This window comes from Mus musculus, chromosome 1, assembly GCF_000001635.26.
Source record: "Mus musculus strain C57BL/6J chromosome 1, GRCm38.p6 C57BL/6J".
Classification (NCBI taxonomy): Eukaryota; Metazoa; Chordata; class Mammalia; order Rodentia; family Muridae; genus Mus; species Mus musculus.
The window spans coordinates 169490512-169562600 of record NC_000067.6 but is presented as its reverse complement, the minus strand read 5'-3'; the positions used below and the strand labels follow the sequence as shown (position 1 = coordinate 169562600).

At 42.2% G+C, this 72089-nt stretch overlaps 1 protein-coding gene and 1 long non-coding RNA gene across 3 annotated transcripts; one reads left to right on the top strand and one right to left on the bottom strand.

Annotated features, from left to right (window-relative positions):
* Positions 1-20133: 20133 nt before the first annotated feature.
* Positions 20134-31024, bottom strand: Gm34624. The gene is made up of 3 exons (XR_373698.2): positions 30504-31024; positions 21226-21314; positions 20134-20254 (listed from the first exon to the last, which is right to left on the bottom strand). It is a non-coding gene; the product is annotated as a predicted gene, 34624 (long non-coding RNA).
* A 112-nt stretch (positions 31025-31136) lies between these two features.
* On the top strand, positions 31137-64667 carry Nuf2 (NUF2, NDC80 kinetochore complex component). 2 transcript variants are annotated; one of them, NM_001355159.1, is made up of 15 exons: positions 31137-31279; positions 33790-33865; positions 37152-37289; positions 38623-38697; positions 39670-39746; positions 40169-40230; positions 45943-46040; positions 47616-47689; positions 49060-49156; positions 50372-50434; positions 52064-52201; positions 55217-55357; positions 56444-56619; positions 58001-58136; positions 63681-64667. In NM_001355159.1, the coding sequence occupies exons 3-15, from the start codon at positions 37167-37169 to the stop codon at positions 63810-63812; spliced, it is 1392 nt and encodes a 463-aa protein (NP_001342088.1). In that variant the 5' UTR covers positions 31137-31279; positions 33790-33865; positions 37152-37166; the 3' UTR covers positions 63813-64667. The 2 variants fall into 2 exon arrangements, with proteins under 2 accessions (NP_001342088.1, NP_075773.2); NM_023284.3 differs by lacking the exon at positions 33790-33865.
* The last annotated feature ends 7422 nt before the right edge of the window (positions 64668-72089 follow it).

Sequence of the window (72089 nt, the reverse complement as noted above, 5' to 3'; positions counted from 1 at the left end):
TAGAGAGGCATGATAGCCTTTGAAACCATGTCAGTGGTGTGTGGACAGCCCTTTGGCCAAGGACAAGAAAATGGTCTTTGGGCAGGAATCGACATTGGCCATGACAAGGAAGTAAGCTCAGGCAGGATTCTGACATTAGGGCATGATAAGGAAGTAAGTTTCCGCAAGAATCTAACTTTAGTCTATAGTAGGGAAGTAGGTTAGGGCAGGAATTTTAATTTTAGGGAGAAACAAAAGATATAGGTTTTTTAGGCAAGACTTTGGGCTTGGACAAGGAAGTGGGCTCAAGTATTTTGGTCATTATGACAAGCCCCTTTTAAACAACTGTCCCAGGAATAACTATGGGACTTTGCTTACTGCCTTGTTATTTCCTTATTGTACTGCTTGCCCTTAATACTTGCATGTAATTAAAATTGTATAAAAAGCTGATTGGGAAAATTAAATTTGCCTTCAGTGTCAGAATGGACTGAGGTCACGCTACAGTGTTGTCTAACTGTCTTTTTTTCTTTTTAACCCTCACTTCTGTGATGGAGAACCTGTTAAGTGGCTGAACAGGCTTGGTCAATGGTGGGAATGAAATCCAAGTCCTCCAGAAATGCAGAAAGTGCTCTTTAACTCTGAGCCATCTCTTCAGCCCCATCCATTACTTTAAAAAAAGTACTAAGTTCCCCTTTCACAGAAGTAAGGTAGACATAAAGTAATGTAAAAAGAAGCCATCACCCTGCCATAATGACTGATATCGAGTACTTGGCTTTCTAGCCTTGAGAGGATTTAATTCCAGATTGTCAAAGATATTATATTTTATTATTGATTATTGATGTTGATCTCTTATTGTCCCAAATTTTTAAATTGCATTTAGACATGGATTATAAAGGGTTTGGGACTATTTGCCAATTCAGTCATTCACCAGAAGCTCTTGAAACAGGAGTGTTTGTTTCAAGATACAAGAAAAGTACTGGAAATTCATCCTGCAAACGAATGGTCTGGTAGCAATGGAGGTGACTATAGAGAGAAAAGTAGTGTTTCAGTTGAAAACTACAATGAACTTTTAATTTTTTTCATTGTTTCTTTGACTCTGAGTTTTTGTCATCTATCTGTAAACTGGACTAGCTGCTCCATTTTTCTAATATCTAAGTATCTTCAAACTTTTTACCTGTCTTCCTACTTCCAGTCACTGGGAATAAACAGTGTATCTTTTGGAAATCCCTGTAATCAAAATCTGGACTAATTGATAAATCTGCAGAGAAGCCACAGTGTCTCAGCTATGAACATGCTATAGACATCGAGAGCAATGCTCAACCTGCAATGTTGCTTAGAACCCAGTTTCTAGAAATTTCCACTGGATTTCCTTGACTTGGTTTATATGTTGGTCTAGTCAGAAGAATGTAATAATCTAATTTCGGAGCTCTTGGGATTTTAGCCAAGTTTCAGACAAGGGAATGAAGGTGTCTTAGAACATATCACCAAAATATTTACAACAGGAAGCTATGTGTCTATTTGATGTAGTCATAATATTTTGGATAGATTTTTAGAATATTTGTTTGTATGTATGTATGAGTGTGTGTGTGTGAGTGTGTATGTCTGTATGTCTGTGTATGTGCATGTGTTTGTGAGGATGTGTGTGTGTATGTATGCATGTTTGTTTGAGTTCTTATGTGAGATTGTGTTTATGTGTGTGAGTATATATATATATATATATATATATATATTGTGTGTCATTGTGTATGTGCGCATATGTACATGTACGTGTATATTTGTGTGCATATGTGTGTGTTTGAGTGTGTGTATGTGAGTGTGTATATTGTGTGCTTTGAGTGTGTGTGTTTGTGTATGTTTAGTACATGCTTTTGAGTGTGTATGTGTATATGAGTGTCTGTGTATGTATGTATATGTGTGTGAGTTTTCTGTGTATGTGAATGTGTGTGTATGTTCATTATGTGTGCTTGTGTGTATGTGACTGTGTTTGTGTATGTGGGTGAATATGCATATGTGTGCATGTGACTGTGTCCGTATGTGTGCAACTGTATGTATATATATGTATATGTGTGAGTTGTTTATATATGTGTTGTGTGATTTTGTGTGTGTGTGCCACAGTGCTTTTTGGGGAGTCAGTTCTCTCTTCCACCCTTGTTTTTTTTTCTTTTTGTAGCTACCTGCTTACCTTTGGGGTAGGTATGCTAGTCACTGAACTCTTTTTACCTACTATTTTGTCTTAAAACTAAAACAGAGAGAGAAATAATTGTCCCCCTAATAGGACAGCCCCCAGGATTGAACGTGGATCACAGCTTTGCCCAGCCAGCATTTCTGATGAGCAATCTTGCTGGTCCTTTTAGGGTACAACTATTTAGATCTGTGTTTTTAGTTTTAAAGAAAGATAAAACTGTTCAGGTAAAATACCCAAGTGATTACCAACCTTCTACACAGGTAAACAAGTGTCTCAATACAAAAGCCACAGTGACAAGATGTATACTGCTTTGGACGGGTCATAAACCCTGATGAAAAATGAGTTGTTTTGAGAAGTTTTAGACAGGTAGGAATATCTCTGAGATGTGGCTCATTGTTGAAGTGTGTATGTGTTCACTAGCCTGCTTTGGCCTCTGATGTGTCCTCATTCCAAAAATTTCCCTTGCACAGGTTTTGTGTTCCTGTGTTGCTCTGTGGGACCCTAAGATGCTCCTTTTCCAACAGTCACCCATACTGGCTTGGCTTGGAGACTTGATTTGTTTGTCTGTAAGAGAAATATATCCATACGTCGGTCCACTACTGCTAACTATGACAGGTGTGTAGTTTTAATTCCTTTAGTAATTGGTTTGACTTTTTTTTAAATGTCTTCCACAGAGTATAAGGAATGGAAAGAGCATGGAATAAAGTAGGAAATGTGTTGTTTATCTGGAAACAGACACCTAGAAGCTATTTTGATTGGGGAAAACATTTATAAAGCATCGATGAAGGGATAGAAATATTATTGAGAGCCAGAGGTTGTAAATGACTACAAGGAAACAGTGTTTTCCAGACACAACAGGGGACCAAGTTCCATACAAGAGAATCGTTTTTTTTTTGTTTGTTTGTTTTGTTTTTTTTTGGTTTGGTTTTTTTTTTTTTGTTTGTTTGTTTTTTTAAGAAATTGGCCCCTGGTAAATCAATAACATTCCACTGGAAGACCACCCATTCAAAAGTATATGGACAGCACAAATTGTACTTGATAGGGGAAAAAGAGTGGACACAGCATTGGGTGGGTTATACAAGTAGGGGTGGATCTGGAGGGGAGCAAACATGATCAAACACATTGAACGAAGAACTAATAAGAAAAATGGAATGGGGGGAGGGGACACTGATTCCTCACCTGGACCCACCCACAAGGTAACTGAAAGCAGTGTTAAAAGCTGGCCGTCTCCGCCTCTATTTGGTGTCTTTGCTTTATTTCCTCTGAAGGTACAGTGATTAAACCTTTGTTCTTAATCTTTCCTCTTGACTCATCTTGGATTTCCAGAGAAAGAGTGAAGGGTCATTACTTAGGGAGGCAAGTCTGCATGGTGGGACAGAATTGCTCTTGTGGGACCCAGTGTAGAAGGACTTCCGCAGACCACTCTGCAGAAACAGAGCTTAGACAGTGATCAAGCTGCCCATACCTTGGCCATTATGCAAACGTGTTGACCTCTGCCCCAAGTTCTTCCTGTGCTTAAAGCCAACCCATCATGTGTTCTTTCCAATACTGACCATATTGAGTCTCCTTTTTCTGCTTTTCATAATTAGTCGATGAATTTGGTACTAGTGACCAAGCCATGCTTACTAGGATTGCTTTTACCATAAAGTTCTAGTGTCTATCACTTTGTTTGGAGGGGCAGAGTGATATGATGTGCTTAAACATAGCCACAAAGACACTTAGTCATACCAAACAATGATTAAATTCCAAGCAGCTATTATGCCTGGTTAGGCTGTTAATCACTCACCTGGATGCTTGCAGGGGGAAAAAGATCTATGATAGAGACACACAGTTGAGAGGATGGCACATTATTTCCCTTAATCATGCCTCTGAAACTCCAGAATTAGTAAGCCAATAAGTAGTGTTTTCTCTTTTGTTTCTTGTGCTAAGGAACAGAAGACTGCAAAAGTAAACTATATGGGATGAACCTTTGAACTAAACATCTCAGTAGGAAGTTCAGTTGTACAACCTCAGAACCATCAGTTAGACCTGACAAGGGAAGGCTGAACTGTACTGAGTGTTAATCTAGTTTCTAAAATGCCAGCCTTCTTGCCTTCATTGCTAAGACTATTGAGAAGCCAGCTGAGAAAGCGCAACCTAAGTGTTCTGCATATTTGCATCTTCTGTAATCCCAGAGGGCTCAGGTAAGACCACAAAGGAGGCTAATGAGCCCATAGAGGCCTTTGTCAGTGAATGGGTGACTTCACTCATGACTCCTCTTCAGTGGGACTTACTGGTCTTACCTTACTACTTCACTTTCAAGTTAAGTGTTTTACTATCAAGGTTCCTTTGTTTGTTTGGTTTTTGTTGAGACAGGGTTTCTCTGTATAGCCCTGGCTGTCCTGCAACTCACTGTGTAGAGCAGGCTAGCCTTGAACTCAGAAATCCGCCTGCCTCTTGCCTCCCAAGTGCTGGGATTAAAGGCGTGCACCACCACTGCCCAGCGTCAAGGGTCCTTAATTTCTGTGTATCCCAGTTACTTCTTTGGCAAAATAGGGCAACATCAAAGCAGGATTATTACCACTATAAAGAAAAGAAGAGTGTGTGTGTCCGTGCATTATGAATCTTGAAACACATCACCGAATGTGAGGTGTCCCCCTCTGTTCACAGGGGCCTGAAAACAAACACTGGGCAGTTTCTCCAAGGAAAGCTACAGAAGGAATGAAATGTTCTGGGAACCAAAAACTGCTGTTTTTTGTTTTCTAACATCCAGTACCATGGATAGTTAGTAGAAATCGCCATGCTATCATTTTGACCAAGTTGAAGTAACTCTTTCTTACATGAAAGATGGGAAAACACATTTCCTTCCCATCAAAGTTATCCTTAGTGTTTTAAGGGGAAAAAATTACTATTACTATTTTCAGAAACGGTAGAAATTGACCTTTCAAAAAATGACTCCTGATTTTAAAAAAAGAAAAAATCACACATTACTTTAGAATATCCCTTCCTGGTTCTACTTCCTGGTTTATAGCTCTTAATGCTAACTCCATCTTCTAAAGCTTCCATTACCTTGTTTTATAAGGAAGCCAGTGAAATTCTCCATTTTCTATAAAGGACAGAAAGGAACACTGGAGGGAGACAGTGACTGACTGACCGCTCCCTCCCACGGTGTGACTCGGGTTTTCTGTTCCATGCTGGTCTAAGGCATGGAGACACACTGGAGGGCACGGCCTTGTTATTCTCATCTACATAAGAGAGAGAATCCTCCTGTTCTAGAGACCACTCACCAATCAGGGCCAAGGTCTGAAAGCCATCTTCTCATGGATTCCAGGTATGGAGCCAGAGAGGTTTCTGTCTTGAACATAACTGGTCAGAACTCCAGGCTCTGAGACTTTACATCTTTCAGATGTTCCATCGTACTTAACATTCGACATGTCTCTAGGCGCTTGAGCCCCGGCTGGGTTGCATAGCCTTAAAGCCCTAAAGCAAATCACTGGATTAAAAAATGGTGAGTGGTGTGCGTGAGCAGTCCATTCCTTCTCCAAGTTACAGTCTTACTCTTCAGCATCTATTTGAAGGCTGAAGATGCTCTACCTGTTATCAAGGGGCAGCTGTGATAGACATCAACAGGATTCATGAGTCTCAAGGAAGTTCATACAGGCAGAGGGAAACAGCTTTATCTCACTGCTAGTCTATGTAGGAGCCCTACAGACACAAATCCAGAATTAATAAAACAAAGAAAAGCAGTGCAAAAAACAATGATACCCAAGCGAACACCTGAAGATTCAGTCTTCTGGGACAGCTAGAATCATACACCTACCCTATAGCAGTAACTGAGAACTCTACTGTGTCACATCTTTGCTCTACCCACGTCTACTGACCTTAGGCCCAAAGTGTGAGGACAAGCGAGGACACAGCTCAAGCTGCTTGCACTGGGATAACCAAACTGCAAGCCTATGGGAAGGGCAAGGCAAGGGGCACTTCCTCTTCAGCTGCCAACCTGTTCTATGCATTCAGCAAGGCACACTGAGGAGAAGAGATGAATAAAGGCAGGTACTGGCAACTTAGTTTTGGGTGAAAAATGCCAAAGTAGGGAGACATACTCTCTATAAACACAATTTGAGCCCTGGTGATTTCAGACTTTGGCTTGGCACAGAACATTCTGGCTAACTGGACAACATTTCTGTTGTTGTAGCCTATTTTATACAAAAAAATGGAGGTGACTGAGGTGGAGTTTGGGGCAGGAGTAAAACCAGGAACAATTTCAGTTATCCAGAATATTGTGTGTGTGTGTGTGTGTGTGTGTGTGTGTGTGTGTTTTGTATGCATGTATGAAGTGTGTGCCACATGTGTGTGGTGTGTGGTGTCTGGTGCCTGCAGAGACCAGAAGAGAGCATCAAATCCTCTAGAACTTGAGTTATAGATGACTGAATCACCATAGGGGAACCAAACTTGGCTACTTTGGAAAACAACAAGTCCTCTTAATCATTGAGCTATCCCTCCAGACCCCAGGATGAGTGTTTACAAAGAATAGTCTATGCGGTGACTATCTGCTTATCATTTTGGCTTTCCCAGGTCCTGAGGCCAAGTGTTCAGCTAAACTCATCAAGTGTTCAGCATGTGTTGAACTCTGAGTCACCAGTTGGCTGCAGCTTTTAGAGGGTTTAGTCAGACCATGATAATCACGTTCTGAGTTTCCCTTCAGAATGAAGCAAAGGCACAAGGTCCTCTTGGGTCCTCTAGTCTGACTGTGAGGGTTTCCAGTTAGGAAGGAAATCCAGTTGTCTTTAGTGTTGAGCAAATCTATGTAAGGAAATTATCTGGATCAAATATTCCAAATATTTACTTCTAATTTGCTGGTTTTGTTTTTGTTTTTAGTTCAAAAAGATATGGGGTTCTTCATTCAAAAGCTCTCCTCTCCTCCTCTCTGTGCCCAGCCCCCTTGCCCCTTCTTTCCATTTATTTTTGTCATTATGGTGCTGGGATGTAACCCAGGCCCGAGGCATGCTGAACACATATCTACCACTGAGCTACATTCCCCTCCTAAACATCGCTTCCTTATAAAGACTAATGTGAGTATTTGGAAACAAAGTTTTTTACCTATTAAGAATACACTCATTACATAAAGTAAGAATCTCTAGTGGCTTAAAGGGACTGAGTAATTATTAAAATGGTAACTGACCTGGTTTCGTAGTGAGTCTCCCCTGTGTGCCAAAAGTTACTCATACTCTCCAGCATTGCTAGTCTCTTTTACGTATGAGGTTAATTGCAGTTCAGAGACAGGAAATGACATCATGGGGGTGTGGCATGTGATTTGAACTCAGGCTCTTTTTACACCTAAAAGATGATTTTCTTTATCATATTTCTTGAGATGTATGTTAAAGACAGCACGAATGGCCTGAAGTTTCCTTAGAGGTTGGTAGGTAGGGGAGATCTTGATCCTCTCCTTGTTATAGCAGGGTGCAATTTCATCAAGGATCAAAAAAACCACCAAGTCAAACTCCTTGTCCCATCAAAGCTTCCATTTCCAGTCCTTGTAGCTCTGACCTGGCTCTCTTGGTTAGAGCCTCACTTACCTTTCCAATTTCTTGGTTGCCTTAGCTTTCCAGTCTTTTCTCTGCTGTTCCTCACCCACATAGGTCAGAGTCAAACTGAATAGCAGCTGTCTTCTGCCTTTGCTTTTCCCACCACCTCTCTTCAGCCATGCGCTCTCTGGAGTAACATCAACCCCTCCACACACACTCTCTTCCACACACTGTCTCAACCTCCCCATCTTTCTCAGCCCAGTGGAGATTCCTCTTGCTTTTGTAGCTCTTAATAGCTTCCTGTGAAGTTTCACAGCAGTCTCTCCGTATAGTTCTTACAAAGGCTTCCCTTTCACCCTGTAAAGTCCTTATTCGTGTGTGAGTTTCATTTGGCTCTGGAGATCTTTGGGTGACTCAGAGTTTCATTTTCCGGTACCTACCTTCCAAAGGAAAGCGGATACAGAAGTGAGGATACCAGACTTACAAAGTTTTAGGAATGCATAGTCAACTTTTAATTTTGGATACAGAACACACAAGGATAATATTTTGAGATTTTACAATTCAAATACCACTTGGAATGGAACATTATTATATTGAAAATCTTCATGCTTTACCTGCAATTGAAATCTCACCAGTCCTGTCTTTTATCTGGCAACCCCCTTATCATATTTTGAAGAAAGCCTTTCAAATGTGTACTTCTGATCTGGGATGGTGGCATCATACGAATGACCCAAGTGATCTGAGATCACTGTTAATTAGAGATAGTCTGATGAGAGCAGTCATTCGCCCCAAATTCTAGTTCTAAGATTGATTTTTTTTTTTAATTTTAAGATTTCCAAAGACTTTCTTCCAGTCTCAGGACTAGCTGATATTCAATTACAGACCTCATCACCACTAGACCTTTTGAAAACCAGAAGCCTGCCAGGAGAGCTCTAGAAGCAGAAGGAGAGAGGGTGTACATGTTGTACCTGTGTGGTTATGTGCTCATCTTGAGGCTAGCACCGCCAGCTCTGTGAAACCTTAGCCTACTGACGCTCTAAGCATTTGTATATGTTGTTTTGTAACTAACGTCTTAAGAGTCGGGTCACTGCGAAATTTTGCTTACTATGTGTGACATGAATATTTAAAAGCCCTGGGGTGTGCTGATGAGCAGGGAGGGCAGACTAGGCAAAAGAACTTTGGTCACTATCTCGATTTTCCACTTCCGGCAGTGCTTCTCTCCCATGACCCCTGCTACTTTCCCTGGATGATCAGCGAGGGTCTTTTTTCCAGCCTCTCCCTTGCCTCATCTTCTCGTTATGTGCTGGGAGCCTGCCAGGCCTGGAATGGGCTTGAAGTGGGACACAGGGTCAGACTTTGCTTTCAAGTCGGTCAGTCTCTAGCCATCTAGCTCTCTAACTCCGCTGAATGCCTGCTGATGACTTCTAAAAGATTCTCAAAACTTCCTTTCTAATTCTATGGCTAAAGACACTGGCTTCTTCTCTCTTTAAGTATCTGCTTTATTAAATATTAATTATAACGGTCTGTTCTTTATTTAACTCTTTATGCTTAAATAAGAGCTAGGGAAACTTAATTCTTTCTTACTGTTCTATGCTTTGTTAAGCACTAAAAACAACTTTTTTTTTTTTTTTTTTTTTTTGGAGATAGGGTTTCTCTGTGTAGCTCTGGCTGTCCTGGAACTCACTCTGTAGACCAGGCTGGCTTTGAACTCAGAAATCCACCTGCCTCAGCCTCCCAAGTGCTGGGATTAAGGGCGTGTGCCACCACTGCCAGGCTAAACTAACTCTTTTTTGTGCCGTGTTTCATGAAGCTCTAAAAACTTAACTCTTTATTAGTTGTGCTTTGACAAGCATTAATATCTGGCAATTAAAACATACTGTTTAGCAGCAGGGAATTAACTGAAAGGATTTATTGCTAGTGCTCCTTTTCTGTCCAGGCAGCCAGAAGCCCTTCGCTGGCCTGCCTGGTTAACTCTGTGAATCAGAGAGGAAGGAAAGGAAAACAATTAAGATGCTGTATACAACAGGCAAGTAGGCCCAGATGCATATACAGTCAATCTTCATACACTCACACACCGGCTGGGCCCAATCCCCCGACTGACCGTCTGTCCCAATCAACTCCACAAATATTCATGCATGCTTACACATATACACATATACTGTACACACAAACATATAGACAAACAGACATACACATTTGGATGGATGGATGGATGGATGGATGGATGGATGGATGGATGGATGGATGGAAGGAAGGATAGATGGATGGGCAGACGAATGGATGGGGAAAAGCTCTTCAAGCCAAATCATTCAACCAACAACCAACAACTTTATTTCTTTCCTCTGATCTTTTTATACCTTCTTAGACAGAAAGTTCTTTAGAAAATTACCTCAGGGATAAAATGTTACATAAAATGGAAGTTACAGAAGGATGTGAATATTAGGTTCAAAGCAGTGTTTCATCATAACTTATTAAAAGTTCAGAGCAACAGATTTTATATACCCTTGCCTTATCATAGTGCACACCCGTGACTTTATCCTTGGACCTAAACATTTTCTCTTGAACACAGAATTGCAAGTCTATCTCTCTTATCAGTGTGATTATGAAACATCATTGCATTTCTTATGCAGGGTTTACTTACTATTCTGAGGAGTGGGCACATTCTATTCTTGATTCTAACTTTATTACATCTTCCTAGCAACTAAGACCATCTCTAAAAACTTTCCTCCTAAAAGCATTTGAATCAAATCAGGAATTCTATAGAATTATTATCTATTTGTCTAGATAGCATTACCACAAGATAGTACCTCTTCATAGGTCTGCAGAAATCTGCTCAAAAGGGTGGGCTAATACCTAGTGAGAGTTATATATTTAATAATAACAACAGGAATAGCATATTAATAGCAGGAAGCTTTCCTAAAATGGATTTTTTTTTCCTGTGCTTTAACTACCTGAGCTGTTGTAGATTTTAACCCATCTCGGAAAGATCACCCATTAGTTTTAAACTTCTCCTGTGATGGCTCCTGACAACTATGTGGACCAGCAATGCCATGAACCAGTCTGAACAAACGATTAAAGGCTGACACAGCTTCAATAGTCCTCCTGGAAAGACTAGCTCAACTGTCATTCATGTCTTCGGTAAAGATTCTCCTGACTTCTTGAGGTTAGTCACTTCCTCCTGGGAGCCAGCACACTTCCCTGGCCCCAGGACAGTACAGTTGTTCAGCTGTTTACAATTGCACATGTACACAAAATGCCTATTTTTGTATTTCTACTGTCTATGCCATTATAATGTCTAAGAGGCAATAAGCATACATTTGTAAAATGAATGTTTCTGTTAGTTTCATTTAACCAGGAGGATTCCCGGATATTTACTAGCTAGTGCCACAAGGATTTAAGGATTAGAGAGTAAAACACTAGGAGTAGCCAAGAGGAATATTTAGAATAAAAAGTAGCTTTGACTCTTATAACACTTTGTGTGATGAATCCCGAGTCACTCATCCCCAGCAGGATGCTGAAGCAGGAGGGAGGCTAGAGTGGACCAGCTTGGGCCACAGAGTAAGTTCCAGGCCTGCAGGAGACACACAGGCAGACCCTGCTCCCGATTCTAACAACACTATGTCTGGCATTTAACTCTGCTATCTCTTCTGAGAAGAGGATGATCAGTTTTCAGGAATGTGGACAACACACTATGTTACCAACCTTGAGTTGTTGTTTCTTCTAATTACAGCCCCTGACTGTGCTACCTTAAGATGCTAACTCTTGTTTCTATCATGACATCTTAGATAGCGTGGCATTCTGGTCACTTTTAATTGTGAAACACAACTGATAGAGATGGGTGGGGGCGTGTAGCACAGTACCCATTGCTCTTGCTCTTTCAGTCTTTTTTTTCTTCTGTAAAATTGGCGGCAGGAAGGAGAGGCATTTAAGGTGGAGCCCATTGTATGTAAACATCCACACACTGGTTTGAAGTGTTAATATTATGAGATTTTAGCTTTCAGTGGCTCTCTCTACTTTGGATGGCTCTGTTGTTATTAGTCTCTGTAAGAACAGACTGCTCAGTTTCTTGGAGAGGCGTTTACTTTTCAAAGGAATCTCACTCCAGCCCTGCCTTCTCCCAGAGTCCTGTTGTAGTGCTTTTCTGGAGGGAGGGTCTCTCTCTCTCTGTCTCTCTCTGTCTCTCTCTGTCTCTCTCTGTCTCTCTCTGTCTCTCTCTCTGTCTCTGTCTCTCTCTCTCTGTCTCTCTCTCTCTCTGTCTCTCTCTCTCTCTCTCTCTGGCTTCATGCACTGCACTAGGGACTTTGCATCCTACCCTAAACACTGCAAGCATTCACAGGGAACCTTAGGAATGATTTGTTCTCTTCAAAGTACTCTATCTTTTCTAATAAACCTCATCACATATTTTAAAGGTAGACAACACAAAGTCCAACTATTCTTTATTTTGATGATGATTTGAGCCCCTAAGAGTAAGTCATATTGGCTGGTAAGTCCCTGACTTCAGAATATCTAAACCAGAGTGATGCACTCTTCCATGTTTACAAACTTGCTCTTGTCCCAGATTCTTTGGGAAGCCCACCTCAGCATCTCCTACCATGCTCCAGCAGGAGCTCTGTAGTGAGCCTGAGACCTGGAAGATGAACAAGGAGTAAGATGACAGGGACATCTTTTGTTGGCATCTCTACCTATTAAGATTCTCTTGAGTATACACCCCTTGACTTTGTTTTCAACCATCTGTTCATAACTGTGTATACTGGTCTTCCACCAACCACTGCATGGTGCTACAAAACTGAATCATATGGGTCCCTCCCAATGCTGGCATGTAAGCAACTCTGTAACCAATGTTATTAATAGCTGGTTATACATCTTAAATATTGGTATCAATAAGGTAACCTGTTGTCATCATTTTGAGACTTGAGCACATATTTTTAACGGTTTCTAAACTGTTATTCTGATTCGATTTGTATATTTGTATGTTCTGTGTACAGCTTACAGCTTTAGAATTCACAGGCACTGATGGTTAAGTAAATTAGGAAGGGCCTCCATTTCTGTTGGAACCTTTTACGTGCAAGGGCTCAAGTGCCACTAATGCAATTAATTTCTGTTTGTTCTCTTTGAACATATCCAGACAGTGTTTTTAAAGAGCTATTTCTAAGAAACAGAAAATGAATCACATGTACTCAGCATGTCAATAAGTAATTAGTACCCAATTAAAGAGGGAGAGATAAATCCACTGCTTTTTCTGAGGGAGACTGGTACATTTGTCCTGCCTTGAACCACCAGGCAATCGATTCAACCCAAGAAGACTTTTGGCTTATGATGCTGCAAATTGTGTTTATGGGTTGAACTGGGTCCTCCTCCAAGAGACATGTTGGAGATTGGAGTCCTAACCTTTAAACTTCAATGTGTGATAATACTTGACATTAGGGTCTGTCTTAGTCGGGGTTTCTATTCCTGCACAAACATCATGACCAAGAAACAAGTTGGGGAGGAAAGGGTTTATTCGGCTTACACTTCCATGCTGCTGTTCATCACCAAAGGAAGTCAGGACTGGAACTCAAACAGGTCAGGGAGCAGGAGCTGATGCAGAGGCCATGGAGGGATGTTCTTTACTGGCTTGCCTCACCTGGCTTGCTCAGCCTGCTTTCTTATAGAACCCAAGACTACCAGCCCAGAGATGGTCCCACCCACAAGGGGCCTTTCCCCCTTGATCACTAATTGAGAAAATGCCTTAGAGTTGTATCTCATGGAGGCATTTCCTCAACTGAAGCTCCTTTCTCTGTGATAACCCCAGCTGTGTCAAGTTGACACAAAACTAGCCAGTACAGGGTCTTTCTGCATAAAGTAAAATGAGGTCATTAGTAAAAGGTGGTCCATGTCTAACATGATTGATGCCTTTATAAAAGGGGAGATTTAGACACAGACATACAAAATGAGAGAATACCATAAGAAGATGGGGGCAGAAATTGAGGTGGCTGATCTATTAACAAAAGGGATGTTGAAGACCGCCAGAAACTCACAAGAAGATGACAGACATGGAAGAAGTGTTATTAGACGCGTTCTCACGACCGGCCAGGAAAGACGCAACAAACCAGAATCTTCTGCGGCAAAGCTTTATTGCTTACATCTTCAGGAGCCAGAGTGCAAGAAGCAAGAGAGCGAGAAAACGAAACCCCGTCCCTATTAAGGAGAATTATCCTTCGCCTAGGACGTGTCACTCCCTGATTGGCTGCAGCCCATCGGCCGAGTTGACGTCACGGGGAAGGCAGAGCACATGGAGTGGAGAACCACCCTCGGCACATGCGCAGATTATTTGTTTACCACTTAGAACACAGCTGTCAGCGCCATCTTGTAACGGCGAATGTGGGCGCGGCTCCCAACATCTCCCCCTTTCCTTTTAATAAGAGCAAATAGGCCACCCATATTAATGAGAGTGGAGATAGAGGTCAAATCCCCAGTGTGTAGGTAAAGGAGCCATGTACAGGATTAGCTCTTAGGCTCACAGGCTTTTACCCAGAGCGACCCTGACCTGCTCCCGTGTCGTTTTGCCTGGAGAGAAGGACACTTGGACACTCAACCTTCTTGAAAGATGACATGTCTCCCTAGAATAGGCTCATATATGCCGCAGAGCCTTTCTACTGCAGTGCTTAGCCGTGCAACTCTCTCGGGCTGCTGAAGCACACTCACTCTATCCCGTGCAATGAGACTAGCCTCGTGAGATATAAGAGCTGAGTGGCCAGCGACCTATTGCCTAAGCATAGATAACCATATATCAGGGGGAGCTCCATGTTCTAGTCCTGCAAGCGCCTGGGCAATAACCACCTTGTCTCTCCTAGTTTAGGCCTTAAGCTTACAGACCAATCAAAGAAGCAACACTAATCCACAGCAAAGTGTATCTCCAAATAATATTAATCCCACCCATTTTTTAAAGAAGGAAAATGCTGAGGAGATCCAATTGGGTAATCCTTTGGTCAGGGACAGGTCCAAGCGCGTGGAGTTGACCTGAAGTCTCAATTCCCGAAGGATCTGTTCAAATTCAGCCGTCCAATTCTGTAACATATACTGAAAAAGACTTTTTGACAAATTAGCTGCCCTAGTAAATTTAACATACTGAATGGAAATAACACACAATCCCGGAAACTTTTGTTCACATCCCTGCTGAGTTATTTGTCATAATACATCTAGTTGTATCTGGACAAGATCTATGAGTTGATTAACCAGCATGAGACCTCTCTGTATCTTGACATTAGCTGAGGCCTGTTTATCTATGACTGTAGTCACTGAGGCTGACAAAGTGTTAATGGTGTCAGTTGTCTGGACCTGTCCAGACAGAGCCAAGGCTGTCTGAATTAAGGCCAAACCCAGTTCCTAGTTAGTGTAAAAAGGCAGGAGAATACTTGAGCCTTATACATCACCGTCATTGGGAGTGGAAATGTCGACATTATCCCCCAACGCTGCTCTCTTTTTATTATTGACGCCCTGGACATCACCAAGACGAGGGACATTAGTATTCCCTTGGTCAGTCTGGATTTTTCGGGTGAGTCTTTCTGGTATCCAAAATGGGTTGTCTTCATTCTGTGGGAAAACACAGATAGCTCCCCTGGATCTTATCAAAATAGGATCCGGGCCATACCATTTATTATCAAGGACATTTTTCCATTTAACCATCTCATTGGGCCTATCTGGCTCTGTACAATGACGTTCAGCCGCAGTATGGCCATGAGCATCAATATTTAAAAAATTGAGTGTAAAGAGTGCCAAAGACACAGACACTCTTGGCACTGTGGGTAGAACTTCCTGGATTCCCCCCTTTTGTTTAATAAGGTAGGCTTTGAGGGTGCGATGCGCATGCTCAACAATACCCTGTCCTTGAGGGTTGTATGGAAGTCCAGTCAGGTGGGTCACGTCCATCTGACGGCAGAACTGCTGAAATATTTGAGACGTATAAGCTGGTCCATTATCAGTCTTAAGGAGTCTGGGTTTCCCCCAAGCACTCCATGCCTCAAGACAATGTTGAATCACATGTGAGGCTTTTTCTCCGGTTAACGGAGAAGCAAACATGATGCCAGAACATGTGTCAATGGACACATGGAGATATTGAAGTTTTCCAAAGGAAGAAACATGTGTAACATCCATTTGCCAGACCTGTAGAGGTCGAATACCGCGTGGGTTAATTCCCACATGAGGAACTGGCAAGAACTCACAGCAGCTTTGACATTGAGTAACAATGTCACGGGCTTCTTTTCTTGTCAAGGAGAAACGACTGCGTAATGTTTCAGCCGTCACATGAAAATTGTTATGAAAATTTCTTGCAGCCTCTACCGGGGATGATAGGGCAGCAGCCACCACTTTAGTGGCCTTATCTGCCAAATCATTTCCCAGAGCCATGGGGCCAGGTAGGCCTGAATGGGCTCTAACATGAGTAATATAAACAGGAGATCTTCTAGATAACAAAACTAATTGTATCTGCTGAAAAATATTGGCAACTCTACTGGAAGGCTTAATCACTCCAGCCACTTCTAAAAGATTTACTGCATTAACCACATAACAGGAATCTGACACAATATTAAGGGGTTCTAAAAAGGTTTTTAAAACTTCTAAGACCACTAAACATTCTACCACTTGAGGTGAATTTTCATTATATTGTTTGGATACCACTTTACCATTAGCCACATAGGCACCTATGCCAGTTTTTGATCCATCAGTATATACCACAATCCCATTTTTAAGTGGGTTTCTTACTGTTATTTGTGGAAACACAACAGATTGATTTTGGGCAAACTGTAAGATTGGATGTTTTGGATAATGGTTATCTATTTTTCCTGAAAAGGAGGTAACTAAAACTGCCCAATCATTAGATGTGGCTGCCAAGGTTTGAACCTGTGCAGCGGTATAAGGTACAATTAAAAGATATGGACTTCGCCCAAAGTGGGTGATTGCTGCTTTTAGGCCTTTAAGGGCAAGCTGTGCAATTGCATCAGGATACCAATCTATTATTTTAGCTGGGGATACGTTTGGATGGATCCACAACAATGGCCCATTCTGCCACAAAACTGCGGTTGGCAATTGTGCTGTCTTAAAGACACACAAACTGAAAGGCTGCGAATCCTCAATACGTTGTAATTGTGCATTCTGTAAGGCCTTTTCCACCTTTTGTAAGGCCTGGTTAGCAGCTAGAGTAAGAGTCCTAGGGGAGGAGATATGAGGATCTCCTTCTAAAATACTAAACAAAGGCCTTAACTCAGCGGAAGGAATCTTTAAAAAAGGTCTGAGCCAATTAATATCTCCCAACAGCTTTTGAAAATCATTTAAGGTATGGAGGTGATCTCTTCTTATCTCTACCTTTTGGGGCACAATCTTATCTGGGGACACCACAGAGCCCAAGAATTGTCCTGTATCAGAAATTTGGACTTTTTCTGTGGCTATCTGTAAACCCCACTGACTTAAAGTTTTAAGTAGAAAAGGATATGCCTTTTGTAGCATGGTAAGGTCTTTATGGCACAGGAGGATGTCATCCATGTAAAGGAGCAAAATTAAAGAGGGGAATTGTTCCCTCACTGGCAAAAGAGCTTCTTGTACATAAAGTTGACACATAGTAGGACTATTGGACATTCCCTGTGGTAAGACCTTCCATTGATACCTCTTATCAGGTTCCATGTGATTAATAGAGGGGATGGTAAAGGCAAATCTGGGCCTATCCCTTGGACACAAAGGTATAGAAAAGAAACAATCTTTAATATCTATAATAATTAAATTCCAGCCACGTGGTAAGGCGGAAAGTACAGGGAGACCCCTCTGTACTGGGCCAAATAAGTTCATTTGCTCATTAATGGCTCTGAGGTCATGGAGCAGTCTCCACTTTCCTGACTTTTTCTTAATTACAAAAATTGGAGTATTCCAAGGTGAGGTAGAGGGTTCAATATGGCCTAGTTTTAATTGTTCCTCTACCAGTTGAATCACAGCTTCTAGTTTTTCAGAGGATAGGTGCCATTGAGGAACCCACACTGGGTCCCCTGTTTTCCATGGTATGGGTCGTGCTGCCCCAATGGCCACTAAGGAAAAACCCAGACCCTGTCTGTCTTGGTTTCCATTAGGTGAGATGGGCTCTATCCTTCCCTGTTCTTGATGTCCTAACCCTTTTCCTTCTTTATAACCCATCTTTGCCATGATATTTTTTGCTTTAGTTGAATACCCTCCCGATGGGGCGTTTTCATTGGACAAAATAAGGCCCAAATGCTGCATAATATCCCTTCCCCAGAGGTTAACCGGGAGTGGGAGCACATAAGGTATGAATTTCCCTTGCTGCCCTTCAGAGGATTCCCACGTCAAGGCAATGGAGCTTATAGTGGGACATGATTGATAACCTAGGCCCTGTAATGAATGAGATGACTCTGTGGTGGGCCATGCTTTGGGCCACCAATGTGTAGAAATTATACTTTTATCTGCTCCGGTATCAAGGATGCCTTCAAACTCTTTTCCGTTGATCTTAAGGCGGAGCTTAGGTCTATCATTTAAAGATACAACCAAATAGGCAGAATCATTTCCTGAGGAGCCCATTTTCTTTATCTCAGGTCCTGCAAATTTCTCCCTGGTATTATCAGGGAGGAGCAGCAGCTGAGCTATCCTATCTCCTTTACTAATAGAAAAAACGCCTTTAGGGCTTGAGCACAGGACCTGTATTTCAGGGGAATGTTGACAATCCATAACTCCAGGGTGGACTACTAAGCCCTGCAAGGTGAGTGAACCCCGGCCGAGAATAAGGCCCATGGTTCCCGGGGGCAAGGATGGTATAGGCTCCACCGGCACCGGCTGAATACTCATTTGAGGCATTAATAGGAAGTCGGAGGCGGCACGCAGGTCCACCCTTGTGGGTCTTCCTGGGTCGCCTCTCTGACTGCTTCCTGGGTCCTGACAAACCGGTTCCCATATCTTTGAGGGCCCTGGGACCGAGGGCCCGATGACCCGTTTTTTGGCACATCAGTTGATTGACTATCAGGTGGGGGAAGGACTCTGCCCTTTATATCCCTCACAGAGCGACACTGGTCAGCTCTATGATAACCCTTGCCACACTTAGAGCAAAGAGTGAGAGTCCCTCCCTGTTTATCTGGAGCTCTGCAATCTTTCTTAAAATGCCCAGGCTTTCCGCAGTTAAAACATGTCCTCTGATCATTTCTGCTCATGGAGCGGTTCTGAGATTGGAGGATGGCGGCCGCTAAGCCTGCATTGGTGAGAGGTCCCCCAAGCTCTCGACAGACCCTGAGCCAGTCTTGTAAGCCTTTGTTCTTTCTTGGGGCTATGAATGAGTCTGCGCATTGCCTCTCTGCGCATTGTCTCTCTGCGCATTGTCTCTCTGCGCAGGGCTGACGCACTACGCAGGGCGGGGACTCCGCATAGGGCGGACCTTGAAGCCGACTGCCCTGAGGCCAATCAGCAAACTGGCCTTCGCCAGCCGCTTTTGGCTTCCTTAACTGATTAGCTAGCACTTTACCTGGCTGGTACCCTTTTTTCTCATAATGAGCTGCTTCTTCCTCCCAGTCTGTTTCTTCAGAGGAGAATTCATCATCTGATTCAGAGCTACCAAGAGCTGGCTCCCCGAGCCCATCCAGCGATGAGCACAGGCTCCTTTTCCTAGAGACCTCTGCTAATTGATCTTTCTTCTTTTCCCTTTTTCCTCTTTTTCTTCTAATCTCTCTCCAGGTATTCCTACCTAACCTTAACTTTTCCTCGGGTTCAAGACCCTTGGAAAGGCCTGTATACTTATTTTGTGTACCATATTTCCTCTTTGTTCCTACTCTCTCTCCCCACTTTACTTCTGATAGCTTGTCCTGAATTTCCTCTAGAATTTTCAGCCCTATCTTAATCACTTGATAACATGTGAAAAGGAACAAAAGGGCTTCTAACACTAGAAAAAATTCAAGGCCAAACATATTCCACTTTACTTCTGATAGACTGTCTTGAATTTCCTTAGAAAGTTCAAGACCAGACTTACCTCGTAAAGCTGTACTTACTGGTACTCTCGTTCCCCAGCTGAAAAGTTCTGAATTCATACAGTTGAATCCTTCTTAACAGTCTGCTTTACGGGAACCTTTATTACCGCGACCCGCAGTTCTGGTTCTGGAATGAGGGATCTTCCTTGCGCCAGTCCCGAGTTTTTTCTCGTCCCGGAATTCGGCACCAATTGTTATTAGACGCGTTCTCACGACCGGCCAGGAAAGACGCAACAAACCAGAATCTTCTGCGGCAAAACTTTATTGCTTACATCTTCAGGAGCCAGAGTGCAAGAAGCAAGAGAGCGAGAAAACGAAACCCCGTCCCTATTAAGGAGAATTATCCTTCGCCTAGGACGTGTCACTCCCTGATTGGCTGCAGCCCATCGGCCGAGTTGACGTCACGGGGAAGGCAGAGCACATGGAGTGGAGAACCACCCTCGGCACATGCGCAGATTATTTGTTTACCACTTAGAACACAGCTGTCAGCGCCATCTTGTAACGGCGAATGTGGGCGCGGCTCCCAACAAAGAAGAGTCATCCAGATGGTTCTCAGGAATCAGTACATATCTGCTGATGCTGCGGGCTGGGACGGCTTAGCTCTGGGACAATAGATAAATATTATTAGCTGCTTAGATTGTCATAGACGTGATGTCAGGCCTAGAAAGCTGGTGCAGCATGGCCAGCTGTGAACTTCCCACATCCCTCCCTCTGTTTCTCAGCTGCTGAGATTGCAGGTATGCATCAACCACGGATTGGTCCTCCATGTTAACAGTTCAATGATGGTTCCCCCCCACCCCATGGGTCCTTTGCAGAGAATTAGAGAGGCAAAGACCTTAAGAAATTGCTAGAACAAAATGGAAATTGAGATGACCTTGGCTTCTAAAGTAGGTGGAGATTATATCCTAGGATTGGGCACTGAGACCAGGCCAAGAGCTGTGTTTAGCACAGCTATGGGGCTATGGAAACATCTCAGTTGGTAAAATGCTCACCACATAAGCATAAGGATTCAAGTTCTACCCACAGTGCACACATAAAAGCCAGATGGGATGGCACATGCTTGTACTTCCAGTGCAAGAGAGGTGAAGACACTGATCTCTGATGCTTGCCAGCTGGCCAGCCTAACCTAAACCACCTCTATATTTACAGTGCAAACTTGTTACGGAAATCTCCAACCCAAATATGCCCCGGCAATGAAAACACAACTCAATTAATATGATTATATGCTGTGCACTTAGAATGGGCAGATCTACCGCTACACTACCATCTTCAACATCTATGAGACCCCTTAGAACTTGCGGTTTCTCCAGGCCATGTGCTTCAGCTCTGCTTTTCTTCCTCTTCCATTTTCTCCTTCTTCTCTCTCCCAACTTTAAGCTCCACCTTCCCTTTATCTGCCCAATCATCAGCTCTCCTTTATTTTACAAATTAAGGTGGGAAGCAGGTTTACAGGAAATCACCTGAGTGCTGACTCATTCCTTGTTCACAACCAATCACAGGAGAATGGAAGAATGGAATTAACATCAAGTATGATTAGCCCCAGGGCTATCCGAAACACAAACTCTTGTGATACCTGCCATTTCTGACTAGTTAGAGGGTTAGTTTGAAGATCTCAGCTCAGCCTTCCATCTGTGCTCTTTTCTACAACGGTTTCTGCCAAACCTAAAATGACAACATAAGAAGGGTGACTCTACTCATGTCTCACATGACTGTATATGCCTGCTGAGACTAGGTTGGAAAAGAAATAAATACTCATTGTCAGGGTAGGGGCATTTGTAGCATGACAGGCTTATTCCTGTGAAGTTATATTGACTAAGATCCCCCAAACAGGAATTGGAGAGATGTTTGGCAGTCAAGAGGATGTGTGCTGCTCTTGAAGGTAATCACAGCTCAGCTCTCACCACAGTCAGGCAGCTCAAAACTGCCTTTAACTACATCCCCAGAGGAGATGCCATATTCTTCTGGTTTCTGTGGACACTCATACACACAGAGAAAGAGACAGACCCATAAATAAAAATGACATGAAACAAATATAAAGACAATCTCTTAAAGCAAAACAAACAAACAAAAAGCCCAAAATTCCTCAGCCAAAGAAAACATGGTTTCATATGGAAACTCACTCACAAGGTGGAATAAACGCATTGTATGTCATTGTTTCACATAATTTCAAAGAAAATCTTTAGAGGGAGTCTTGCTAATGAGTAGAGTCAGAAGTAAATAAAATCTACAAATGGCCAAAGCTGTTATGTGTTTAACACAAAAGGAGGAAGTGAGAGAGCCACAGCTTTATTCTTTCTCTTTAGAATGTCGGTATGTCTTGGAACAGAGGACGCTTTATCTGACAGTCACAGGGATGTTATGTCATGAACTGAGGTAAACAATGAGTGTCTATTAATGGTATTTAAGATAAACCAAAAAAGATCTGGATCCGAATATAAAATATTCCAGCCCCGCACATCCAAAAAGTTCTGAGCTGTGCGGAGGTCATGACCTCCAGCAGCCAAAGGTCACCCTCTGCTCATAACAAGTTTGAGGCAGACGTGGAGAACACAGAAAAGGAGAGTTAATAATAACAAATATGAAAAGTTATACAGAAAACACTTCAGAAAGCACAAAATGTCCTTGTGAGATATGGCAGTCCAACCAAGAAGGGAAGAAATCGGCTCCCTGAACAACACAGTAAGCAGATAGGATCAAGGTGTCAGTCAGCCACCTCCCCAAGCCTGTCACATTCCCAGAATAGAGCACACCTAAATTAAAGACTCTACAAGGATAACCACTTGTTTGGAAACCTCTCATGCAGCTTAGAATGGCCTCAGACTTGTTGGGTACCAGAGGCACCATAAACTACCCATCCTCCTGCCTTCACTTCCCGAGGGCTGCAGGGACAGAACTCATGGTGAATTTCTGAGCTCCACATCCAGATTAGAAATTTTTGATTATGCAGAGTGGGACTATTTTAGATTCAGAGCCAAATTACCCTGGTTTATCTTAAATACCTTAATCTCCATTCATTTTCTACCTCAGTCCATGACCTAAAATCTTCATATCAGATAAAACCTTTTAGAATACATTAACTTAGCATACAACCCCAAAGCTAAGAATGCCATACTATGGAAACCATAGCAGACTTTCCCGGCTTTGCTGTAACTTGCCCATCTGATGCTATCACCTTTAACTCTGTGGGTGTAAAACTGTCATGAAACTGCCGCTTCTATGTTGGAATGTGTTATGTGGATCTAAGCTGGATCCAGGTCCTTGGACTATTACTCACTCATATCTGACTAAAGAATAAACTCTTTTTTATTCCTATGAGGTGAGAGACATGATTTGCATCAGCACCCTTGATAGGTCTGGGTATTTTGTGTGTATACCCTTATAAGTAAGCAATTGAGAGAAGGTTTCTTTTCCTTTCTTTCTTTTATTTTTATTTACTTATTTATTTATTTTTCGAGACAGGGTTTCTCTGTGTAGCCCTGGCTGTCCTGGAACTCACTCTGTAGACCAGGCTGGACTCGAACTCAGAAATCTGCCTGCCTCTGTCTCCCAAGTGCTGGGATTAAAGGCCTGTGCCACCACGCCTGACAAGAAGAAGGTTTCTGTTATGAAGATGTACAGATACCATCTGTGAAGTATAAAAAGGGAGGGAAAGTAGGAGGAATACTGTCCTAGTTTGCTTTCAATGGTTAGGAAAATACACCATTACCAAAAGTGACTTGGGGAGTAAAGGGTTTGTTTGGCTTCCATGTCTAGATCACAATCTACCATGAAGAGAAGTCTGAGTTTAAGCTGAAGGCAGGAAGCTGATTTAGAGGTCACGGGAAAATCTGTAAAGTGGCTTGCTCTTCACAGTTTGCTCTGCTTGCTTTCTTATACAACTCAGAGCCACCTGCCCAGGGGTGGCACCATCCACACTGGGCTAAGCCCTCCCGCATCAATCATTAAGCAAGAAAGTGCCCCCACAGGTTTGCTGACAGGTCAGTCTGATGGGGCATTTTCTCAATTGAGGTTCTCTCTTGCCAGACAACCTTAGCATCTGTCAAGTTGACAGACAACCTCACTAGCACAACTATTAAAGTTGTCAAAATCAAAATGCAGTTGCTTGTATCAACTCTAACAAGGTAAAGCTAGGGTGCAGGGTTTTTTTTTTTTTTAATGCATTAAAAAGTCACACAAAACTAGAAACACAACTTTCCTAGAGGCCAACAAAGCCTTATAAAAAAACAAGTACCTCTAAAAAGCCATTTCCCTAGCAACTGTCTGTTCAATCCTGGAATGATGCCAGTCAGATGAATTATCCAGGCCAAAGTTTATTTCTTCAAATGTCTGATGGAATCATCTCCATTTTATCTTTAAAGACACCGCCCCATCTTGGCCTCTTTGAAGCTACCCATGGCCTGCAGAGGCCAGAAGCATCAACTCCTCTGGAGCTGGAGTTACAGATGTTGTGAGCCACCTAACGTGAACGTGGGAACCAAACTGAGGTCCTCTAGAAGGGCAGCAGCCAGCGTTCTTAGCCACCGAGCCACCCTTCCAACCCCCATAAATGGAAATGTTGTAACAATATTCAGATATTAATTTTGAATTTACATATATTTAATATTACCATCAATCATATGATATTTTTCGAGCAAAACCTTTGATTTATAAAATAATAAAATCACATTTCTACTTAGTATTAAGATAGAAATGCATGTATTCAGTCTTGTTTTTGAGTTATGAAAAAAATGCTGAGAACTTAGAAATTATTTTCTTCTAGGGTATATTTATGCTAGAAGATTGGGTCTTGATAAGAGTAATCATTATCATAAAATAATCCGCATGAGTGGTGACAGCAGTATGACAAAAAAGCTCACTGTCCCTTGAGCCAAGTCTGATTTCTGCTATTATTACTGATTCATTTTATAACGTTTTCTATGATGTAAGTGTCTTCCCCAAATTTATGTTTGAATTACAATTCCCAAGGTGATCATACAAGGAGATGGGTTCTTTGAAAAATAATTACCTCCTGAGGGTAAAGTCTTCCTTACTGAGGCGAGCGGGGAAAATCATTCACCTTTCCACCACATGAGCACACCCTGCAAAGGCCAACCATGGACCAGGGAGCAGCCCACACCACACACTACATTTCCTGGCATTTTAACCTTAGACTATCGAGCCTCAAGGACCAAGAGGCTTGCCTATACGTAAAGAAATGTATTACTCTCACTTACAATACACATGTACCTTTTCTATAAGACCCCAGATAAGGCACACTCCTAAAAGTTATGTTATACTTGATTCCTTTATTGTTGTTACCTTGAGACAGGGTTTCCTAGCACTTGCTGTTGAGCATGCTGACCTTAACCTTCTAGTGACCCTGGCCTCTACCTTCAGGATGCTAGGATTATGGGCATGTACAACTACTTCTGACATAAAGAGTTCACTTTAAAATTAGAATATGGAGCAGACCTTAGGTGCAAACTCTGCAACCAGCCCCACAACACCCAGAGGCAGCTACACTCCCAGGTGCTCTAACACGCCCAGAATCAGAGGATCCCAGGATCCCAGGTGCTTGGTCACACCAGGATCTCAAGGTACCAAAGGCAGCTTGACTCCCAGGAGCTCAGACACACCCAGGATCTCAGGATCCTAGAATACCAGAATCACAGAGACAGCTTGACTCAGAGGAGTTCTGACACAACCAGGATCACAGGAAGAACAGGCTCCAGTCAGAAATAGCCAGGGCAGGTTGCACTAGAGATAACCAGATGGCAGGAGGAAAGTGTAAGAACGTAAGCAACAGAATCCAAGGTTACTTGCCATCATCAGAACCCAATTCTCCCACCATAGCAAGTCCTGGATACCTCAACACAGCAGAAAAGCAAGATTCAAAACTAAAATCACTTCTCATGATGATGATAGAGGACATTAAGAAGGACATAAATAACTCCCTTAAAGAAATTCAGGAGAACACAGCTAGAAGCCCTTTAAAGAGGAAACACAAAATTCCCTTAATGAGTTACAAGAAAACACAATCAAACAGGCAAAGGAATTGAACAAAACCATCCAGGATCTAAAAATGGAAATAGAAACAATAAAGGGAGACAATCCTGGAGTTAGAAAACCTAGGAAAGAGATCAGGAGCCATAGATACAAGCATCACCAACAGAATACAAGAGATAGAAGAGAGAATCTCAGGTGCAGAAGATACCATAGAAAACATTGACACAACAGTGAAAGAAAACACAAAAAGCAAAAAGCTCCTAATCCAAAACATCCAGAAAATCCAGGACACAATTAGAAGACCAAACCTAAGGATAATAGGTATAAAGGGGAATGAAGATTCCCAACTTAAAGGACAAATAAATATCTTCAACAAAATTATAGAAGAAAACTTCCCTAATCTAAAGAAAGAGATGCCCATGAACATACAAGAAGACTATAGAACTCTAAATAGACTGGACCAGTAAAGAAATTCCTCCCGTCATATAATAATCAAAACACCAAATGCACTAAACCAATAAAGAATTTTAAAAGTAGCAAGGGAGGACTGGAGAGATGGCTCAGTGGTTAAGAGCACTGATTGCATATATAAAGAACTCAAGAAGGTGGACTTCAGAAAATCAAATAACCCCATTAAAAAATGGGGCTCAGAACTGAACAAAGAATTCTCACCTGAGTATTACCGAATGGCAGAGAAGCACCTGAAAAAATGTTCAACATCCTTAATCATCAGGGAAATGCAAATCAAAACAACCCTGAGATTCCACCTCACACCAGTCAGAATGGCTAAGATCAAAAATTCAGGTGACAGCAAATGCTGGCGTGGATGTGGAGAAAGAGGAACACTCCTCCATTGTTGGTGGGATTGCAGGCTTGTACAACCACTCTGGAAATCAGTCTGGCAGTTCCTCAGAAAATTGGACATAGTACTACCGGAGGATCCAGCAATACCTCTCCTGGGCATATATCCAGAAGATGCACCAACTGGTAAGAAGGACACATGCTCCACTATGTTCATAGCAGCCTTATTTATAATAGCCAGAAGCTGGAAAGAACCCAGATGCCCCTCAACAGAGGAATGGATACAGAAAATGTGGTACATCTACACAATGGAGTACTACTCAGCTATTAAAAAGAACGAATTTATGAAATTCCTAGCCAAATGGATGGACCTGGAGGGCATCATCCTGAGTGAGGTAACACATTCACAAAGGAACTCACACAATATGTACTCACTGATAAGTGGATATTAGCCCCAAACCTAGGATACCCAAGATATAAGATACAATTTGCTAAACACATGAAACTCAAGAAGAATGAAGACTGAAGTGTGGACACTATGCCCCTCCTTAGAATTGGGAACAAAACACCCATGGAAGGAGTTACAGGGACAAAGTTTGGAGCTGAGATGAAAGGATGGACCATGTAGAGACTGCCATATCCAGGGATCCACCCCATAATCAGCATCCAAACGCTGACACCATTGCATACACTAGCAAGATTTTATTGAAAGGACCCAGATGTAGCTGTCTCTTGTGAGACTATGCCGGGGCCTAGCAAACACAGAAGTGGATGCTCACAGTCAGCTAATGGATGGATCACAGGGCTCCCAATGGAGGAGCTAGAGAAAGTAGCCAAGGAGCTAAAGGGATCTGCAACCCTATAGGTGGAACAACATTATGAACTAACCAGTACCCGTGACCTCTTGTCTTTAGCTGCATATGTATCAAAAGATGGCCTAGTCGGCCATCACTGGAAAGAGAGGCCCATTGGACTTGCAAATTTTATATGCCCCAGTACAGGGGAACGCCAGGGCCAAAAAGAGGGAGTGGGTGGGTAGGGGAGTGGGGGTGGGTGGTTATGGGGGACTTTTGGTATAGCATTGGAAATGTAAATGAGCTAAATACCTAATAAAAAATGGAAAAAAAAAGCACTGATTGCTTTTCCGAAGGTCCTGAGTTCAAATCCCAGCAACCACATGGTGGCTCACAACCATCCGCAATGAGATCTGATGCCCTCTTCTGGGGTATCTGAAGACAGCTACAGTGTACTTAGATATAATAAATAAATAGATAAATAGGTAAATAAATACATCTTTTAAAAAGCAGCAAGGGGGAAAAGGTCAAGTAACATATAAAGGTAAACCTATCAGAATTACACAAGACTTCTCACGAGAGACTATGAAAGCTAGAAGATCCTGGGCAGATGTCATACAGACCCTAAGAGAACAGCCAAGCTACTATATTCAGCAACACTCTCAGATATTCCATGAAAAAACCAAATTTACACAATATCTTTCCACAAATCCAGCCCTACAAAGGATAATAAATGGAAACCAACAACACAAGGAGTGAAACTACACCCTAGAAGAAGCAAGAAATAGTCTTTCAACAAGCCTACACAAAAATAATTCCACCTCTAACAAGAAAATTAACAGGAAGTAACATTCACTTTTCCTTACTATCTCTCAGTATGAAAATTAATGTTGCCAACATATCATAATCAATTGAAATTCAAAAGTATGGGAATTAGAAATTTGTCAGCTGTCAACCTGTTGTTTCTCTAATTTTGTAATGGGAGAAAGACGTCCAATATTGTACAATCCATATACACTTTCTGCTTATTTGTACATGACAGGGTCTTTCTGTGTGCCACATAATGGTCTTGAAATCATGCTTCTCCTATCTCAGCCTCTCTATTAGTAGGATTGTTTATGTGATGTTTTTACACTATACTATGGTTTTTAGAACAGCTTACATATTCCAAAATGATTTATACAGCCAAAAGAAATGTAGACAATTAACTTGGGAGGTGGCTTGTAAGAGAATAGCAAAGAGTGAGAATGAAGGCATTGCTTGGTATTTATAATTATTGTATCAATTTTGAAGAAGAGGACTTTATAAGTTACTCTTATTCTGAGATGAATGTTTTTCAAAATCATCACAGCCAATGAACCAGAATCTTACCCTCACCTAACGTCTGTGCCACCCTCCAATCAGACCCATTGTTCATTGAAACAGTTGATGAATGACTTCATGGATAGACCATCTTAATACACACACCATTTCTTAAATGAATGTAACTTGTTCCCTGTGGGCTGAGAATGATGATAATCACTCAAGTCAAATAGCTTTGACCATAGCAGGATACCTGTATCCAAAAATCGTGTCTACAATTCATTCCTTGGAGCAGCAGAACTGTCAACTCTTGGCTTAGCTACTATGGAGGTAAAATTCTTTGGTGATGTGAGGGTCATTCAAGTACAACCTTATTACAATGAACTTCGATGTCCAAAAACTGTTCTTATTTTGTGTGTGTACCCCAGTAAGAGTCAAGATTTTCAGCTGTACTAAATAAAAACAAAGACTTCATCTATTTATGATCATTTAAAAAACTAAAAGTGATATATTATTTAAAATATTATTTTAAATATCATACAGTTAATATATTTGGAGTTACTTAAAATTTATATTGAGAAAAACACGTGTATTTTCAGTATTGCTGTAGACAAACATCTACATAAGACTGTTCAATTGATTGTTGTTTTATATCAGACAACTTTGATAATGCTCATTATTTTGTTAAAATTTAAAACATTTTTAAATTTTATAAATTTTAAAGAATATGATAACAAATGAAAGGTATTGAAGGTTTTGAATGGGGGGAGGCTCTCCTGGAGGAGTTGGGGAACAAAAGGGAAAGAAGAATGTGATGTAAGTCTATTTACTCAAAATATGTTTTTAGATGGTAACAAATTCAAATAAATTGAAGTTATATATCTTTTCTATCAAAAAATAGAATATATTAAGTTTTATTCTTTTTTTGTTTCCAGAGTCTCCTTATATATAACTCTGGCTGGTTTGGAACTCACCATGAAGATCAGGCTAATACTATCTAGACCAGGCTTGGCCTCAAACTCGTAGAGATCTGCCTGCCTCTCCCTGTGGAGTACTGACATTAGAGGCAAGCACAACCATGGTTTGAAGAGTACATTACTTTTAAAATTTTTCTGAGAAATCCTTGTCAGCTCCCTTGAAATACTGTTAACACCACGGGCTCTCATAAAGTCAACACTGGAAATTTACTAGAACATAAAATTTGAATTAATAAAAACACTGAGCAAGTATTTTCATGATATTAAATATGTTTGACTGATGATTCAGAATGGTGTTTATATAAACTACATTAAAATAATATAACTTCATGTACACGTTGAGGAAAGTATTTTAAGGGGTTAAAGCACAATGCCAGGTCTGTGGTTCCTTGTATTTATTTAGAGTTCACCACAAACAGCGAATGTTAGGTATTTTACAGTTTCAGACTAGTACTGCATAAAGTATTTCAAATGTATAGCTCAATTTCCAAAATCTTTCCTAAAGATGAACGTGACTGAAGAGGCAAACAGATTAACAAGAATGATTAGAGAGAAATAAAATGCAGACAACTACTTGAATTCAATGCTATTTTTCTTCTTAAGCCAGGACTGTAAACATGTACTTTAAAGCCCATAAATTTAGAAAAAAAAAATTTTTAATCCAGAACATTGTGTCCGATGTTTATCTCTGTAGTTTTGATTACTGGAAAGAAATGGAATGAAATTCTCAGTAATGTTAAAATCAATGCAGCAGCGCCGCCCAGTGAATAAACCGGATATAAAGCTACGTTGCCAGAATTCTCCATGTTAAATTGTACTGTATTTTCAGTGTAGCCATGTTCCATCTACTTATATGAAACTATGTTCTATAATATTGGCTCAAGAATATAACAATTAAAATCTTACCTATTTATTAAAAAAATCAAGTAGTAAAGGTACTCAAAGGATATTAAAACACCCGTGAATAGAGAGTTCTGTATATTCTTTGTTACCTGTAATGTCAGTAAGCCACAGAAATGGCTCACCGATGAGATGAACTAGTGGTTTTGCTCATGTTTGGCAAGTGTAGAATCATATTCCAGTACGTTTATGCTTCTAGATTTATTATCCTATATTGAGTCCTCAAAGTGAGTAAATTAAAGATTTAAATTGGACGTCCTTAACAATGTCTATCCATCCATTCGCTGCCCCGCCCTCAAGCTTTCATGGACCTAAGGAGAAATGATGTGTACAAATATCCAGTGAGGTCAAAATTTGACCCCATCAATGCTTATCAAACAGTAAGACTGTTACTACTACTCCTGGATTCTCTATAATGCCTTTGATTAATTTGGGAACAACACATCCTCTATTGCCTGTTACTCTCTGAGCCTAAGAGAAGGGGCTAGAAACCGTCTGTCTGCCTGCTCGCTATCAGGTACGCTGAAGGCAAAGTTCCAGTCTGGGACAACCCGGTAAACACATCCCGGAACTCCTCCCCCTAACTGCTGCGCTTCCTGGTCTGGCGGAATCGCGGTTCCGGCTAGAAACTATAACCCTGAAGAATGATTCCGCTGATCTGGAGCCTGGCTCGCTGCGCAACTCGTCAAGTCCCACCCACCGTGGGTCTTCTGAGCCTTCTCGGCATCCGTCGCGAAGGAAGCGCGCTGTGCGGAAAGGGGCCGGCCTCACAAAAAAAGGCGGCCGGTTTGAAAAATGACAACGGTCAGCGGCTTTCGGTTGGACGCTCGGTTTTTAACTGTTTTTCCGTGAGCTGCTAGGCCTCCAGGTGAGTTTGAGCGGGTGAGCGTTGGAGGGCCGGGTGCAAGGCCAAGGATCGGGGCATCTGGGTTTACTAACTTGTGTGTTGATTTGACAGGCTCATCTATCCCAGGTTGGTCTCGAACCCCTATATTCCTGAGACTAGCCTTTTTTTATTTATTTATTTAACTTTATTTGTAATTCAATTTTTTTACACTTCATATTCCATTCCCCGCCCCTCCCCATCCACCCTCCGACTGATCCACATCCCAAACTCCTCCCCTCCCCACCCTGTCTCCACATGGATGCCCCCACCCCACCTGATCTCTAAACTCCCTGGGGCCTCCACTCTCTTGAGGGTTAGGTGTATCATCTCTGAATGAACACAGACCCGGCAGTCCTCTATGTGTGTTGGGGGCCTCATATCTGCTGGTGTATGCTGTCTGTTTGGTGGTCCAGTGTTTGAGAGATCTCAGGGATCCAGATTAATTGAGATTGCTAGTCCCCTTACAGGATCGTCCTCCTCAGCTTCTTTCAGCCATCCCTAATTCAACAACAGGGATCAGCTGCTTCTGTCCATTGGTTGGGTGCAAATATCTGCATCTGACTCTTTCAGCTGCTTGTTGGGTCTTTCGGAGGGCAGTCATGTTAGATCCCTTTTTGTGAGCGCTTCATAGCCTCAGTAGTAGTGTCAGGCCTTGGGACTGCCCCTTGAGCTGGATCCCACTTTGGGCCTGTCACTGGACCTTCTTTTTCACAGGCTCCTCTCCATTTCCATCCCTGGAATTCTTTCAGAGAGAAACAATTATGGGTCAGAGGTGTGACAGTGGGATGGCAACCCCATCCCTCACTTGATGTCCTGTCTTTCTGCTGGAGGTGGGCTCTATAAGTTCCCTCTCCCTACTGCCGGGCATTTCATCAAAGGTCCCTTCCTATGAGTCCTGGGAGTCTCTCACCTCCCATCTCTCAAGTGCTGACTTTACGGGCATGAGCCACAAGAATGGCGTCAGTGTGACTTGTTTGAATGCTTGCCAATTTTTTATGTATCTCCATTGCGCCACCATCTCTGGATTAAACCAAGAACCATTTATCAAAAGGCGAAAATATCATAATCCAAAAGTCAGGGAGCTGAATGTACCTGGATCTACGTGGGTGTAACACAAAGCCTTCCCCGTATTTTCCAGGAATGCTTTATCTAGTTCCTCAGAATTGGGAGTTGCTTGCTTAAGTTTGCATTGCAAAGCCAGTTGTATATAATGTAAGTTATGTTGTGCTTAGCACTGAAGTGTTACATATAACGGAGAAATGGGAGCTCCTAGAGGTAATTGTCCTATTTGAACTAAAATGTCAGAGAGCTGTTTTACTGTATATAAAGTATATAGTATCTTTATAGTTAGATGGCCTCTTTCTCTGTATACGCAACACACACACACACACACACACACACAGGAGTTGGAACTGAAATTGCACTATTAAAATGAACACAATTTGCTTCTGAGAAGAGAGCATTATTACTTCTAAGTGCAGTTGTGAGCCTCTGGGTAGCTTTACGTTGGGAAATTGATCCTCAGAAATTCTCAGGCAGGTGTAACACAACATTGGACACTTAGGAGAAGACTTGGAAGGCATTAACTTGGACCAGAAAGAGCATGAGATTATTAAAGGCTTTGGCAACTTCAGTGGGAAAGGCTGGGATTTGTGTGGTAGGTAAGCCCTTTGTACGTTTGTAAGGGTTTGATGGTTTATAAGAATTACCCTGACAGTAGTGTATATCACATCAGCAGAGAGGGGTGTGTGATTATGATTTTATACCCACGTTTTCTGTTATTAATCTATCTCTAATCTAGGTGTGGCTTGTTTTTTTTCTCAAGTAACCCCTTATGTTCTTATAAACAATTTCAAAAACTGAGATGCAGATGAAAAATATTGAATGCTTAATTCAATTTTTTTGCCTCTGAAAGCTTGATGGTTTCAATTGAAGAAATAAACTGACCTCAGGATACGGAACAGAAAAGCCCAGAATCTGATATGTGCCTGAACCCAAAGGAGGACTTGCTACTCGAGCGCAGAAAGAGATTAGTGAGGGGCATGAACTTCTGTAGGGAAAGAGGGTGACTGGAGAGTTACAGCTGTGGCTAGAGGGGATACACAGTAAACGGAGGCTGCCTTGCCATACTGATGGAGTCTCTCATGTCATTGTCCTGATTGTCCTGTAGTGACCTGTACCTGGGCAGGGATCAGAAATGGCTTTTTTTTTTTTTTTTTTTTTTTTTGGTTTTTCCAGACAGGGTTTCTCTCTGTGTAGCCCTGGCTGTCCTGGAACTCACTCTGTAGACCAGGCTGGCCTCGAACTCAGAAATCCGCCTGCCTCTGCCTCCCGAGTGCTGGGATTAAAGGCGTGTGCCACCACGCCCGGCTGTAAATTGTCTTGTTTTCAGGCTGAGATCTCTCTATGCAGAGAGGAAACTTTCCCATAGAGAAACCTCTGACTGCTTTTTCTCTTTTCTAATGTAAATATCTATACATGTCTTTTGACAGGAGGACCTTGTTGAGCCTTTCCTGCGTCTACAGAGGTCTGTGGTTTCTTGAAACACAGGAAGCAACAATACTCAGGGTAGGATATTTTGCTTTCCCCAACATTTACACTGAAATAGATGGCTAATGTATGAAGCATCTTAACTAAATTTGAGTGATCCTAGTTCTTAAATAAAAGTTTACAGTTATGAAATTCAGTAGTAGAAAGTAAAAATCATAGTTTAAAGTTCAAATTCTGTAAGAAGCGTGTGGGGAAAATCCAGGATCACAGGCCATGTTGAAGCTCTTGGAGTTTCTTTCACTGGATCATAACTCTATTTCTATATGAGTGCTACAATTGCCCGCAGTCACTAGAAGCAGTTCCTTCCTGTATTAACACTCTGCCCTAGACCAAGATTGACTGGCTGGGGAAATAGCTCGGTGTGGAAAGGCAGACCTGAGTCAACCCCTAGAACCCACTGTTTTTATTTTTTATTTTTTTAGTTCTAGGCATGATAGTATTTACTTATAGTCTCAGCATTGTAGAGATGGAGACAGGCAGGCCCCTGGTGGTCAGTCAGCCTAGCGAACTTGATGACCTCTAAGTGATTATGATTAAATAAATGAGCTCCTTCCTTTCTTCCTTTCTTTCCTTCTTTCCTTGTTTTTTGTATTGTTTTGTTTTCGAGACAGGGTCTTTCTGTGTTGCCCTGGCTGTCCTGGAACTCACTCTGTAGACCAGGCTGGCCTTGAACTCAGAAATCCACCTGCCTCTGCCTCTCAAGTGCTGGGATTAAAGGCATGCACCACCACTACCTGGCATAGATGCCATTTCTGAGTAAATAAATCTAGGCTCATGAGACCATATCTTTAAATAAGTAAGTAAACAAACAAGTAAATGGATGATTAATAGATGCCAGAAAGAAAGAAGGAAAGAAAGAAAGAAAGAAAGAGAAAGAAAAAAAGAAAGGCAGACAGAAAGATGAATGGTTGGCACCTGAGAAACAATTGGAGGCTGCCTTTGGTCTCCACATGTACCTGCATACACACAGACATAGACTAATACAAAGGAAGATGTTGACAAAATAATATTTCAGGAGTAATAACGTAAGTAGGACAGTTTCAGGTTGTGAAATATACATTTTGTCATTGTCCAGTTCTTGGCATATACATCCAGGAATCCTTGGACTCCTCACAGTGATAAATGAACTTTTGTGTGTTGATGGTTAGCTGTTGCTTGGTGTGTTAGGGGAGGAAGTGCTTACTAGAGGACTAAGACAGTCCTATGGGCTTGGTCCCTGATCTCTGATCCTGGAAGCTGTTGGCATTGATTAAATCAGTCATACCTACATGATAAAACTTGTTTTTAAGAAAACCCCTAAAGGGCTGATTGAGAACTCTGGACTAGCTAGACACCTTGTGGTCCTACAGGCTGCAAGTCCCTCCTTCATACTTGGCCCTCGTCTCTTCATCTGGTGTTCATCCCTCCTAGTACCTTCTGTAGTAAACGAGTAGATATTTCCTTATGGCCGAGCTGCTCTAGCAGATGAATCAAATCTAAGGAGGGCATGGTAGGAACTGTAGAGTGTAGTAGTCAGGCTGTCAGAAGGATAAGTAAAGCAACCTGTAAGCATCCTGTCAGGCGAGCAGGATGAGGGGAAAGCCTCAGCCTGTGGGTGCTGAAAGAATTGGCCTAGAGGTAGTGTTAGACCAGGTGGTGACTACATAACTATTGCCTCCTTGATGCATCCCAGAAACCACTCTCACTTTAGGTACAAACAATACTGATTTTAGTTGGCATGAATATGAAAAGGTACAGTCATCTGTCTCATAAATGGCAAGGTCTCCAAAAATAGTGTCATAAAGGAATGGTCACTTGTATGGAAGCATTTATCTTGGGGAAGCTTAGAAGGGACGTCACTGCTTTCTTCACATTGCTTTTGAAAGCAGTGCCCTGTAAGCAGGGATCTGATGCCTTCTGTGCAGTTGCTGGGATGAGAAATAGCATCAGCAGTGCGGGTGCAGCAGCATTTCTCAGTGGTGTAGGAAGAGTCTTCTAAGTGTTAAGAAATGGCCTAGGGTTCCTAGATCTGTGGTGTTTTGAAGGGCTCAAGCAGAGTCAGGATGCTGCCTGACCGCCATGTTGAAGGTGGCAGTTTCCATTTATTGGGAGGCTAGGCAAGCGCTCTGCTGGAGCGTCTGTTTAGGCATACTTGTTCTAAGACATGGTGAGAGCCTGGAGTAGATTCAGGACTTGTAAGCCACAAGCCCTTTCAGTTTGTTTGCAGAACTGAGTGTGTCCCTGCTGGGTCTCTGCTCACACTGACCTTTCAGACAGACAGCACCGCAGTGAGAGACACTGAGCATTCTAGGGAATTTAGCAGAATGCCTGGCCTCTAGCCATTGGATTTTTGTCCTAACAGCTAAAAATATCTCCAAACATTGCTAGTTGTGTCCTGGGGAGGTAGAATTATGACAGGTATTATTTTAAGAGGACACCGGTAGGAATAATCTGTTATCTGCACACATGAGGCCAAAGGGCCTTTTACTGTTTTATGTGTTTTAAGTTTTTGCTCTGCTAAAAGGGATTTCTGCTTTAAATCAAGGCATCCCTCTCCCCCACTTCCTCTCCTTTTTCCTCCAGCTCTCTCTCCTGCTAGCATCTTAAATTGTGTTAGTCATCCAATATGATGTGTATATATTAGTCATCTAATATGAACACTGTGGGTTGAGAATAGCAGTGCAATCAAATAAAATCCAATTTTATTTTCTACCTTGTGTTAGTATTGCTTGTATCTAGCTTCTGCTGTTGATACTGCCCATCTTGCGCTTTGAGAAAATAGTTCTTCGCTAAGAATATTAAATGCCCTGGTTCTTGTATACAAAGAGAACAACATAATTTTCCTATTGTATGTCAGCTCGAAGCCTCTATCCCTTATGGAAGAACACATGAGGATAATTAACAGACAATGACTGTTACTTTGCTATAAAAGCTATTTTAGGATAAGACGCCATCTTTATTTCATTGTGTGTGTGTATGTGTGTATGAATAAAATTCTTTTTTTGTTTGTTTGTTTGTTTGTTTTTTAAATGTTAGGTTTGAGGACAGTGTTATGTAGCCCAAGCTGGCCTAGAATTTTACATACAATTATAAAATTTGCCTTGAGTTTCTGATCCTCCTACCCCCACATCCTAAGTGCTGGGACCACTGGTGGCATTTCCAAGCTTCAAATTCTTTACCTTGCTCAGATATTTAATGATAACACTACTATGAACGGTACAGACATAGCTCGCTCATTGTTTTCTCTTAAGTATGAGTTTCCAGATAATAAGAACTGTTGATTGTGTATGTTTCTTATCTTTATTTTTTTCTTTTTTCAAACTAGGAGGAGACTCCCATAATGGAAACTTTGTCATTCCCCAGATACAATGTAGCTGAGCTTGTGGTTCATATTCGCAATAAATTATTAACAGGAGCAGATGGCAAAAACCTCTCGAAGAGCGATTTTCTTCCAAATCCGAAGGTAAAATGTGCTTGTCTTTGCATGTAGTTCCTGATGCTGAAGAGCACAGTGAGCTTCTAGGTCTGCAATGTGGGAAGAGAGGCGTTGCCTCGGATTCGTTGTGGGAAGAGAGGCGTTGCCTCGGATTCGTTGTAGGAAGAGAGGCGTTGCCTCGGATTCGTTGTAGGCCAGGCATTTTCAATCGAAGAAAAATCTCTCACCTGGTCTAATTTTAAAATAACATTAAGTTTATATGTGGGGCACCTTGTACATTCCCACTGGGAACTTAGGTCTTTAATATGGTTGTTTTCCTTAAAGAAAAAAAAGAGGCTTTAAACCGTAGATATATTAAAGTATATTAAATTTTTTATTATTACTGGAGTGGTGGTATGAGGGTATCATTTATTGGGGAGCTTGACAGGATTTATTCCAAATGGTCTCCCACACAACACATGCATGCTTACAAACAGTCTTCTTTGGAAGCGTGCAGATTAATTTTCTTACATTATGCCCCAGGTGGGAATTGCCTTATTTTGACAGGTGTTATTCTTTATATGTTTGGTTATTAAATGCAAAAATGAGCTATTTATGTGTCATAGCAAAATCCCAAAATCTCCCTCCACTTTCCTATGTTGGCCTTGAAGTTATAAAATAGGAAGGCTTCTTTTATAATACAGAATGCAAGCTGGTTTATCTCAGAGCGGTTCAGTTCTTTACAATAGCAGGAATGGCCTGAGAGTAAATGTGAGACCTGTAAGGTGAACCATACAGTGCTAGGGGACAGTGCCACGAAGCAGTGTATCTCAGGCCTTTCTGGCCACCCAATAAAGTTGAGTTCAGATTAGACAACTTCTCGGGCCAGCATTTGGGATCTATTGACTTAGAAGATAAGGTTTTTAAATCAAGTTATTTCTCCATTAATTTTATAGTCAGTATTCCAAGTGTTGCAACTAATCTGAAATCTGAGATGATCTTCCATCCATAGCAGCATCAGTGTAGCCCCTGTGATCTTTCTTTAAAAAATAAAGATAAAGTCCCGAGTGTTCCAGCATTTCCATACTCCTGACAGTGTCTAGAAGCCTCACCCGTCTCCCTGCCTGGGGTGGTTAGGTTGACTGGGTTGGATTCGGATAGACTAATTCTCATTCAGAAGTAACCAGTTAGTTCCCTTGGCCATTCACTACAAACTGATATGTGCCACAAAGTGCTTCAAGAAATTATAAAATATTTTGAGGGCAACTGGGTGATTTTTCTCATGTTCTTTTTATTGCACTCATTGACTGTAGCATTGGATGGTGACCAGGGTAATGAGAGCTCTCTGCATATGACCTTGACACTTGTTCTTCTCTTGTAGTCTGATGTCTTGTACATGATTTACATGAAAGCCTTACAGTTAGTGTATGGAGTCCGGCTGGAGCACTTCTACATGGTGAGTTAAGAGGTCAAACTGGGCTTTGCTTGTGTTGTTCGGCAGTTCTGCACACGGCACGCTACCCGAAAGGTTGAGAGTTGCTTGACTTGATTTCCAACAAATCTAAAATAGATCTCACATACAAAGGACTTTTAGGCAAAGAGTAACATACATACATGAGAATCTTTAGTAAGATAGAAACTATAATGAAAGACCAAACAACTCTTGGAAATTACTGATTCTATACAGTGTGATTGCAGATCTGTAGGTCTGTTTCAGAGATTTTACTAAACACCTGCCAAGACTTCAGAAAAGAAATTTTTTTGTAGGGCGGTCTCTAAGATTAAAATGAAGGATAGACAGTAAGATTAAAGTAATTGAAATATGGCAAACCAGATAGTTCTAGTAAGGAATACTATTTTTCTTGGTTGAGTATGTGTGTGATGAAATTATTAAGTCATTGTCTGAGGATCCATGAAGGTGTACCGTCTGTAGGGTACCATTGGGATTCTTTTGTTCTTTTTTTTTATGTTTTGTTAGCCAATGGGGTCCTTGAACTCATGATCTTCCTGTGGATTATTATAGCTGCCTGCTACCACTATTGGCTTGTGATTAGATGTTCTTAAAGATCCACGAGTTTGCCCTCTGTTTACTGTGGATCTTTGCAAGGGTTTAGTTTCTTTAGAAAATGAGGTATCCCTTGTCCCTCTGAAGCAGGTCGTAAAGGTTAAAAGAACAACAAAGTTCAGCATTCGGCCTGATGTTATTTCCATTCATTTACAAATCTTCATTCATTAAGTGCTCATCTGGAGCCAGGCATATATTACTGCTGACTAGCTGTGCACTGCGAGTCATGTTGTTTCCAGATTTCATAGTAATGAATTAATACTGTGTGATTATATTCTATGGTTAAGTTTTCTTATAGCTCAAGGTGTTTCTTACTTTGTCTGACTGACCTGTGACTTAGATTTCATGATTTATCTCATTCAGATGCCGATGAACATAGAAGTCACATATCCACATTTAATGGAGGGCTTCTTACCAGTCAGAAGTTTGTTCTTTTACATGTGAGTAAGGGTGACTTCTTTCATCTTCCATCCTGACACTTCACATAGTGCTCTGACATGATGTTTTAAGATGCCTTAAGTTTGGAAGTGTTAGCTTTATGGTCTTGAAGAGTCTTAGTATCACCTGAAGTATGTTCTGCTGAGTAGGAGCTGACTGCCTTGATACTGCATGAATATGGTGTGTCGTGCAGGAAGGAGGCGCTGCACTGTAGAAGCACTATGCACTATAGTAGCACTAAGCACTAAGCACTATAGTAGCACTAAGCACTATGCACTAAGCACTATAGAAGCAGATTTGAGCACTGCAGGACTGCACTGCCGTAGGATTTGACCTCATGTGGCCCTAGAACACTGAGTATATCTTCAAAAATATGTTTGAAATTAAATGCTTGAACTCATGGGTCTGCTCTGCTTCCTTTAAGGGATTCCTTTATGCCCATTTGCCGGGTGAATGACTTTGAGATTGTCGACATTCTTAATCCAAGTAAGTACGTTTCCAATACTTTAATTTGCCCTTTTCCCTTTTCTGCCTGTAAATATAAAAGAAAATTATATGATGTGCCTGTAAAGTTGTGAAAGATTGCTTTCTCTCTGGGTTGATGTTGCCCTATGAAGTGTGATGGATGCTCTTAAGACCTGATGGACTTTGTCTAGGAAATGTGGCAAGCACCAGCCCCACTAAGGGACGCAGTATATGGAGGACGGCTATTTCCTCTCTGCCTGGGGAAAGCGGGGTTCTGACAGAGAAGGTTGAGCTGAGGCGTAAGCGTGCTGAGCCCAGCTGTAGGTCTAAGAGAATGCTATTAAAAGATGTGGGCAGCAATAAGAAGAGAAAGGGCAAGGTGGGCCAGTTGCAAGCCTGTGTTGTTATGAAGACAATACAGTTGTAAGGTTATTTTTTAAAAATTGGGAGTCTAGATGCAAATGATGTGCAGGTGTGATGTTGACTCATGAGTGAAACTGGTCAAAATTAACAAATTAGCAATTACTCTTTACCATTAAAAGCTTATTTTGAACCATTGGTATTCCACTGTTGTAATTATACTTAACATTTCCATGAATCACGGAAGTTTCCTATGTCCCTTTGCAGTCAGTCCCCTGTGGCCACCACTCTGTGACAACATTGATGTATCTTTTGTCACTTTAGCTTCTCATCAGATTTAGCTTTATAACGTCATATAGTACAATCTTTCCTGTGGCTTCTTAAAACAGTACTTCTGAACTTTATTCTTTTTTTTTTTTCCCAATTCATTCTTACTAACTAAATGTGTTAGTCCCGTGTTTCTTTTTCTTTTGCAGTATTCTTATGTAAGTGTGCGGCACAATTGATTCAGCATAGGCCTTTGAATCGTTTCTCCTGTTTGGCCATTACTGGCAAAGCAACTGTGAATATTCAGAGTTCTAGGTCTATGTGGATGTAATTTCATTTCTCTGTATAAATACTGAGGAGTAGAGATTCTAGTTTGTGCATGCCTAGCTTTTTAAGAAGTTACCAAACTCTTTTTCCAAAGTGGCTCCCTATCCACAGTATGTAGTAGTTTCCATGGTGCCGGGTCCACCTTGGTTTGAGTATTGTTTTTCATTTTCACCGTTCTGCAGGGTATGTAGTGGTTTTAGTTTATAGTTCTGTGATGACTAATAAAACTGAGCATATGTTCATATATTTATTTACTATGATATATCTTTTTTGGTAAAGTTCTTTTCAAGTCATCTCTCTGTATTTTAATGTTTTTTGTTTTTTAACTTAAAACAGTTTATGTGTTGATATTTTGCCTATATGTTTATCTGTGTACTGTGTATGTGCATTTCCCATAGAGTTCAAAATCCAGATCCCTTGGAACTGGAATTACAGGTGGTTGTGAGCTGCCCTGTGGGGGCTGGAAATCAAACATGACCCTCTGGAGGACCGGTGCTCTGACCACTGAGCCATCTTTCCAGCACCTTGTCTATTTGTTTATTGAAACTTTAGATAGATATTTTTTAAATAAATGACCAGCTGATTATGCAGGTATTTTCTTCTAGTTTGTTGTTTGCCTTTTCAATTTTATACTTATCTTTAAAGAGCAAAATATCTTTCAGTTTTGAATATTTTGATTGATTTTCTTTAAAAATTGTATGTCTTACTAAGACTTCACTAGATCTACGTGGCTGAGATTTGCGTCCGAGTGCTTGGGGGGTATTGTCTTGTTTTGATTGTTTAATGTTTTAGTATTGTGTGCAGTGAGTCACTGTTCATATTTTCCCTTTTCATGGGAGTGGCACTACCTGTTGAGACGTCACCCTTTCCCCATGAACTTACTGTGACACTTTGTATAAAAAGGCATGACAGTGTGAGGCAGTCTTGCTTCAGACTTGGGACAGTGGATACCTGAGTTCTTTGCTAGTGTCAGTGCACAGGGATGCAGCCACTTTGGCAGTTTCTAGCAAAATGAAACCTGTTCCTACCGGATGATCCAGGAGTTGGGCTCCTTTGTATCTACCCAAAGGGGCCCCAACTGTTCACATAAAGACACACACAGCGATGTATGTAGCATAGTTTCTAAGTCTCAGAAACCATCATGGCTTTCGGTGCATCAGTATACAGACTACATCCCAGCAGTGGAATGTTAGGTAGTGTTAAATGGAAATGAGCTATCAATCCATGAGAAAGCATAGGTGCACATTGTAATGGAAAGGGGCCAATCTAAAAAGGCTCTGTAATCGTGTGATGTATAAGAGAGGGAAAACATCAGTAATTGTGAGCCTTCACAGAGGAGGAACAATTAACTAGAACGCAAGACCATTTTAGGATAGTAACCCCTCCGTGTTACTACAGTGGTGGTATGTGCCTGCCATTCTGCAGTTGTCACATCCCACAGACAGTACAGCAGCAGCGAGCACGTGTGTGTACATGCAGAGAGATAATGATGTGTTAGTGCACATTTTCTCTACGCCTTATTCCTAACAACAGTGCCACTCACACAGATGCTGGGAGAGAGGGTCTGACAGGTGGGATACTGGGAACTACCAAATCCTTACTCAGATTTTGCTATGGATGGAAAACTTCTGAAAAATAAAGATGTATGTCCTACACGAATTGGATGTTTTTCTGGGCTTGCTATTCACTAGGCTCTGCCTTAGTTCCGTCTGCATATCCAGTTTCCTAGAGCACTCATCTCGGTGTTTGTCTTTACACCATCCTTCCTGCCTTAGATTGAGACTTGAAATCAGGCAGATGGCACTCGTTCATCTGTTACTGTGCATCCAGGCAGGCTCTGTATCCCGATGTGGGAGCTGGGGAGGTGGAGCCTGTGCTGTGCTGCTTGCTTCTTTGTTGAGTTGCCCCTCTGTCACTTCCTCTGTGGTTTCTGATGCTCTCCTCTCTGGAGTAGACCTGCATGCCATACTGCGGAGGACACAGCATCGTAGCCTGCCGCTCTACTTGTTGGATCCAGTGTGCATTCACATGTGTTCTCTTGCACAGCATGCGTTTGCACGTTGTCACCGAGTAGGGCACACTGCACGCTTGGACCAGTTGGTTAGGAGCGTTCCTTCAGATTTTTTTTTGGTTGCTGTATTGAATGAGTAATGGAGATCTTAAAATCTTTTGTGAATTTATTACTTTCACTCTCACTCACTGCCTTTTAACTGGAGTGCTTAGCTCAGTTGTGTTAAATGTTATTGATATGCTTAAATTTACCTTTAATCTTTTTGTTTCTTTCTTACAATATTTATCTATTTCCACTTTCTTCATCTTGTTGTATTTTGACTACTGGATTTTTTTTTTTTTAAAAAATCTTTGAAAAAAGGTTTACTTATCGTGTGTGTGTGTCGGTATAGGAGTGTGGGCCTTTGTGTGTTCTGTATACCATGTGTATGCATAGTGCCCATGGAGGCCAGGAGAAGTTGTTGGATCCCTGGAGGTAGAGTTCCATGAGGTTGGGAGTACCACGTGGGTGCTGGGAACCTAACTCGGGTCGTCTGCAAGAGCAGCAAGTGCTCTTAGCTTCTGAGCCATCTCTCTGGCTATTCTTATATTCAGACTCTCACTGTGTATCTCAGGCTCTCCTAGAAACTGAAATACTCCGGCTTCAGCACCTTGAGTACTGGATTCCCAGTGTGTCCTGCCATGCCTGCATCACATTTAGTGTTAAACATCTCATTCTCTTAAGTATGGCAGTCTAGGTTAACAGCATTCTAGTGCCTGTAAGGTGTGCTAACATTGTTGAAAACAGTATCTACAAGGAAGACCAGTAATAAAAACCCTTGATACAAGAAGGGGAAATTTATTGCTGCATTATATTCTGGCTCCCTTATTCCTGAAAAGAAACCCACTCATATTCTTTGTCTTTATTCCATTTAGTGTGTCTGTCTTATTTTCTTGTCTTTGCTTTTAAATTTTATTATGACTTCCTAGCTACTTGAGTGAACTGTGGGCTTCTGGGAAATTTTGTGGTTGTTAGTTTTCCATACTGTTTATAGCTTTTGTAAGACTGAGACATTGCTCTCCTGTCAGATAAAAAATAGTTGTTCCTCCTTTTTGTGGGATTTCATCACAGACTTGGGATGCTTCTGATCTGCCTCTGCTCACAGGGGGCTGTCTGACTCCCCCTGCTGGCCTCTGCTCACAGGGGCTGTCGGACTCCCCCTGCTGGCCTCTGCTCACAGGGGGCTATCGGACTCCCCCTGCTGGCCTCTGCTCACAGGGGGCTATCGGACTCCCCCTGCTGGCCTCTGCTCACAGGGGGCTATCGGACTCCCCCTGCTGGCCTCTGCTCACAGGGGGCTGTCTGACTCCCCCTGCTGGCCTCTGCTCACAGGGGCTGTCTGACTCCCCCTGCTGGCCTCTGCTCACAGGGGCTGTCGGACTCCCCCTGCTGGCCTCTGCTCACAGGGGGCTGTCGGACTCCCCCTGCTGGCCTCTGCTCACAGGGGGCTATCGGACTCCCCCTGCTGGCCTCTGCTCACAGGGGCTGTCTGACTCCCCCTGCTGGCCTCTGCTCACAGGGGCTGTCGGACTCCCCCTGCTGGCCTCTGCTCACAGGGGGCTATCGGACTACCCCTGCTGGCCTCTGCTCACAGGGGGCTGTCTGACTCCCCCTGCTGGCCTCTGCTCACAGGGGGCTGTCGGACTCCCCCTGCTGGCCTCTGCTCACAGGGGCTTTCGGACTCCCCCTGCTGGCCTCTGCTCACAGGGGCCTGTCTGACTCCCCCTGCTGGCCTCTGCTCACAGGGGCTGTCTGACTCCCCTGCTGGCCTCTGCTCACAAGGGGCTATCGGAATTCCCCTGCTGGCCTCCATCCCACAGCTTTTCTTCCAGTCCACTGACGCTCTCATCTCTAGGTCCAATATGCTGTTGCTATCCTTTCGGACATAATTTTTATTTAGGTAGCTTCTTTCTCAGCTTTCAGAGTTGGATTTGGGTATTTTAAGGAACTGTCTTTTACCTTCGTAAGATTCCATGTTTTTGAGCAGATGGGCATTTTCATGACCCAGTTTACAATACTTGCCATTGGTGCTATTTCAAGGTATTTCAATATTGTTTTCTTTTTATAGACCACATTATTCTAGTTTTGCTTTTTATTTTTCTTAGATTGCAAACTTTATGCTATTTAATGCTGGATGCTTTTGTTTATGACTTTAAGTATTTCTGGTTGTTGTCTTACCGTAGTAGTTTCTTTTGTGTCCATACACTGTAGGTCTCGAGACCTCCAGGACCTCCTTTAACTTTCACAACCCGGACTCTGGGAGTTCTTAGTCTCACCAATTCTAGTTGCTGTGGCCTCTCCAACTCCAAAATCTAATCGTCTTGACTCCGTAAGAGCCAGGAAGTCCGCTGGTGTTTTCTGGCTAGGGCAGGTGCATCCACAGGGCTTCCGTCTCAGCTTTGAAGGCACTTTCTGTTATGCATTCCATGTCCTCTGCTCTCCGAAGTTTTTGCTTTATTTATATTTGGTTTTCTGTTTGTTGTAAATTTAGAGGGTTGTGGCCTTTGCCCTCTGTATAACCAAAACCAGTTTGCTTCTCCTGCCCCCACTTTCTTTCCATCCCATCTCTTCCTTCCTAAATACAAAGGTAATTCCAGTCTGAGTGACACAGACATTCCACACTTTGGTAAAGCATACAGTTTTATGTGCTTTAAGCGAAGTCATAGGGAAGAAGTGATAGTTTTATACTCTGATATTTCAGTGGTTTATAGTTTTATTTTCTATTTTAGGAACAAACCGGACAAGTCGTTTTTTAAGTGGCATTATCAACTTTATTCACTTCAGAGAAACGTGCCTGGAGAAGTGTGAAGAATTTCTTTTGCAAAATGTAAGATTTAAGTATATTTGTTACATATACATCAGGCCAACAATCTCATGTATGAATTATTAATTTGTTTTGAAAATTTGTCACATATTCAATTATTACATGCTTGTTACAATTTAATTTGGTTTTATATTATAGTAAGGTAGACATTAGTTTTGGGATGATACTTTGAAATCATATATTCTTGATAACAGAGAAGATAAACGTTTTGTTTTAATGTTGTAGTTGAGACATTATTCCTTGCATTAGGAAATAGTTTTTTTTTTTTTTTTCCAAGATGGTTGCAAGATGCATAGTGTTCTTCAAATAACCGAGATATCTGAAATTGGGTTCCTTTTAAGCAGGGAAAAGCTGGACTTTGTTATCCTTCCTGCCTAGCTTCACAGTAGAAGCTATAGTTTCCCGCTATCACGTTGGCAGACTTTTTCACTGTACAGGGTACAGACTTTATGAAGGTTATGAGCCATTATTAGGGGCTTCGTGCCCATTGCTGGTAGTGTGCACGTGCTACACTCTGAGAAAGTACCAGGGTCGCATCAGACAGTTTGACCTAAGATACAGCCACATGGAGTTGGTAAAGACGTCTTAGTTCAAATCAGGCCAAGCTTACACTTCTGAACCTGACACTCTCCAAAGCTTACCTACGTGTACACAAACACACTCACACATACACATGCACATACACACACTTTTATTTGTCTACTTACTCTCATTTTTAAAAGACACAACATAGACATTTCCTTTCTGAGAAGGCTGAGTGAATGTCCTTCCTGCCACTGTGTTGGTGTGGGTGGGTGGGCAGGCGTCATGGTCTCTGTGCCTGTTACACTCAGTGCTTGAGTAAGTTGTTTCATGGCTTTTTATTCATGTGGTGGCTCAAAGAGATAGAACTACATATGTTCAGGACCCAGAAAACTCTTTTCTTGAGACTTGCCAGCATCTAGCACAGTGTCTAGCCATTCTAGGACTCAACATTTGTGTCAGGTAAAGACATTCTCGGGAACAGTGCCCAGAGGTTGCACCTCACATGCACAAGACCGAGTTTACTCTCCAGCATTTTAAAAAGGAGAAAAGATGCTCTCACTCATTTGTCATAACTGCCCGACGACTTAAACTGACTGTTATTATTGTGTGTGTTGTGTAGGGGTTGTAAGTGTGTGGTACATACATTTGTGTGTGTGTGCATCCTGTGCGGGCAGAGGCAGAGCAAGGACAGCAGATGGCTTTCTCAGTCATACTACCGTCTGCTCCACCTTGTTGCTTTGATACAAGGTCTCTCTTTGGGACAAAAGCTTGCTCTATTGGCTACTCTGACTGACCAGAGAGCTCTCTGGACTCACCTGTGTATGCTCAGCAGTGTTGGGGTTACAAGGTATCTGCATCATACCCAGCTTTTTATGTGGGTGCTGGGAATTCAAACTCAAGGTCTTAAGGTTGCAGACAAAATAGTTCTATGGGCCTGGCTCTAAACTTACTATTTTTGATGGTAAGTAAATATTTTGCAGTCTGTGTTTGTATTTTTTTTCTAATGTATTGTCTGTTAAAACATGCTAATGTGAGATTAAATTGTATTCATAGAAATCCTCTATGGTCAGAATGCAGCAGTTAAGCAATGTGCACCAGGAAGCTTTGATGAAACTGGAAAAACTCAAGTAAGCGGGAACTTTCCAGATGAGATGAACACAGCAAGGGCCACGGGCCAACCAAGTAGTGAGTCCTAGACAACAGTGCTGCTGTCCTCAGCGAGTCTCGCCATCTTCCTGGAGAAGTGGCAGGGTATTTCAGTCCCTGTTTCTCAAGACAAAACAGTGATTTTCCTCTCTAGCCCTGCGCTGGTTCTCAGGGGTACTTTCTCTCTGGTGCCTCAGTAAATAAGCCAGCACAGCAGAGCTTTGTCCTGTGGGGCGGGATTATTCACTCCAGGAGCTACAGCCTGGGCCCCAGCATTACCCCCATCACTGGCTTTTTAAAAAGATGAAACTTTGCAGTACAGTTTCTACTCCACTGTTTGCTCTGTGGAGCCATCATAGATTGAAGACTGTCTACACTGATTTTGAGCGTCAGATTTTGTTTGTCTGATTCTACTGTTGATGTCTTTGCGGTTGTCTGTTTAAGGTCTCTGGTAAAATTGCCTCTGTAGGCAACAGTAAGCAAAGAGACTGATAGCGAGAGGCACATACTATAATTTAGCATGATAGAAAACAATCACAAACTAAATCACAAGAAAATGACAGTTGGGAGTGCATGTCTGCTGTGTGTGATGTGAAGCATTGCGGTGTGGTGCCGGTGACAGAACTTAGGTGGTGATCCTAGTCTGTGAGGAATTCTTACAGACAGAGGATAAAAAAAAAAGTAGACTCAAAATTGCTAATACCTTAGATAGTCTAAAATAAAACTTCAACCTTGGTGTGAAAGAGACTTAGATATGTAAGCGCTGATGGGAAGGATGGTAGCGGAGAGTCGCTGACCCCGACTGGGAGGTGTCCATTGTGAGAGCCAGGGCCAAGTTAGGGAAGTTAACACTGGACAAGAGAAGAATGCCGTGGTCATTCTAGTAGGAGTGACAGTGGGTCGGGTGTGTTAATGGGCCTCATTAGATGGTAGACGATGGAGTGCTTTCGTCTGGTTAGTTTTCTTTCAGTAGAAGATAGAGGTCATCTATCAAATGGCTAAAAAGTATGTAGTTCAGAAACAAGGCATCAACTCGGAGCCAGCCTGCCTGCCTGCCTTCCTTCCTTCCTTCCTTCCTTCCTTCCTTCCTTCCTTCCTTCCTTCCTTCCTTCCCTCCCTCCCTCCCTCCCTCCCTCCCTCCCTCCCTCCCTCCCTCCCTCCCCTCCCTCCCTTCCCTCCCCTCCCTCCCTTCCCTCCCTCCCTCCCTCCCTTCCCTCCCTCCCTCCCTCCCTCCCTCCCTCCCTCCCTCCCTCCCTCCCTCCCTCCCTCAGTGTTGAGAGGCACAGGTTTTGCCTGTACCCTTCCCAGTTAGGAACTGATGAACTCTCTCGGCCTGTTGTGTTGTGTTTAGTACCGTTCCGGCTGAGGAGCGAGAGGAGTTCAAGCAGTTTATGGATGACATTCAGGAGCTGCAGCACCTGCTGAATGAAGAGTTCAGACAGAAAACGGTATCCGTGGGACCTTAACATGTGCTGTGGGTGCCCCCGGCTGGCAAAAGCACAGCTTTCCTTGCTAAAGAAACAGTATGTGGCTGTGCCTGGTTATGCTGCCAGTGCTGTGTGCATTCAGGATGCATGGAATTCTGGAGTAGTTTCTTGTGTTTGGTTCTGCTCTGAGGCTGTGGTACCCTGGACACTGTAGCAAACCCTCTAGGGGCGTGGGGTCAGTTTACATATCGATAGGAAATACAGTAGTGTTTAGCATTTAGCCTGCACTAGTTAGGATACTTTGTTCCCGGCTTCCGTGTTAGCTCATGGTACTTTCCCTGTGCATCTGTGAAGCTGGAGTTTGAGGTTGTTATTTAAAAGACTGCATATCAGTAAGAGGCAGTGATGATTTTCAGATCTCAAGCGACTCCAAGATGACTGAGTTTTTGTACTGCTCAGTACATATCACACACATCTAATGAGTTAATGATAATAATTTAAGAGGAAATTCTTTCTTTCAATTTTCATATTAATTTTTGAAATGCTACAGTGGTATTAGGACAGATTTTTTTTTTTTTTTTTTTTTTTTTTTGAGACAGGGTTTCTCTGTGTAGCCCTGGCTGTCCTGGAACTTACTTGTAGACCAGGCTGGCCTCGAATTCAGAGATCTGCCTGCCTCTGCCTCCCAAGTGCTGGGATTAAAGGCGAGCGCCACCAGGTTTTTGTTTTATGTTTTGCTTTTTCATCATCACTACTAATGTATTGACATAAACAAAGGGAAGGCTGATTTTGGCTCACAGTTGCAAAGGGTTCAGTCCACCATGGAGGGGAGCAGTTATATAGTGGGGACAGGAAGCCAGGAGCGCTCCCAAAGTGCAAGGCAGAGTACATCTTCCCAGGGCCCTGCTTCCTCAGGCAGGAAGCTCTGCTGCCTCCTAAGAACGTTTTCAGATTTGGTCCATCAGTGGGTTGGACTGTCTGTCCGTTAGGTGAGAGTCCCTGGTGAGCTCGTTGTCTCCAGAATGCCCCTCCCAGGTACACTGACTGGCGGCCACCACCATCCAGGGTGTTCCTTAACCCAATTTCACTTAACGAGACTCACCACCGGGATGAGGAGAGGGACTCTCAGACTCTTTTACCAAGAAAAGAAATTCCTCTTTTTATCGTAGGCACGAGTAGCTAGTGGTTTAATTCTAATGTTTTGAATTATTATAACACAGTTGTTTTTTCTCTTAGACACTGCTGCAGGAGGAATATGCCAAAATGAAATCCGATATTTCAGAGAAAACCAAGCATTTAGTAAGTATCTTCTTTGTTCCCTAGCATTTAACGTCTGAGTGTGCTGCCAGGTCTTAGCTGTGTGCAGACAGTCATGGTCAGTTCTGTTAGCTTTTCCCCTCAAAAATGAAACCAATTTTTAACTTTTTTTCAACGTAAATACAGAAACTATTATGAAAGAAAACAACACAAACATTCAGAAATATATGAAGAAAACAAAAAGGACCCAAAGTTAACCATACAGTCGGATACATACCTATCTACCTAGCTCTATATATGTATAGGTATATAGATAAATAGATATAGATAAGTATACATGCAATGGATTATTTTTCTACTCTACACATATCTGTGTAATTTTACACAAATAATATCCTCAATGAGTCTCAACCTCACACATAGCCTTAATGTTGTAGTAAAGATGGCTAGCGGGAGCTTCAGAATAGCTGCATCTTACCAATGGCTGCATCAGAGTTGGATTATGTAGATCATTTCTATTATCCATTATTTCCCTCTAGTTTTGTTTTTTTCTCTGTATTCTAACTTTTGTATACTTTAAATGTGTATGTTTGTTCATCAGCCTATACTAAAATCTTAGCTCAGGATATGAAGATTAGAGAAAATGCACATTGAATCTTGGCTCCTGTTGCCAAACTCACATTTAGGATTCTAATTTGTATTTTTACCAACAAAATACAGGTATGTCCATCTTTCTACACTCTTGCTAAAAATAAATGTTTTCAGTTTTTACATTTTTAAATGTTTTTCTTACTGTTCTATGTGGAAAATCTTTTAATTTGACTTCTTTTAATCTAGTGATTTTTGACCATCTTTGTAAGTCTTATTCTGTAAATTAGGCTGTTTGCAGACTTCTGTTTTTATATGTGTATTTCTTTTTACACTTTTAAATTGTTTAGTCACCATTTTAATGTCACTGTTCCTGTGGGTAGTGCCTGTACTGTTTGTCCAGAGAGGCAGGGAAGATGTCGTGTTGGAGAGAACTTGAGTTTTCTCTACCGTGTAGATAGATCACGAGACTTGGCAGCAAGCACCCTTTCCAACTGAGCTGTTTTATAGCTTAAGAACATTTTTTTTCAGTTAAAATTTTAGAAGAATTATACAAGCCTTACATATAATAATATATTTTGTCATAAAATACTAAAAATCACATACAGAGAGATTTCAGTGCAGAGAAAGGCTTCCTTTTCTCAGCCCACGTGGCCGGATTTTACCTTGCTCATGCTCTCTTGTGTTGCACACACACCTTACATGCTATTACTTTGGGTACCAGGGGAACAAAAGTAACTTTGTAGAACTCCAGCCAGGTCACATGGTTAATATAAAACACATCAGATATACAATTTTAGTGTTGCCTGTACTTGTGTTGATTATGAAGGGTCGTGGACGATATGGGAGGAGAGTTTTCAAGGGTCCGTCGGTGTTCTTAGGAATGGGATGCTGCAGCATCTTAGCAGGACCATACTGATCTCAGAAATGCCACTGAGGGCATTAAGTGTCACTCTGAGGAATGAAGCAGGCTATGGTAGGCAAAAATCAGTTTACCCTGTGACAACAAGCACGAGCCTAAGTTCTATTATTGAAATGGTAATTTTATTGTCTTACCTGATTGGTGAAAACATTTCTCAACAGAATGAACAAAAGTTGTCATTAGTTTCTTTGAAAGAAGTTGAAGACAATTTGAAAAGCAAAATTGTGGACTCTCCAGAGAAGCTGAAGAACTATAAAGACAAGATGAAAGGCACCGTCCAGAAGCTCCGCAGTGCCAGGGTCAGTCGCTTTACCTCGTGGCACTCTCTGAACTACTTAGTGTCTGTGCAGATTTCTCTCCTGAATTTCTATGCTCCTCTCTGACGTGTGTGGGGTAGAGGGGAAGAATGCAAGCGCAGGACAGCCGTGGATCCCACTGCGGCTCTGAGGCTTTGGCCTGGTGGAGCTAGAGGAAATGCCATGTTTGTGTGGGACTTCATCACGCAAGGGTTAGAGCAGAAAGGTATTACACATGGTACACAGTTTTACAAAGAAAAACTAAAAATACAATGTGAGCTATGAATTCTTAAAGTGTGGGTTTTTTTGGGTTTTTTGTTTGTTTATTTGTTTGTTTGTTTTTGTTTTTTTCAAGACAGGGTTTCTCTGTGTAGCCCTGGCTGTCCTGGAACTCACTTTGTAGACCAGGCTGGCCTGGAACTCAGAAATCTGCCTGCCTCTGCCTCCCGAGTGCTGGGATTAAAGGTGTGTGCCACCACTCCCGGCTCCTTGTTTATTTTTTGTTTGTTTGTTTGTTTGTTTTTTGTTGTATTTTTTCATTTTTAAATTTTTTATAAAGTGTGTTGGTGAGCACAGGTCACATATGAGAAACCTTTTCTCCTGATAGGTTTTGTTTCAAATATAAAACTGCTGTAGAGAAGTTAAATCAGTTTTGAAAATGAGCATTAAAAAACAGAGGATGCTTTGGAATAACAAAATGCGAGAATTCTGTTTGTATTTGGAGGAGTCAGATAGGAGAGGGCAGTGGAAATTGTCTCAGTATCTAATCATTCAAGGCAGAAGAGATGTCCCAGCCAGGGGCTGCTTTGAGGAGTGGACTGAGGCAGGGAGGACAAAATTAGGTGAGGTGGGCAGGCAGCTTGGCTTCTCTCTTCAAACAAGGTTTCAACCGATCAGTAAAAGGAAATTTATCCTTGTTGTCCAGCTAATTCCCAATGATAAAAATTGTCACTGAAAATAGAGAAGAAATTCATCAGAACCCAAACGGGAGTATAGAAAGAGATTGGAGAGTCTGTGGGGATGGCTGGCTTGTCTAAGAACAGTTCTGATGGCCCTGGGTGTTTACCTAAGTAGCAGCACGCTTGCTCGCTCAGCGCGAGGAGGCTCTGGGTCTCAGCACACCCACCATTAAGCAGGATTCTGTTCAGTCAGCTATTCCTCTAAGGAGAAAGCAGCTGGGTCATTTCTGAAAATATATCCTTATGTGAATTAGACACTTAAAATCTTCACAGATTTGAACATTTATATAATTCTTGACCACATGGAATACATATACCCCACCCCCACAGTCTGACTTTGTTTCCTAGGCTAACCTGGAACTCCCGATTCTCTCGTCTCAGCCTCCTGAGGGCTTAGATTATATTGAAACTGTCTTTACATTTACATGAAAGCCCAGAGCTTAGAGAGGAAAGACCCGCTAAAGCACATTTCCTGTGCCCATTCACTGCTCTGGTTGGTGTGTCAGCTTGCCAGTATCCTAGACATATCTGGGAAGAGAGAATCTCAACTGAAGACTTGGCCTCCATTAGATCGGCCTATAGGCAAGGCTATGGGACACTTCTTAATTAATAATCAAGGAGGGCCCAACTTACTGTATACAAGTGGGTCCTGGTTTTTCTAAGAAAGCAAGCTAAGTAAGCCAGTGAGCATTGTTCCATGGCCTCTGCTTCGGTTCCTGCCTCCAGGTTTCTGACTTGAGTTTTGGCCCAGACTTCCCTTCATGTTGGGTTGTAAGATGTAAGCCAAAATAAACCCTTTCTCTCTTATTTATCTTTTTATTTTATGGGTATGGATGTTTTGCCTGCATGTCTGTCGTGTACCATGTGGGGCTAGTAGCTTTGGAAGCCAAAAGACGATATGAGGTCCCCTGGGACTGAAGTTACTGACAGTTGTGAATCATCATGTGGGTACTGCGAATTGAACCCAGGTCCTGGAAGAACTAGTGTTCTTAACCACTGAGCCATCTCTCCAGACAGCCCAGCTTGGCTTTTGGTCATAGTCTTCATCACAGCTACAGGAAGCAAATGAAAGCAGAGGGAATTGATCCATTATGTACAAAAGATGTTTACGAATTCATTTCAAAAGAGAGAAAGAAATGAAAATTGAGCGATATGATTAGGTCTTTGATGAGAAATTAACTGTTTAGTAAGATCAGGCAGGCTGTAGCCTAGTCAGGAGGAGGAAAAATGTCTGCATTGGTAGGTGGTTGTAGTGAGTGTGTGTGTGTGTGTGTGTGTGTGTGTAGATAGATAGATATTAGATATTTTCCTGAATATATATTTTTTCTCTAATTTTAAAAGGAGATAATCCTTCTAGAGAAACAGATGTTAATAATAGTTATTACTTAAAGAAACAGAAATATTTTAGTAGATAATATGACTTCCCTGTAGTATTCAGAAGTAATTTGAGGATTAACAGAACAAAGCTTTGAATTGTTTTGGTGACGCTGAGAATCAAACCTTGGGTGTTGTAGGCACTAGAAGAGCATTTGCAAGGGAAGCTCTGCCCAGCCACAGTGAGCCCTTCCCTCCACATGAAGAATCTTTGAAAAATTCCAACAGTGAATTGTCAGCTGGTGAAGTAGTGGCAGTTTTCTTTGTTAAGGATATTTAGAATTTAAAAGCATAATTGAGAAAGGGCTCAAAAGTTAAGAGCACTGGCTGCTTTTTGAGAGGAGATGGGTTCTATGCCCAGTGCTTGCATGGTGGCTCACAGCTGCCTATAACTCCAGCCTAGAGGATCCAGTGCCCTTGTCTAGTATCCTGCACCAGGTATGCACATGAGGTACATGCAAACAAAGCACACATACACAATAATAAGTGAATGAATGAATGAATTAATTAATGTGTCATTATATGCTTGATATATGTCAGTAGTGGCGCCTTGCTACTGACCTAGAAACTTACTTGTGTGTTCTTGAACTTTGAGTAGCAAATGCAGAAATTATTGAAGAGCAAATTAATTGACTTTGTGGGTTCATAACAGAATATTAAACTGCTCTTTTTTTCCCTCCTAAAGGAAAAAGTGATGGAGCAGTATGATATCTATAGAGATTCTGTGGATTGCTTGCCTTCCTGTCAGCTGGAGGTGCAGTTGTATCAAAAGAAATCACAGGACCTTGCAGATAATAGGGAGAAACTAAGCAGTCTCTTAAAGGAGGTTTGTATTGGGCAGTATTTCTGTCATTTGTGTCGGGCTGTTACACTGCATTGGATTCACTTTCATCTTTTGGTTTTGTTTTGTTTTTTAAGACAGGGTTTCTGGAACTCACTCTGTAGACCAGGCTGACCTCGAACTCAAACACCCACCTGCCTCTGCTCCCAAGTGCTGGGATTAAAGGTGTGCGCCACCACTGTCCGGCTTGGACTCACTTTCATCTTATGTTTACTATCTTCCTAAAGAAAAACTAAAGCTGTCCTGTAGTAGTGTGTTCTGAGGAGTCAGGCATCTCCCCCAAGCATCGGGATGTCAGGGCGTACTGTAACCTTCAAAGAAGATAACTAATAGATTAACATAACACAGTTTAGTAATGAGTATATTGGCTCATCCTAACCAATGTGATCACTTACCATCAGTGGCATAAAGTCCCAGCTTAGTTCCCAACATTGCACCGAGGGTTAACAGAGATGTCAAGCTTTGAACAGAAACTCCTCTGGGGATGAGAGGCAGCACTGTCATCTCGGTGTCTCCCATGCTTGAAACCTTTTTCAGATTTTAATTCAGGCCACTCCCAACATTACAGACATTACAGTAAACGTTTGTTGTTTTTTAGAGAGAGGGCTGTTGAGCGCCTGTCACTTGTCAGTCCTGGCAACCAGCAAGGAAAGCTCGCTCGCTCTGCCAGCCGGGCTCTTTCCCTTGGTTCAGTTGTATTTCTCTACTGAGCTTTCAGGGCTGGAAGACTTGGCTCCATTTCACAATTGTGTTTACTCCAGCTCTCCCTAGAAACTTTCTCTCTCTCTCTCTCTCTCTCTCTCTCTCTCTCTCTCTCTCTCTCTCTCTCTCTCTCTCTCTCTCTCCCTCCCTCCCTCCCTCTCTCTATCTCTCTCTCCCTCTCTCTCCCTCTCCTGCCCTCCCTCCGTCCCTCCTTCCTTTTCTCCTCCTCCTCCTCCTCCTCCTCCTCCTCCTCTTCCTCCTCCTCCTCCTCCTCCTCCTCCTCCTCTTTCTCTCTCTCTCTCTCTTTCTTTTTTAAATAATAAATCTTGTCTGGTTGTGTTGACTTTAAATATTCTTCATAAAACACAGAGCTTGAACTTGGAGGACCAGATTGAAAGTGATTCATCGGAACTAAAGAAACTGAAGACTGAAGAAAATTCTCTCATAAGAATGACGACTGTAAAGAAGGAGAAGCTCGCCACCGCGCGATTCAAAATCAACAAGAAGCAGGAGGATGTGAAACATTACAAGCAGGCCATGATTGAGTATGAGCCATTCCAGTGTGGGGCGGAGGGTGCAGCCAGGAAAGCTCACAGGCCTTCAAAACCACTGTGTTTCCTTTATCATCCACTCATCCATCCATCCATCCTTCCATCCATCCATCTATCTATCTCTCTCTTTCTATGTTTCTATCTAATCTGTCTGTCTGTCTATCTATCCATCTATCTAATCTGTTTGTTTTCATTCTAAATAGTTGTTTTTATTTCCATAATTTGCAATAATTTTTTTTATTGCTCTCCACTATTGTCACAAAATGACTACACTGTCAATCCAAGTCCTGGTCTAGATGCACAGCTACATTCAAAGGCTTTTTTTTAGGAAACATGAGCTTAACGTTTGCCTGACAGTCTCATACTTAGGCCAGCATGGAAGAGGAATAATTCTGTCCAACTTAAAATATCTATTCTTTTCTGTTTTGTTGTTGTTTTATTTCCTCTATGTTTTCAAGAAGAATTCTGCCTCTAAGTGTCTGAGATACATATAATTCTGTCACTATGTAGAAATAGGACCACAGTTTTTTTTTTCATTTATCTATTTGATTATTGATTGATTTATTGATTGCTTGGTTGGTTGGTTGAGGTTTTTCTGCTTGTTTGCTGCCTTTTGAGACAGACAGTTTCTTCATCTTAATCTTTAAAGAAGTTGGGCACTAGCGTTTATTTTGGTGCACTTGAAACATAGTTACCCAGAGAGAAAAAGTGCATTAGAAAAATAATCTTGCTATTACTCAGGTTAAAATGAACACATTGCTATGTTCTTCTGAAGTATGTAAGCAATTTCACCATTAGTCTCCTTGTCAATCCTTGGAATGTGCTTTTAGACTACATGCCACAGATATGTCTAGGATGTCAGTCCTTAGTCCTTAAGTGTGGCATTGGGACTGTTGAATATGTCCATGGATGTGAAAGGAAAAGGCCGACACTGGGATTGTCTGTATCTGGACAAGTGTGCTGGAACGCTGTACTGATGCACATGCCCACTAACTGCCTGGATGTGCACACTGAGGCGCTGGAGCTGAGCCTTCATGTTAAAGAAAGTTTCTAAAGAAAGTAAGTTTGGAGGGCTGGAGTGTAACAGTGGTTGAGCATTTGTCTAGCAAGTGTCAGGCCCTGGCTTTGATCTTCAGCTCTACAAAACAAGGAAACAGGAAGAATCACTGTTGAATGAGGTGGTTCCACATGCCATGGTGTGACTACAGGGTACCACACTGTGGGGTTTCATGGGGTTTGTCTGCTTGCTTTGATATCTGGAAGGGTTCTGAGCTTGCTAAGCAAGTACCAACACAATGGCTCTGGGTTCACTAGCAGTCTCTCGTCTTTTAAATGCTTAAGAGAGCTTATGTCCGGTGTCTCTGTTCCCTTTTAGAGACTGCAATAAAGTTCAAGAAAAGAGAGATGCTGTCTGTGAGCAAGTAACCACTGTTAATCAAGAAATCCACAAGATTAAATCTGCAATTCAACAACTGAGAGATACCAAGAAAAGGGAGATATTGAAGTCTCAGGTGGGTGCTTTTAGGAGACTGAGCCCATGAGGTTAAAATGTAGATGGTGTTACCTGTGCAGAGATTTGAGTTCTCCAGAGCAGCGCTTGACCTCACAGGCCTTCACTTTTATGTCCATGTATAGCAGCCCTCGGGATACCCTCTGATAGTCACAGCTATGCATCTGCTGTGCCTTTTCCCTACTTGCCTTTTAGCATATCACAGAGTATCATTCTTTGGGGTAAAAGTAGTTGCTTAATACAGGTCCTGAAGTCATTAGGTAGATGGATTTACTCATGATGTTTTAAGTAATATCTCTAAAAACCTTTTACCAAAAGCTACTAAAAGTAGGCACACTCCGTTCAGAATTCCTAGGCCTCATCTTTTCACTCCTTTCCATCCTCCTGTTTCTGAGCTTGCCTGACGTGTGATAGTTGTACTCACACTGCCACTGTCTCGCTCTGTCCACACAGTCTGGGAAGATCTAAGGCAAAGGAGACCTGAGATACTCTGCCCTACTTTCTTAAATAAACCAGACTCTGATGTCGCTTGTTCTAGGTGGAGGTGTTGAGCTGATTATTAATAGGTTCAAACTAATAACTAGCTTGAATTTGAGCTATCTTTGTTAGTCATTAAAGATGCCCAGGCTATCTCATATTTCTCTTAGCTCTGTGCACATGTGTCTCACCAGTAACACAACTTTCTTGGCATTATCAGCTGTGCTTTAAAACTCAGCATGGCATCTGAAATCATTCCTAGAATGGACATGGGCATAGTCTATTTTCCATAAGTATTTATAAAGTTGAAAGGGCACTGAGCACTGTGTCCTAAAACTAGCTGTGTGTTGCAGTTCAGTGAGGAGTTTTGAAATGAGCAAGACCCCTCCCAAATACATTGAATTAGATTCTAAACAATAGGTCCCACCACTGAATTGAGTCGTCTGTTTATCTCTAGAATAGGGTGGCATTTGAGAGCCGCTGATGGGCTCTGTAATTGTAATTGTTTCTGTGGATGGCGCTCATAACCACACAAGCTGTTCTGCTACAGCTGTAGTTGTTAAAATGTTATTTCTCATTCTGAATTTAAAATAGTCAATGTCTGTCCTCTGGTGGACTCAGATCTTCCGTCTGGAATAATCTATACCCAGTTGTATGGAATGACCCATAAGATGGTCCTGTGTCTTTCAGTTGTCTCTCATTGTGTTTAATAGCCGGAGGTCCAGCCACTCTTTAATTTTCAGATTTATTGTTTTCCTGTTTATCATTACTGCTTCTTACCTGTCACTATTTACTCTGTAGAACGTAGTACAAACTGCAGTCTTCCCAAATACTGTTATAGCCCCAGAAGCACAGAGCTTCTGTTCACAGAGCCTTGTTTTGGAGGCTGGGTTGTCAGCAACAGTGTCTCACCTTCTGTTCATGTTCAAATTATGATCAGTTAATGACTACATCTTCTTCACGGGCAACTCTGCCAAGTTGTTTCTTCACCATACCATACTAGGATGAAATGATTGCTCTCAACTCAAGATCTTAGTATAATGTCTTGCAGGCCTAATTGTATTTCTTTCAGCCTAGATTCTCAAAATGCCAAAATCAGTTTAAATCTCATCCACACTAATTCTTTCTCCTTGTGTGGTGTCAGTGGACCCCTGGCTGTGCTGTAGCTCCTCCAGAGCACACAGTGTGTGCTCAGAGCTCAGGCCAACAGTGCGGCTTGCCGTGCTGCCGTTCCTTTACCTGCCCGCTCATGTCCATCAGCTCCTCAGCAGCCCGAGGATGGCTGCGCATGCGAGGGTGAGCTCGAGTGCATTTGGTCAGTTCTCTTTCCTTCTTCTCATAGCCACGCTTCACACAGATGCACAGTACAGATTGTCAGAGTGTTCTCCACACGGGCTGCCAGACGCAGGGCACCACTACCCTGCTTAAATTTTGGCTCACATAGATCCTGCAACTAGCTTTGCACTGCTCTTCTCCTTGGACAGCATTAAAGATCTGTTTCCTGTTCCAGGTAACGACAAAGTTATGTAAGGTTCCAAAGCTTCCCTGTCTTTTCTATTCTTCACCCCTCTCCCCATTTCATTTCTTCCCTTCAGTGTCTTCATAAGTCTCTTTTAGACTATTTGATATATTTCTAAGATTACATAATTTTTAATATTTCTCATCATCATTTTATATCACAAGGAATTGACATTTTAGACCTGCCGGAGATAACCCTGGCTGTCAGACTCACAAAGTTAATATTATGATTTCTTTGTCCTCAGTGATACTCTTCATGACTGACCCATTTTATTCACACATTCATAACATAATTTTGTAAGTCTTATGAACTAGAGCAAAATGCTAGCTTTCTTCGTTGAGTCCACTTTTAAATCCCTGTGTTGAGTACTAAGCAGTGCCTGTGTCATCTCTCTGAAGTAATGCTTTCATAGTTCATTTTCTTGTTTAAATCAGGGCCTCCCTATTTCCTTGCAGTTACCTGAACTTTATAGTCAGTATTTAACAATAGTGTGTGCACCCCTGGATATCCAGGTCCCCGTGGGCTCAGGAGTCAAGTTGGAGACGAGGATGTTGTGCCTGCCTCTAAGAGTTTTGCGATGAGCAGATCATTTCCATCCTTTCAGGTCCAGTAGGAGGTGTGCCTGACCTCACGTTACACTACAGCGTCAGAGACAGAACAGTGTGCACGGTCACAAGCACAGATCAGTAGGCGAAGCAGGACAGAAAAAAGAGCTTGAAGCTAGAGCCAGCTGGTTTGTTTGTTGTTTTGTTTTTAACAAAGATGCCAGAGAAGGTCGCTGAGAAAAGGTCAGCCACGTTAACAAAAGCGCACAAGAAGCTGGATGTCCCCACATAGCAAGCTGAAACAGAACCCTTCCCTCTCATGGGGCACCAAGCACAAACTCCAAAGACCATAGCATAAGACATAGAGTTCTGAAACTGCTAGAGAATAAAACTAGAGAAAATACTTGAAGATCCAGGAACTAGGGAAGGCCTTTTTGCATAGTATTCAGCTTGCTCAGGAATAAGCCTGACTGTCTACAAATAGCACCTCGTGAGATGAGAATCCTTCCACAGAGCAGGCAGAGCTGTCCATCAAACAAAACACAGTTCACAAAAGGGAGAAAAACCTTCTAACTGTGCACCTGATAGAATGGTACCCGGAGCATAGGAGCAATTCACAACACTGGACAAGAAAACAAACATCTGTAGGCCAGGAGATGGAACTGAGTTCTCAAAAGAAGAAATGCAAATCACCAATAAATGTTTTTAAACATGTTCAATATCCTTAACTATCAGGGAAATGCAAATTCAAACTATAATCTGTCTTATCCCAGTCAGAATGACTAGCTTTAAGAACAGAATTGATGCCAGAAGCTGGCAAGAGTGTGGGTGGAAGAAAGCCTGTAAGAATTAATTAATTAATTAATTAATTAATTAATTAATTAATTAATTAATTAATTAATTTAGTGTATTGATTCATTTAGTGTGTAAGCACATACCTTGCATATGCTTGAAGACCAGAGGACAACTCTGTGGAGTGGGCTCACTCTTCTTCCACTATGACGTGTGTTTTGGAGAGCAAGCTCAGCTCCCAGGCTTCCCAGCAGCACTTTGCTGTTGTACTGGTCTGAAGGACCCCTGTTCACTGCTCACGGGACTGTAAGGTGGTGCAACCACTATGAAGCCAGTGTGGGGTGCTTTGGTTAAAAATAGGACTGCTGTCTGACACAGCTGTAGACCGTTGGTCTAATGTAAGACAGGCTGTTACTATGGTCGCTATACTTGCTTATTCATGCTCATGGCTGCTCGGTTGAAGTCACCAAGACTCATCCTAGATGTCCACCTACAAAGGAATGGATAGTAAAACTGGGGTGCAGGTACACGGTGCACTGTTATTCATCCATAAATGAAAGAATATAGACGCTAGTGGAAAATACTATATTGAGTGAGGAGACCAAGGCCCAGAAAGACAACAGCCGCGTTCTAAGTGTTAAATGTGTGCACTTATGTGGAGTGAGTGTGTAGACAGCAAGACCTAAACAGTCTGTGAGGGAAAGAGGAAGCTTTGAGGGGGAGGGGTATTAGAGCACAGCCGATACCAGGATGGATGAGGGGGAGGGGTATTAGAGCACAACCGATACCAGGATGGAAGGGGAAATGCTGACAGTATATTTGAGACAGGATTTCTTTATGTAGCTCTGGCTGTCCTAGAACTCACGTAGTCCAGGCTGGCCTCAAATTCAGAAAGCCAGTCACTTCTGCCTCCTGAGTACTAGGGTTAAAAGCGTGTACCACCATGGCTGGCTTCCAACAGTATATTTTTGATCCATGAAATAAAATACTTGTAGGATCAATGGATGATGTTAGGTGTAAAAGTCGATGAATATTGTAAAATTCTAAATCTCTCAGATTTCAAAAATGAGATCATCAGACCAACACTTGGGTGAAACATTGCTAGACTCCGAGTTATGCCTTTCCGTTCTGAAACTACTGGCTAGGTAGGCACTGGGCCCTGAGCCCTCCACGTGTGTCTAGTGCACCAGAGGGGCAAATGGCGTTAGGATTATAATCTAAACTTTTGAGACAGGGTTTCTCTTTGTAGCCCTGGCTGTCCTGGAACTCACTCTGTAGACCAGGCTGGCCTCGAACTCAGAAATCCACCTGCCTTTGCCTCCCAAGCGCTAGGATTAAAGGCGTGCACCACCACTGCTGAGCTTATAATCTAAATTCTTTACTTATAAATAGCTCCATATGGCTAGTACTATAGCAAACAGCACTGGGCTAGGCTTGGGTTTTCTTTCCATCCCAACCCTCTGCTTTGACTTTAGAAGGATATGCCTTCACAGTAAGACTTTTTATATGCCAGCTGTCATTATAACCTCCCACTTGTGTATACACATTTACTTGGATATTCTAAAATGTATAGTATTTAGAAGGCTATATCCCATTCCCTTTTACACCCAAGAGTGTGCTCAGGGCGATGCCACGTTTGCTTCTTGTGGTATGTTGCTGGATTTGGGTTTCCTGTCCCGTTTATCGTGCCTCTGTCTGCGTAACTAGCTCCTCCTTGGAAGTGTGTTTATTCTCAGGAGAAAAACATTGCTTTGATGTACTAAATGGCTTGGTGTGTATTTGCAGATTGTATTTCCTTTTTTAGCTACACTTGGCTTTGATGGTTTCTCGAAAGTGATCTCTTTCTGCCTGCCTTACTCAGCTTTCCTGTTTGTAGGAATAAGCACAAAGTCTAGTAGAACGAGGAGCTTTAATTGATCTATAGCCTTTGACTGCGCTGATTGCTCAAAATAGCATTCACACAAGCCAGTCACTGATACACCTGCTTGTTCTTATAAGATTTAAGAAATAAAGCTTTCAGAAACTTTTGTTTCCTTACTGGTTCATAGTTTATCTCAGCTGTATCAGCTGTAGTCGTTGGTCCTGGGTAGAAAAGATCTAAGCTCTTCCAGCCTTGTAATAGAACTAATATGAATGGCCATTGGAATATTTTCAACTCGGGGATAGGTCTGGCTGTCACATGGAGTGACTACTCTTTGTCATTTGTCCTCAGGAGATCTTTGTAAACCTGAAAAGTGCTCTGGAGAAGTACCATGAGGGCATCGAGAAGGTAGCGGAGGAGCGCAGCGCTAAACTGGAGGAGAAGACGGCAGAGCTGAAGAAGAGGATGGTCAGAATGGTCTGAACAACAACAGCCCTTCTGGAAACGGCCTGCTGCCTTTCTGCTTCTGTTTGGCATAGTTATATTGAAGCTAATGGAAGTACCTGCAATATCAGCTCACTAACACGGGTACCACTAGTTCTTGTTTCTCTTTGGTGTCATTTTATATGGCGATGTGCTTCCTGTGTGCTTCCAGACCTATCCCTGAGTTGAAACTATTCCAATGGCCATTCATATTAGTTCTATTACAAGGCTGGAAGAGCTTAGATCCTTTCTACCCAGGCCCAACGACTACAGCTGATACAGCTGACATAAACTCTGATGGAGATACAACTCAGGGCCTTGCATGCTACACTGACTTGCTTTCCCAGGCTCCAACATGCCATGTATTGTATAGACTTTTACTACAATTCAAATAACGTGTACAGCTTTTATGTCCCTACTCTCTCTCTTTTTCTATGTACTGGTTGGAATAAATAGATACTGAACTCTGTGAGTTTTACTACTGTTATCCAGGATGTTGTTTCTTCGACGTTGGAGTCCCACATCCTTGAGCCTGACTGTGCCCTACACATTTTGATTACATGCTCATTTGACGCTTGCTCATTCAACCTTCCCTACATATCTGATTGCTGTTGTTTAGGTAGAGAATTATGATGATCTCTGAAGACTTATTAGCAAAAATTTGAACTGCCACCAAAATTGAAGATGTTCCAACTGGTAATAAGGACACATGCTCCACTATGTTCATAGCAGCCTTATTTATATTAGCCTGAAGTTGGAAAGAACCTAGATGCTCCTCAGCAGAGGAATGGATACAGAAAATGTGGTACAGTTACAATGGAGTATTACCCAGCTATTAAAAACAATGAATTTATGAAATTCTTGGGCAAATGGATGTATCTGGAGGATATCATCCTGAGTGAGGTAACCCAATCACAAAAGAAGTCACTTGATATTTACTCACTGTTAAGTGGATATTAGCCCAGAAACATAGAACACCCAAGATAAAATTTGCAAAACACAAGAAAATCAAGAAGAAGGAAGACCAACGTGTGGCTACTTTATTCCTCCTTAGAATAGGGAGCAAAATACCCATGGAAGGAGTCAGAGAGACAAAGTTTGGAGCTAAGACGAAAGGATGGACCATCCAGAGACTACCCCACCCAGGGACCCATCTCATAATCAGCCACCAAATGCAGACACTATTGCTTATGCCAGCAAGATTTTGCTGAAGGGACCCTGATAAAGCTGTAAACAACTACATACATAAAGAAAAAAATTTTTAAATTTTTAAAAAATTGAAATAGTCCTGATATACCATACTTTCTAATGTAATTATTTAAAAGAGTAAGTTTGTAGGGTTTCATTTTTCACTGATGCAATTGGCATGTTTTGAGTAGAAATAAGACAGTTGTGGACAGAAAATCCAAAGTGAACCAACACAGCTCTTCCTTCTTTATGTCTTTATTATCTTGTGACTTTGTTATAGGAGCACAAGGATGCTTAGCCACGCTGTGGCCTTCTGCACTAGATCTTGGCTTCTCAAACTGTCCTAGCAGAATGTCATAGAGAATTCTCATGAACCAAGGAATGTGGTAAACTTTTGAAAGAAACACAGTAGCCCTTGCTAGCTGGCACCCACCATTGAAAACTGCTAGCTCAGAGTGTTCACGCTTGGAGTGTTCAGCTGCTAGGCTGTCATTCCAGTGGTCTGTCCTTACCAACCTGGTGGGGGACAAGAGACATATATGGATATATGCATATGCCTGCAGAGATCAGAGATGCCCGATACCCTGGAACTGGAGTTACAGGTGGTTGTGAGCTGCCAGTGTGGGTGTCAGAAACTAAATTCGGGTCCTCTGTAAGAACAGTAAGGTCTCTCATACGCTGAGCCATCTCCCCAGCCCCTAAAATTTTAATAACATTTATTTACATGTGTGTGCACATGTGAAGTCAGAGAACCACTTTCTGGAGTCGATTCTTTCCTCTACCTTGGAAGATCAAGGAAGCGAACTCAGGTCATGAGGCTTGGTGGCAAGCCCCTCTACCTGCCAGGCAATCTTACTTGCTCACTTTGGGTTTTGTAACTTAAGATTGTTTTTCTATTCTTGCTGTCTTTTGTATTGTTTTATGTAGTTTCTTATACACATTTTCAGCATGGCTATACGCTGTTCTGGAGGCCTGGGACTTCTGTTTTAGCATTTCAAATTTAGCATCATACCATTTTTTTATACATGTTCATTACTTGAATATTTATTTAAGGACGAGAATTTTTTTTCTTTTCTCTGCGTATGTGTGTGTGTGTGTGTGTAAATAATACAGCCACAGAAGCAGACTCATCAGTTTAGCAGGCAACATTCTGACATTTCCTCCTCCCAACTACATTTCCTGGTGACTCTCTTTAATCATTCCTTTCTGCCTCCAAATAGTTAAAATTTAATCAAAGGCCCTCAGCATAATCTACTCAAATCCATTTAGCTCTTCCGACTGAAGAATAAATTCTAAAATTTAGAGATTTTCCTCGAGCTGTCTTCAAAATGACATTGTTGGTGCTCAAATGGTTTTGTAGTACGGGGAATTGCATACCCTGAAGAAGCAGGTGCCATCATGTTTCTGGGGCACGTGCCGCCCTGATGGCAGAGGAAAGGAAGGCTGTGCTGCCAGACCGCCGTCCTCCTCTGTGAGCTCAGCTCCTTAGCTGGATGGAGCAAATATTTAATTTCATGTTGAACTGACATATTTCAAGAAGCTAATCCATTTTGTGACAAAGCCAGGGGAGTTGAAATATGCACCTCGCAGGCTGGAGTTAATACATCGGATTTGAGTTTCTCGGGATGTTTCCTATTTTTAGTAAGAACCGAAAAGTTTGATATGAAATTCCATTTCAAATTCAGGCCTGCCACCTTTTTCAATTAAGTCGGCATGCTCTCCCTGATTGAAATATGCTTCTCATCTTCCTGTCCAGATTGCCACCAGGGGGCACAGCTCAGCTTGCATAACCAAGGCAGAAATAGCTGTGGATTTTCGGGTTGGAAATGCAAGAGCGGGAAGTTTTAAAGTGACAGTGACGACACAAAATCAAAAACATGGCAGAGGGAACTTAGACTCTGTCTAGTTGAAATAGGTTCTAAATAATGGCTGAGTGTTTGAAGGCTTTGCTAAAAGGATAACTCTTACCATGGGGTGTTAATTCCAACAATCTCGTCTATTTCTAAAACTACCCAAGTGATTATAAGTGGATCAGGGTTTCTAACTCAGATTTCATGCAACTCTAGAAACTGAGTTTTCCTCAGAGAACTTGAAACTCCATGAAATGACCAAGTGCCTTAGGGACTGAATAGACAGACCACTACTTGGTATCCATAGCTCACTCTGATCTCTTTGCTTTTGATTTTCTTTCCTGGTAATAACACCAACCTTCACCACCAAGAGCTTCTTCAACTCCACTCTTTCTGCCAACACACACACACAAATGTCTCTGAAATATTTGATCCTGTCCCTACAGCTCTCTCTACAAATCTTTGATGCTGAGACCAGAGCTGTGCTCATTTAAGGAGCAGTGGTTTGTGGTAGTACAGCCTGGTGAGTAGTTCCCCCTTGAAAACAAGTTTATTCTATAGGTAAAGCAAAATGATTTTATTTTGTGTGTGTGTCGTGGGGGCGGGGGTGTTCATGTGGTGCATGCATGCACATGTTTACATGTTTGTGCAGGTGTGTGTTCACATTGCATTTGGAAGCCAGAGGTCATCTGCAAGTGTCATCCTCAGGGGCTGACCACCATGACTCTGCATCCCCGGAAAAAAAAACAAACAAAAAACAACAACAACAACAAAAAAAAAACATAAAAAAAAACAAAAAACAAACCAAAATAAACAACAACCCATAAGCTCTAGAGATCCAAACTCAGATTTCCACCGTGGGCACTTTAATGACTGAGCCATTACCCCAGACACCAGAGTGGCTTTAATAATTATCCTTACAGGTTGCTTTTAAAAAGAAACTCCCATATGGTTAGAGCATAAACTAAAGTCTTCACACTCCCTTTTAATGAGACGGTGATAGCAAATCTGTGTCCAACACGCAAGGATTGAGGGGCTTTCGGGACATAACTCACATGCTAACACCTAGCCAGTTCTGTTAGGATCGAACTTAGCAGGTATCTCTGGGATGCAGTTTAATCTTTGCATGTATGTCACTACCTCTGTCCCAGTCCTTTTCCACCTGACCCTAGATGAATGACTAAGTACGTGCTAAAAGAATCTGGTCTGCACAGCCCACATTGACACAAGACTCCAGAGCAGCTAATTCTCAGGGTAGGGTAGCTTTGAATTTTTAACACAAAGAACAGAAGTCGGGATGTTTGATTTCACCAGGGCAGGTAAGATCTTGGGGCAGCAAACTGCTTGGCTCCACAGGGTAGGATCTCACTGTGGGCTCTTTCTCAGGTGAACTACGATGGGATTGCCTGGCCCTTCAATCTGAATCGTCAAACCTTAGAGTTCATTAGAATCACCTGAAGATAGACCCAGCGTGTCGGAGTCTGTAGGCTTGGGTGGGATACTTGCTGGGTTTTGTGTGTCAGGTTGACACAAGCTGGAGTCATTGAAGAGAAAGCAGCCTCAGTTGAGCAAGTGTCCCCATGAGATCCAGTAGTAAGGTCCTTTCCTCAATTAGTGGTTGGTGGAGGAGGTCCCAGCCCGTGGTGAGTGGTACTATTTCTGGGCTGGTGTTCATGGGTTCTATAAGAAGGCTGGCTGAGCAAGCCAGGGGAAACAAGCCAGTAAGCAGCACTCCTCCATGGCCTCTGGATCAGCTCCTGCCTCCAGGCTCCAGACTTGCTTGAGTTTCTGTCCGAAGTTCCTCCAATGACAGAAGTGTAAGCCAAATAAACCCTTTCCTCCCCAACTTGCTTTTTGGTCATGGTTTTTCATTGCAGCAATAGAAGCCCTGCTGACTAAGACAGGTCCTTTGCAGTCAAGTTGTTCCCAGGTGAAGCAGCTGGGTCTGGGAACCCCATTAGAGCAGCCCCATCCTAGAGAAGCATGCTGGCTGAGGTGCGGCTATCTTCACAGATTTATGACAGGAATCCCAAAAACTCTGATGTGCTTCCAAGTCACCCAACGATTCTGTCAACCTGGAAACTGGTTGCCTCCATTGCTAACACATTCTTGATGCTGCTAGAAGACACCTGAGGCTTGCAGTAGCAAGGCGTGGTTCTCATTATCTCCTGGCATTGCCCTGCCTTTGCATCTCCAAGTTCTTTGCCCTGAAAGACAACGAATGCCTGTAAAATGTGCCACACAGGACCCTGAACCTTCACAGGAGCAACTGTTCGGATGAGGTGTGTAGTACAGCAGTAGAGAGTGGGCTTTTGAGAAACACTCCTGCATTCCCATTGCAACTGATTTGCTTCACGAACTGAGGTCCAAACAGTATTGCTACTCAGGTCTTTTTCCAGTTGCAGCACCACTAGGTTTTGGCAGAGGATAAACCAGATGATAAACTACTTAACACTCTGTAAATGGCTGCTATTGCTAGTAGAACCCAAGAAACCGAGGTGACAAGAACAGCTGTGGCAGATGTTATTTGAGCTTTTGCAGTCTGAAAGAATAAGAATCCAACCAGAAAAAAACAATCATATGGCAACTGTGATCATGACTTGCCTATCAGATCCCTAATGCTCATTTATTGCTGTCTGGGTATCAGAAGGAAGGACTCCAGAGATACTGCAATGCTCACATCAACCTTTTAAGGCTATTGCTGTAGGGAAAGCATTGCCTTTACAAATGTTCTCAGAGAACTGTTGCATTTCAGCAGGAAGTCAAATTCTTCCTTCTGTAATGAAAGTGAGTTCACCTCTCAAGAAGGTGGGACTTAGCATGCCACAGAAGCAAGATGCAAAGCAAGCTTTGCATAAATAAGGAAAGCTTTCATGTTGGAATGTGTATTAGGTGTCCCTCTCTGGACTCTCCCATCCTTTTCTCTGTTTGTCTTTAAAAGGTTTCTCTTCTTTCCTCAAGGCCCCAACTTTAGCCCTGAGGGTCCCACTTTTCAAGAAACCCATCCCTTCAGTCAGTGAGAACCAGAACCATCATTCTTTTTAGCTATATACCTTATACAAAGCTACACTCTTCTCCGTGCCCATGGTAGGGGCTTCCTTTACTCCTCTTCTTCGCCACTCAAGAACTCAGTGAACATTTACTAAGACATTACTATGCACGGGGTCAGGCCTAATACATTAGAAGTTGAGGCCAAAAGATAATTCCTGGGACTTGGAGAGATGGCTCAGCCATTAAGAGGGCAGCTTGAATCTCAACACCATGTGATACTATGCAAGATCCAATGTGGACCTGTAACCTCAGCACTGAGTGGGGTAGAGATAGGGTTGCTGGAGTTTGAGGGTTACCTGCTTAAAAACAAAATCAAGCTCCAGATTTGGGTAGAGCCATTTAATCAAAGGAATATTAAAGGCTAGTAGTAGACTCAGTATCTCCTGTGGAACAGAGGGGAGACTGGCTTGGAGAAGCTCGGCAGTAACTAAGTGATAGAAGAAGACCTTTGATAGCCTTCTTCCGGTCTCAGATCAGGCACAGGGTGTGCCCACACACACAGATGAACATATACTATGCATATTATGCATACATGTGTCCCACATAGATACTGCATGCTAGATAGATAGATAGATAGATAGATAGATAGATAGATAGATAGATAGATAGATAGATAGATAATGATAGATAGAATCCTTGCTGTCAAGAAGTATCTATGGACACTTAACACTTAAAAGACTCTACAAATTCAATTATCATTGGTCTTCATTTCTGCCCAAATTCCTGTATTAGTAATCCAGTTCTGCATAACAAACCATGCCAACTCTTAGTTGCTTAAAATAAAAATGTATTTATTATTGCACAGAATTCTCGAGGATAAAAAAGAATCCATAAGTAGTTTCATGGGGTGGGTGCCAGTGTAGGGGCTTTCATGAGATGGTAGCCACTCTGTGTGCCAGGGCTTCAAGTCCCTGACAGCTTGTGAAGGGGAGGGGAGCTCTGCTTCTGGGATGACTCAATCAAACTGCTTTTGGCAAGAGATCTCCACTCCTGTGAGGGTTACCAGAAAGTCTTGGTTCTTTACCATCCAGGATTCCTCAGGCAGCTGGACATGGCAGCTGTCTTGTTTGCCCCTTGAGAAAAATGGCTGGATGTATATGAGATAGATACAAAATGGGGTGGAAAAGCAAGAGGAAGAATGGTGCGGTGGGGTGGCAGGATGAAGCTACATCACTTGTAACCTGATCTTAGAAGTGATAACTATTACTTCCACAGTGCCTTGTGGATCACATACCCATCCCTCCTGCAATGTGGGAGGGAACCGTGAAAAGGCAGGAAGTTCTGCATTGCTCTATTTTTGTTATTGTTGCTGCAACAAAATATACGAGGGTATGTAAATTATAAAAAAAAAAAGAGGTTTGATTTTGCATGTAGTCCTGGGAGTACTAATAGCGTAGCACCAGCATTTGCTTGGCTTCAGCTGAGGACCTCATGATAGATTAAGTCACAGTGGCAGAAGCACGTGCATAAGAAGGCACATGGCAAACTAAGAAACCCCAGTGTGGAGAGAGGGACCAGCTGGACAGACTGTCAGTTTTACATCTCACTCAGAACTAAGTAGGATGGTCCCCCTCCCAAGAACTGTGTTGATCGCTTCCAAAGGTGGCACCCTAAATAACCTAATCACCTTACACCTGTCAACATTGCTATACTGGGGACCACAGTTCCAGAATGGATCCTTAGAGGGGCGCCATCAAACCACATCTTAACCATGGCCATTATTAAGAGGTTAAATCCCTTAGGAGTGCCTGTGGGGTTGCTCACTGTCTTCCCAACCCCTGTGTTGGAAGGTTTAGATGAACACAGCTTGGCTACCTTGAGTCAGGGGTCTTGGTTCTTTGATTGGCTACTTACATGAGCACTCCATGGCACTACGTATCCTGCTCATGTCAAGGCACCATGTATCCCTTGCAACCTGCCTCCTCCCTGATTGGAATGTTATAGCTGTGTGCTGCAATCACAGTGGAGAGAAGTAGAAGACTTATTATCTCTGGTGGAACAGATGGGAAACATTGGCTCTGAGAGGCTCTTAGCAGTACCCAGTTGATTTACTTGCCTGAGAAAGTAAGATGATTGCCAGTGCCCTGGCGAAGTCCACTCTGAACTACATATCTGGTGTTCAAGCCTTCTTAAAACTGGACCTTATCACCCTTGATGAGATAGTTTTATCATTGGTTCAAGCATTTCT

Excerpts from the sequence above, each read along its gene's own strand:
- Nuf2 (NM_023284.3), top strand. The coding sequence starts at position 37,167 with ATGGAAACTTTGTCATTCCCCAGATACAATGTAGCTGAGCTTGTGGTT. Across the intron at positions 52,202-55,216 it reads AGAAGCTCCGCAGTGCCAGG|GAAAAAGTGATGGAGCAGTA; the intron begins GTCAGTCGCTTT and ends TCCCTCCTAAAG. Across the intron at positions 56,620-58,000 it reads TACAAGCAGGCCATGATTGA|AGACTGCAATAAAGTTCAAG; the intron begins GTATGAGCCATT and ends GTTCCCTTTTAG.